Here is a 72,089-nt window from a genome sequence, read left to right as displayed (position 1 = left end):
TATTCAATATTCTTCCTTTCAGAGTCTTTAAATATATTATTTATGTCCATATTTTAACAATTAAAAAAGAAATTAAATGACAAAGATGAGAAGTATATCTTTATTAATTACAGCACAGACTCAAAAATATATAAGTTATACAATCTAAATTAAAAAAAATAATCATCAACAGAAACGTGATATTTGACAAAAAAAAATGTGATATTAGAATGCAATGACAGAAAATAATATTAAAACTCATCATACTTATGTGGATTGGCTCGGCCCAAATGAACCCTTGCTGCACCTTATGCAGTGTTATTTGTTCATTAGATTTTGGGGAGTGCTAGGGAAACAATGAAAATTTTGAATAACATGAACAACCACCAATTAAATAAAAATACACTACACTTTAATTTAATGTTATTAATTAAATTTACTCTTTTAATCTTATTAATTCACATTATTTACACATTGTTCAAAAATCTTGTTGGTTACTTATACTTTTCCATTTGTTATTTGATTTTTCTTCTTTATTATTATGTTTTTAGGGGAGTCAACTTCACAAAGTTTTGCGTTCGGTTTCATAATTTTTTGTGTTTTATATTTTCTACAAAATTCTATAACCTTTTGTTTCATGTTTTTTTCTCTTTTTATATTTTGTTTATATAATTATTTTGTGTTCAACTTTAAAAAATTTTGTGTCTACTTTTATAAATTTTTGTGCTTTTTAATTATTTACAGAATTCTATAACTCTTTGTTTCATAATTTTTTTTATTTCTCTTATTTGATAATAAACAAAAAACCCTTTAAAACAACGCATAACTTTAAAAATAATAACATCATTTTTTTTTATTTCTCTTATTTTCTTTTGTTTCTTCCTCTAAGAAAACGAAAAGTGGAGAAATTAATAAAAATATCAAATAGAGAACAAGTTAAAGAAAAAAGAAGAAGAAGTAGAAAATAAATATAGCAACAGCGGAAGAAGAAGAAATGTGTCATTCACTTATTTTTTGTGTTAATAATTTTTGTTGAGCTAATCAATAACTAAATCAACTTGGTTGAACTTAATTATAAAAAATGTTTGTACGTAAAAGATTTTAATGAAGTCATAGAAAATTTGGATAATTACGTAAAAGTCTTCAACAAGCCTTACCAAAATCAAGCAAAGAATATACTTAAGATGCTTTTTAGAGATTCAAGATGAATCATCAAATGTTGAGAAAAAACTTAAAACACAGCAGGTTGAAATCCAAAATCTTCATGTTTCATGACTGATTATATAGTTTTGCATCCATCCTCGTTATAACTTAGAATACACTGTTTTGGCATTATATTATTTTTGGAATAAGAAAATCTACTATTGAAGTGAATTCATGTTTAAAGTAATAAAATCAGAATATTTTTGTACTAACTACTACTGTTTTATTTTGTTAACTATAATTATGATTCTTTTATTAATTTTAGGTAATAATGTCATGTATTGAACAAAATATTAGATGTACTAAATTTTAAATATATCTTTTTTTATAGTAAAGGGCCAACGGACCAAATTTTAAATATATTATATTATACTATTAAATTATAGGATAAAGTATATTTTTTGTCCTTGAAGTTTGACAAAAATTTTAAAAATACCCCTAAGTTTTATTTTGTTTCAATTTTGTCCCAAAAATTTTCGATTTGCATCAAATATACCCCTACCGGATAAATTTTCAAAAAAATTAAGATCAATTTAACAATAATGTATGAAAATTATGCTTGATTTTCTTGTGTTGATGGTTGTTCTTATGAAATTGTTGTTGAATTGGTCTTAAATTTTTTGAAAAATCAGCCGTTATGGGTATATTTGATGCAAATCGAAAACTTTTAGGACAAAATTGAAACAAAATAAAACTTAAGAATATTTTTAAAATTTTCATCAAACTTCAAAAACAAAAAATATACTTTACCCTAAATTATATCACTTACTCTAATAATTATATCGAATTAGATTACTAAAACACTGACCTCTATCCTGTGCTAGCAATCCTAGTTAATGAAGCGGATTTTATCCTATCACAATTTTTGAGAAAGAAAAAAATATACATCATCATTATCATGACAGCACATTTTATACACTAAAACGATGTTATATAAAATATATCTGCGTGCCATTGTCAATCCTATTCTTAAAAGCAATTTTTTATAACTTCAATAAAAACCACATTCTTTTAATATTGTAAAATTATTATAACTAGATTTAAACTCTCGCGTTGCGCGACAATAATATATATATATATATATATATAAGGTATAAATTAATTTAAAATTTAATAATTATAAAATTAAAAGATGTATTCATAAATTAGATTTTAAATAAAATTATAAAAATACTTAATTCAAATTTATTTATTTAATTTCATATTATTATTTTTATTTTTTTGAGTAGTTATTATAATTTATTTTTTTAAATTATATTTAAATACTATAGTAGAAATATAAAATTATTAAAAAAATACATATTTAAATATCATATTTTAATAATTGAAATTAATATTTAATTTTTTAATATTAATTTTCATGACTCACGATAATATCAAGTATTTTCAACAATATTAAATTAAATGATTTTAAAATATATAAATTATTGAAAGGAAAAAAGAAATAATATATCGATGATATAATTAATGAGCACAATTAAATTAAAAATAAAAAATAAAATAAAATTATGAAAGACATAATATATAGTTGAAATTAACATTTAATTTTTTAATTTATTTTTTACGATTCGCGATAATATCATGTATTTTTAACAATATTACAACTAAATGATATTAAAAAATATAAATTATTAAAAAAAAGAAATAATATATGGATAATATAATTAATAAATACAATTAGACCAAAAATAAAAAAATAAAAAAATTTGTAAAAGTCTAATATTTTAGGAATTTATTACCTAATACATGATTAATAAACTAAAAAGAAGAGCTGTAGTCTTCAACCCAATTCTTCAAATACTTATGTAAAACATTAAAAGAATAGAGGAAAAAGAATAAGAAGTAGGGTAGATCGGAGCTTAGCTCAGCTTCGACAATGTGGGCCATGGTCCCTAAAATTTTTATAAAAGAACTAGTAGTACTATTTAATAAAAAAAAATAAATATAACTCAATTGATTTAAGTCTTAAATTTTTATATTAAACTTGTAGGATCAACTTTCACTTTTTGTATTTATTCAGTTATTTTTAATTTTAAACATTAACATCTTGAACTTGGATTTCAATAAATTTCACAAATTAAAAGTCTTATTAGCTTATTCATACAAATTAAAATCTCATTCTCATCATCATTTATTATTTTTATTATCAATAAGATTTTACAATTTTAATGTTGGAATTAGTTGTGACAAAATTATTTTCTTTTATCTATATAGTTATTTACTTATTTACTTTACAATAATATCTTGGACTTGAGTTTCAATGAATTTTTATAAATTAAAAATTTTATTGGCTTATTTATACAAATTAAAATTAATTATCAACTAAATTTTATAATTTTAATGATTAGTTGTAGTAAAATTAATTTCTTTTATCTATATAGCTATTTATTTTACAATTTTAATTTTAAAATTTTTAAAGTATTTTATAATATCTGTCTATATAATTTTTTATTTATTGTCATATTAGTAATAGACTTAAAAATGATTATATTTATAAATTTTATTTTAATATAAATATTATTATATAATTTTTATGTTAAAAATTTTTGTCCCCAAAAAATCTGATCAAGCTCCATCACGGATAAGAGGCATGAGATTACGTGAAAAGAAGGATAAAGAAGAGCTGTAGAGTGAATGTTGATTTATATAATAAATATAAGAAGAAATGAGTATGAAAAAAGAGGATAAATTATGTTTTATTACTTAATTTATACAATTATATCTATTAAAAATAATTAATATTACCATTGAAACTATATAGTATCCTATATAAAAGTAAAGAATAAGGGAATATGAAAAGTATAGAGTAACAAAAAAAAAATACTATAAAAGTGAGAAGAAAAATAAAAATGAATCCTATTAAATCACAATAATGCGACACATGAGAAATAGAAGCCAAAAATTTACAAAATAATTTAATTAAAAATAAAAAATTTAAAATAATTTCTATTAAGAGACTATTTTAAACTTTCTGTTTTAATATATTATAAAAATTCAATTTTTTTGGAACAGTTATACTATGAATTTAAATGGAAATTTTAGAATTAGAGATTTATATTTAGATATACACATATTTATATTGTTTTTATTATTTATGACCATTAAAGTGACAATTATAGTTATCGTTGTAACATATAAAAGATAATTGTAAAATTTAATTACCTTTATTAATGTCAATAGCACTAATTCATTACATAATAAAAGGATTAAAAGAATTGAAAAATATTTTAATTAGAAATGAGAAGATTAGAAGGTAATTTTGTTACTTAAGCTGATATAGCATCATAATAAAGAAACTTAAGCTGACGTAGCATAAAAACCTAGGAGAATAAGAATGAATCTAAATGTTCTTTAACTCTGTTTTAATATATAGATAATAAATAAATTAACTTTCATATATAAAAATAAGCTAGTGCTCTCAATAACTTAACCAGATACATCTTATATCTTGTACAAAAATACAAGGTATAATTTTATTCATAAAAACATACACTTAGCTTATAGCTATGCTACTTAAAAGACAATCACACACTTCTTCCTACATAATAATACATGAACTTATTCATATCATGCACACCACACCACACTCAGAAATGAATATTTGTTGTCATGATGGGATCCACTTATATCCTCTTAGTGTATTTTAGTCTCCCATAGAACCTTAAAATTAAAATTTCATAAACAATTAATGAAATCTGATTTGATGCCTATCAAGCCACATATGTCACGGCTAAATATTAGGAAACAAATTCTTTTCAGTTTTAGTCGATGAAAAATGCTATGTATCCTTTAAAAGTCATCTCTTATTCGGTCTTTAAATTTAAATAATATTATTTAAATAAATTTTAGTTTAAAGACATTCTTAATTTGTAGCTAAATATGTTGGTAATTAAAATTAATTTAAATTTTAAATACTAGAATTTCTCTAACTTCCTACCTACTTCATAAAATAGTTATTTTATTAGTTTTTTATTTATTTGTACGTCTCCCCTCCCCGCTCATGTACATTCTTTTTATCTTCTCTCTCACAGTTCTTCACAAAAATTTTATAGAAGAGTATTATTTCTCTACAGGTAAATTTATTATTTCATATTTAGCATTTTATTATTATTATTATTAGATGAGTCGTGCTATTTTATTCCTATTTCGAGTGACTTAGATACTAACTCAAAACTCATTTATCATTATTGTCAATTGAAATTTTAATAAGATTATATCAACATTTGAATTAAACAATAATGATCAGTGTATGCATCATTATCAATATTCTTTTCTTCTTCTTTACTTTTTTTTTTCTTTCTTTCTTTCTTTTATTTTTTTAATCTTTATCTCTAGAATAATTAGAAATGACCACCAACATAAAAATTTATAGTTTTCAACAATTTTTTTTATTATTAGTTGAATTTTTCATTGCTTATTTGAATATTAACGCTTTTAAAATTATTAAAATGTATGTTCGTAAAAATTAATTTTTTTCAATTGTAACACATCTAAAATTACTAAATTATACAGAAAATATTTTTGAAACACATCCAAAATTATACATCTAAAATTTAAATTTAAGCATTAAAAATAAAATTAATTTTTTATATCTTATTCGAAAAAAACTCATCTAATATTTCTCTTTTTTTAATAGTTAGATTTTTTCATTACTTATTTTAATATTAATGCTTTTAAAAGTATTAAAATGCTTGTTTGTAAAAATTCGATTTTGTTTTCAATTGTAACACATCTAAAATTATTAAGTGATACAAAAAATATTTCTGAAACACATCCAAAATCATAAATCAGAAATTTAAATTTAAATGTTAAATATAAATATAATTTTTTATATCTTATTCGATAAAATTCATCTAATATTTCTCATTTTTTTATTATTTGTTGAATTTTATCGTTACTTATTTGAACATTAATGCTTTTAAAATGATTAAAATGTATGTTTGTAAATATTGGTTATTTTTCATTTATTACACATCTAAAATTATTGACTTATATACAAAATATGTTTGAAACACATCCAAAATCATAAATTTGAAATTAAAATTTAAACCTTAAAAATAAAACTAATTTTTTTTTATATTTTATTCGATAAAAACACATCTAATATTTCTTATTTTTTATTTAACATTTTCAAAATTATTAAAATGAATAATTAAGCTAATTTTTTTTAGATTTTATTCAATAAAAGTATATCTAACATATTAGTTTAAAATATGATATTTTTTAGGGACTTTAGATGTGTGGGTTAATAATTAAAACCCTTAAATTTTATTTTTTAAATTTTAAAATTAAAATCTTCATTTTTACTTGATTTAATTTTTGAATATATATTTAAATAATAATCAGTTAATAATTAAAAATACTAAAACTGAAATAGAAATTTTAAATTTTGAATTTTGAATTTTAAATTTTAAATTTTAGTTTTATTTAGTTTATATTTTGGATGTATATTTAATTTTAAAAAGACACTAAATCTATTTAGATATATTTATTTTAATTTTTTTTAAATTACTGTAATAAAAAGCTGATTAAAGGACCACTTTTAAAGGATACTTAGTCAAACTATTAGTTGATTTGGTGTATCCTGTTTTATTGGCTGTAAATATCTTGCATTACCACAATTAGGAAATCAGGTAGCTAATTATTAGGTACAGTACTGTATATATAATTGATATGCTATTCAATAAAACACAAGGCAATTTGACATGGTATCAGAGCTAGGTTGGTTCTGATAATCATCAACAAAGAGACCTCCGCCGTTGAAATGGCTGGAGTAGGTGTGAATCCTCCAAAAGAGAGAATTCAAAAAAAGATGAAGATGGATCCAACAAAGGACCATCGCCTTATTATCTGAGCGCTAGCGACAATTCTGGAAACGTAATCACACAAGTGCAATTATGAAGAGAGAACTACAAAGAATGGGCTCGAGCTGTGAAGGTGTCGCTACGTGCTAGGAGAAAGTGGGAGTTTCTAGATGGAACTCACAAAAAGCCACAAGAAGGGGCATCTGAAATGGAGGATTGGTGGACGGTTCAATCCATGCTTGTCTCATGGGTGATGAATACGATTGAGCCACGGTTGCGCTCCACCATCTCATACACTGAAGATGCAAAGGATCTCTGGGAAGAAATCAAGGAGCGATTTTCCATCGTGAATGGTCTTAGAATTCAACAATTGAAAGCTGAACTTGCCGAGTGCAAACAACAAGGACTGGCTATGGTGGAATACTATGGAAAACTGAAGACTCTTTAGGATGAGTTGGCAAATCATGAACCAGTGCTTAAATGCTCTTGCGGAGACTGCAAGTGTGACATTGGGTCACGATTAGATAAGAGAAGGGAAGAAGAAAAGGTGCATCAGTTTCTAATGGGGTTAGAAGACGTAAGCTATGGCACAGTGCGATCCAATATTCTCGCAACGGATCCTCTACCTTCTCTCAACAGAGTGTATGCAACTTTGGTACAGGAAGAGAGAATGAAGACGATCAGCAGAACCAAGGAAGACAAATGAAGCTTAATGGGACTGGCAGTACACACTGGGTACAAGCACAAAAGCCGAAATGAAATAAAGCCACTCGTCTGTTCTCACTGCGGAAGAACAGGACACGAGATCAAGGGGTGCTTTCAACTGATTGGGTATCCAAAATAGTGGGGAGATCGATCTTGAGACGAAAAGGGAAGCAACACCAAGACCTCGCATAAGCAGGGAGGACGCTTGTGAGGGGGGCTATCATACGTGCCAACACAGCAGAAGCCACAACAGAAAAATCAAGTGACCGTGAAGAAGAAATAGGAGGAAGCGCAGTGACTGGACTTATCCAAAAACAATGGCAGACGCTGTTAGAGATGCTAAATGGTAACAACGGAAGTAGAACTGAAAGCATGACTGGTAAGGAAGGATATGTTGTGTGGATTATAGATAGTGGAGCCTCTAACCATATGATAGGGAATTCAAGAGATCTAAGGGGCCTAGAGCGTATTGAAGGATGCACGGTGGGGCTACCAAACGGAAAAGAAGTTCTTATAAATACAAGGGGAATAGTGACTCTTGATGGAGAGCTTAAATTGACCAATGTTTTATATGTGCCAAAACTAAGATGCAATTTGATTTCAGTATCACAATTAACAAAGGATGCAAATTGTACTGTACTATTTACTCATGAGCTTTGTGCTATGTAGGACCTCATTTTGAGGATGCTGATTGGAGCGGGTGAACAAAGAGATGGGCTCTACATGTACCGTGGTGTTCACAAATTCACAGCATGTCACACCCAAGAGAAGAGTAGTATTGATCTTTGGCACAAGCGAATGGGACATCCTTCCTATAAAGTGGTACAAATGTTGCCGAATTTGAATGGTGGTTGTAAATTTGAAGAGAAGAATAAATTATGTGAAGTTTGTGAAAAATCTAAACAAACACGAGATAAATTTCCATCAAGTGATTCTCATGCAACACATCCTTTTGATTTAATACATTGTGATTTATGGGGACCCTATCGTACCCCCTCTTCTTGCGGAGCATCTTATTTTTTAACAATTGTTGATGATTATTCAAGAGTAGTTCGTGCACTGAGATTTCAAAGATCTTTGCCCATTCGATTTTGGGGAGAATGTGTTTTAACTGCGGGACACTTGATCATAACACCATCATCTGTTCTTAACGGGAAAACTCCTTTTGAAATGATACATGGAAAACCACCTGATTATAATCATTTTAGAGTTTCTGGCTCATTGTGTTATACGCACAATCAACAAACCAAAGGTGATAAATTTGCCAGCCGAACTCGTACATGCACATTTGTGGGATATCCATTTGGAAAGAAAGGATGGAAACTTTATGATATGGAAAGAAATATTTTCTTTATATCTCGTGATGTCAAATTTGTAGAAACCGAGTTTTCGTTTACGTGTTTGGCCCAGGAAAATTTGGTTTACACTTCTTTAGTGCATGAGGAGAATTTTTTGGAGCCCATTAATAATAAGCCCACACTTGATGCTCACAAGGAGGTCCTTCCTCAGACTAATTCCAATGACGAGCCCATTGTTGCTGTTGGGGGGGGGGGTGAATCTCCACATACAGACCCAACTAGGACAGCTTCACCCCTCATCGAAACTAGCAGCCCCTCACCAACTGTCTCAGATGATGTGACTCTTTCTACCGACACCACCACGCTCTCTGAACTTCCTCTGGGTCGTGGACACCGCGTAAAGCACCCTTCGATCAAGCTGTGTGATTTTGTCACCAACACCATCATTGTAAACCTGTCCATCTCTTCACCCTCTCCATCACATTCCTCAGGTCCACTCTATCCCTTATCTCAATATATGTTATGCGATAAATTTTCTGTGCAACACTGTACTTTCCTTGCAGCAATAGGGGAAGAACGTGAACCCACAAATTTTCATGAGGCAATACGTGATGCTCGATGGAGAGAAGCTATGAGCGTTGAAATTAAAGCTCTTCAGGACAATGGTACTTGGCACCTTACATATCTACCACCGCAGAAGAAGGCTCTGGGGTACAAATGGATTTATTGCATCAAATATCGTTCGGACGGGCAAGTTGAAAGGTTTAAGGCACGCCTCGTCATCCTTGGTAATCATCAAATTGAAGGGCTGGATTATAATGAAACCTTCGCCCCGGTCGCAAAAATGGTAACTATTCGCACTATTTTAGCTGTGGCCGCTGCTAAGGATTGGGAACTCCATCAAATGGATGTTCACAATGCCTTCCTCCATGGGGATCTTGAGGAGGATGTTTATATGAAATTGCCACCGGGGTTTCACGTCCCTACTCCTGGCATGGTGTGCAAACTTCAAAAATCCCTCTACGGACTCCGCCAAGCTCTGCGCTGCTGGTTCTCTAAACTTTCTGTTGCCCTCCTTCAGTACGGGTTTCAGTAGTGTGCCTTCGATCACTCACTGTTTGTCTCTCATCATCATAATATTCAGGTTGTGGTGCTCGTTTATGTTGATGACCTTATCGTGGTTGGTAATAATTCTCTTGCTATTCGCCAGTTCAAGGACTACTTAAATCAATGCTTCCACATAAAAGACTTGGGGAAATTAAAATACTTTCTAGGGGTGGAAGTGGCTCACTCTTCCACTGGAATTTTTCTTAACCAACGCAAATACGCGTTAGATATTATCATGGAGATTGGCATGCTTGGCTCTCGGCCTGTGTCTACACCTATTGAAGAAAATCATCGTCTTGCATTGGCTGAAGGACCTTTGCTCTCTGAGGCAGCCTTTCTCAGTTCATGCACCAGCCTTGTGAAGAACACTGGCAGGCCGCCTACGAGTTGTTCGCTATCTAAAAGGCCGGCCTGGGCAAGGTGTTTTATTGCGCCGGGAAAACGATTTTACCTTGCATGCTTGGTGTGATTCTGATTGGGCGGGTTGCCCTCTTACTCGTCGGTCTCTCACTGGCTAGGTTATTCTCCTTGGCAACTCACCAATTTCATGGAAAACAAAGAAACAACATACAGTGTCACGGTCCTCTGCAGAAGCCGAGTATCGCTCCATGGCTAATACCACTTGTGAACTCAAATGGTTAAAGGAACTACTCTTGAGTCTCGGAATCTCCCACACGCAACCCATACCTCTCTCATGTGATAGCCAGGCAGCACTTCATATTGCTAAGAACCCTGTTTTTCATGAGCGTACTAAGCATATTGAGGTTGATTGTCAGCATATTGAGGTTGATTGTCATTTTGTTCGTGATGCTGTCATCCAGGGCCTCATCCTTCCCTCCTATGTCCCAACAAAATCTCAGGTTGCAGATATCTTGACTAAAACTCTGAGCTCCCATTCGTTCGCATCAATGTTGGACAAGTTGGGCATTAGTAACTTACATGTCCCAACTTAAGGGGGGTAATGAAATCTGATCTGATGCATATCAAGCCACATATGTCATGGCTAAACATTAGGAAACAAATTCTTTTCAGTTTTAGTTGATTTAGTGTATCTCGTTTTATTGGCTGTAAATATCTTGCATTATCACAATTAAAAAATCAGGTAGCTAATTGTTAGGTACAGTACTGTATATATAATTGATATGCTATTCAATAAAACACAAGGCAATTTGGCAACAATTGTATTAGATATTGGCTAAAGTTAAAAAGGTTTTGAGATTGAAAAATGCAAAACTCTCCATATGATTTGAGTTGAAGGATTGTTAACCAAAAGTAAAACTTTCCCATATCAAATATAAATATATAACTATTAAGTTAACTAGTGTCTCTTTTTAGCTAATTTGTTACATGGCCTAATTTCATAACTCTGGTTGTCATAATTATGAGATTATATCCATACAAAATCACAATGAAACCATAACCGTTTCCAATTTTATTTATTTTTTCAAAAATAAAAAATAAAAAACCTCACCAACAGTCCTTATTTATTTCTCCTTTGCTCCTTGATTAGACTATTCGTTTTGGTGAATTGCAAAACATGAAAGCGAAATTAAAAATGATACCACTTGAGCACAAAGGAACTAACTTACATGTTTAATTATGATTGTGCTAATAACTCATCATCAGTGCTGCTTCATCCGATTATCAACATAATTTAATGCAATTATTATAAAACATTATTTGGTTGTATGTGTTTGCTAAATTGTTTGTTGATTGAACAGAGAATTTACTTGGAGAATATGAGAACTGGTTGCGTACCAAAAATACCCAACAAGGGAGATTATAGAAGGAGTCTTTTGAAAAACGATGGGCATCTTTGAATCTTGAAAATAGTGAGATTGAGAAGAATGAGTCATTAAAGAAAGTGGATCAAGCTGAGAGTGCAGTAGTGCAGCTTCAAAGTCATTTGAGCAACAAGTTGGTGAGATATGATGGTAAGTGGATCAAAGCTGTTTTATGTAATATTATATTGTGGAAGAGAGAAGAATATGCTTGTCTAATAAGTTTGAAGTGTCTGTGGGCTTTGGCCTTGTTAGGGTTAACATTCAAAGTGATATGGTTAACTGTGGTCATAGTATTGTATTCAAGTAAGGTTAAGGCCTCCAAGGTAGATGGATATGACAGTGGGAAGAGGTTACGAACTTACAATAAAAAATACAACAATCCAGCAAGGTATAACTTTTAGTGGGTGAAATATAGCAGCGCATGAAAAATTTAGGAGTCTTGAGCAAGGTACATATATGATTTTTACGGACAACCTAACTTAAAAGGATAAACGTTCAATGGCTGTGGGAGATCCTTCGCAGGGAATGTGATGTAGCAGATGTTTATTTGTCACTAAAACCCCAAAGCAAATACGTATCATAAGTTTGCCTTTATGAGATTTGCATTCAGAAATCATGCAGAAAGACCAATTAGATCTCTTAACGGGTGGAAGATATATATATATGGTACCCCTCTATTCGTTACAGAACAGAGGAGCTGTGTTGTATGAAGAAGGAAGGAATGGAACATCACAACCAAACATAACAGAAAGAACCTTCAAAGAAGTGCTAACTACTGATCAGACTAAAAATGAAGGCCAGAGAAAGATTATAGCAACAGGGAAGCAGTTATGGTAAGAGGGGTCAAAGGAAAAGTTAATCAGAAGATGTTGGAGAAATTAAATAGAAGCATTATTGGAGAATCAGTTAGCCCGTTGAATGCTTATGAGATCATTTCAGTCTATACTCCTTTCAAAGTTAAATGTCTAGGATCATTCAAGATGATCTTTACTTTTGACTCGATAAAGAATATGAATGAAGCTCTGCAATCATCATTTTTACTAAATTATTTTGGAGAGATAAGGAGATGGATTGCAGGATAAACATATAGGATAACAAAAGTTTAGATTGAAATTTTTGGCATGCCTCCATATGAATGGAATGAAGAAAACTTTCTTATCATAGCGGTGGTATGGGGAACCGTTTTAAGAGTGGATAAAAGCTTGATTCAAAGAAGAAATTTCGACTCAGTCAAAATGATGATGGACACTACTTAAGTGCCAATAATCAATGACAGGATTTAGATGGATCTAAATGGAGAAAAGTTTGATATTTATGTGAAGAAAACATGGTTGGATAAAGAGATCATAGCTGATTTGAGAATGGTCAATGAAGAAGTTAGAAATGGTTTTGAAAGATCAAGAAATACAAAAGAACACATACAAAACCACTAGTAGAAGAGTATGACATGGAGGATGAAGAGATGATTCCCAAAGAACCAATGAAATGTGGAGGCAATAAATGATATCTAGCTAGATACTACTCCACATAGAAGTGGAGACTCAGGAGGATGGAGAGAAGTTCTTAGATGTACAATATATGGAGAATTTAAACCTCTCTGAAGATTCAAATTGTCCCATATATATTTTCAAGACAATATAGAAACACTAAAGAAGTGATTCAAGAAACCCAATTGGACTTGCAAGGAGGCACATGTTATGAAACAGATGGTGTGCATGATAGAACAAGAAAATTGGCACATAAAGAGAAGGATAACAAGTTGATCTCAGCCCCTCTATATCCACCTGGCTTCGTAAATACTATTAAAAAGAGATTGGCTCAAATGCGAACGGGCAAAACAAAAGGGAAGAAAGATCCACATAAAAAGAATTAGCAACAAAAGAGAGAGAAAAGGGGACAAATTAGAAAAATATATACAAAATAAAAATAAAATAAGCAAAAGAGCAGGACCAATTTAGCTATGATTTTTGTTGTGAATTTTGTTACTTGCGGAGTTTGCTATAAAGATTAGGTACGAATTTGGTCATAAATTGATTATTTGCGGAATTTTCTGCAAAGGTAAGTGGTGATTTTTGTTGCAAATTTTGTTATCTGCGGAACCGTAAATTTTGCTATGGATGTATTATTTGTGAAAGTTGCTGCCACATGAACTTATGAATTTTGTTGCGAATTTGGTACACCTAAAAGATTTGAAGTTAAATTTAAAACAAAATTCGACAAATTGTCTAATTTATTATGAAATTATTTGCGAATTTTATAAGTTTTTCGCGACAAAATTTGCAGTTAAATTATCTACAAATTTAAAAATTTTATAGGTTTTTGTTGCGGATTGAATTTTGCAGCAAAAATTACAACAAACAAAATTATTTGCTAATTTTAATAAAAATTTGCAGAAAAATTCGTAGCTAATCAACTATTTTTTAGTAGTGATTAAGAATAAGAAAAGATAGTCACAAAAGAAGAAAAAATTAACTAAAAAAGAGTTGGAGAAAATTTAAAAAGTCTGAAGAACAAAGTAGATTATGGACATGAGAAAAAAAATGTCAGCTATATAGAAGACATAGATGGAAAAGCAATCGAGACTTAGAAGATCGGATCGCAACTTATGATGCATTGTAGTGATGAGAATGTAATTTTGGAACAATTTCGGAGGACAATCATAACATAAATGAAAGAAAAGCTCTAGAGAAAGTTAGCACAAAAACAAAGTTCAGAGGAAGGAAAAGAACTAGTTTTAGTTAGGTTGGTGATATTAACTTGGGTTAAGTACGATTTTGGTTCCTAAAGTTGGGGCTGAAAATTTTTTTTATTCCAATTTTTTTTTTGCTTACAAAATCATTCTTAAGATTTAACTTAGTTTTAAAATCATCATTTTTACCAAATTTTTAATTTTTATTCCAAAAATACCCTTAACTGAAAAAAAAGAAAATGGATTAAGGAGAAAAGGGAGAAGGGAATCACGCGCGAGGTGTTGGTTCAGGGAAGAAGAGGGGGAAGGGAAGGGGAAGGGCCACTGCCGCTGCTCCTCGCCACCGCTGCTCCTCTTCCCTTCGGGCTAACCCCAGAGCCACCACGACCTTCTCCCCTCCTTCTCTCCTTCTCTGTCTGAGACCTCCTCGAACCAGAGCTCACCGCCGGTGAGCCTCCTCTGCTTCAACTCCGTAGTTCTTCCTTCTTCTTTATTCACCTCCGCGAACTACCATCGCCACCCAGCACCATTCGCGCCATCTTGCCCCTCCCACCCTTAATCCTTGTCACAGAAGGAACTAGAGCCACCAAAACACCAGAACTGACGACAGCTCTAGCCCTTGCTTCTCTGTCACTGCTGCTGCGACTGATAAACCACTATTTCATGATAAATCTTGTGCTTAAATTGAATGATTTTATCAACTCTTCACCTACTTATTCATATGAATTTGCATGGTTTTACAATTCCTTCCTTAAGATATGACATATGAGAAAACATGTTTCTTATGCTTTAAAATAATCAAATTTAATTATCCTTTATTACCATTCGATGCCGTGATTTGTGTGTTAAGTACTTTCAGGTTTTATAGGGCAGGAATGACTTAAAGGATGGAAATGAAACATACAAAAATGGAAGGAAAGCACAAATTTGAGTCCTTGGAGAAACTGGCAGCGACGCGTTCGCATGGACGACGCGAACGCGTGCTTTGCGCAAATTAGCATCGACGCGAGCGTATGGACGATGCAAACGCGTGATGTGTGAAACACAACTAACGTAGACGCATGACTGATGCGACCGCGTAGAAGAGCAACTCTCCAGATGACGCGATCGCGTGACCCACGCAAACGCGTGACGTGCGCGATCTGCAGAATTTGCAGAAGTCGGCCCCAGCGACTTCTGAGCCCTTTTTGGCCCAAATCCAAGCCCAGAGAACACAGATTAAAGGGTTATAAATGGATGAATCCATCCATTCATGAGGAGATACTGAATAGACTGGATACATCATACAATATACATTCATAATTTTAGGATTAGATGTAGCTTTTAGAGAGAGAGGTTCTCTCCTCTCTCTTAGGATTTAGGATTAGGATTAGGACTCTCTTAGTTTTGAATTATTATATCAGGTTCAATGTTTCTTTACTTTAATTCTTTTTATGCTTTTATTTATTCTGATGCTTTTATTTGTATTTGATTTATGTTGCCAAATTGGCTTATGGACCATTCATGTTATGATTTTCTTGATTAATATAATTTGAGGTATTTCAGGCTCATGATTGCTTTCCTTTATTTATAATTTGGATTTTTCCCTCCTTGGTTTTGGTTGATTAATTGGTGACTCTTGAGTTATCAAACTCATCGTGATTGATAATTGTTATTCTTGCTGATTAATTTAGATTCCTATAATTCTAGCCTTTCCTTAAGGAGTTGACTAGGACTTTAGGTGTTAAATTAATTTGTCCACTTAACTGGCCTTCATAGTTAGAGGTTGACTTAGTGGGAGTAAAAGTACAATTCTCATCACCATTGATAAGGATAACTAGGATAGAACTTCCAATTTTCATACCTTGCTAAGAGTTTTATTAGTTATTAATTTATTTATTCTTGCAATTTGTTTCTCTTGTTCAAAACCTTTTCAAAACCCAAAATACTGTTTTCTATAACCAATAATAAAACACACTTCCCTACAATTCCTTGAGAAGACGACCCGAGGTTTGAATACTTCGGTTATTTATTTTTATTGGGTTTGTTATTTGTGACAACCAAACGTTTGTACGAAAGGATTTTCTGTTGGTTTAGAAGTTATACTTACAACACGATTTTATTTGTGAATTTTTTTACAGACAGGAAATCCGATCGTCAAAATGGCGTCGTTGCCGGGGAATTGCAACTGTGTGCCTTATTATTGGTTATTGTAAATATTTTTCCTTACTTGTTATTTGTTTTTGTTTTCCCCCTTTTTATTTCTATTAACTACTATGAGTTCTCACCCCTCTTGCTTTGAGTTTGGTTCTAATTTTGTTGAAAGGAACGGAAGCTATAACAGGACTATGTATCATGGTCATAGCAATCAAAGATGGATGGAGCCAAGAGGATCTGATAACCCTTTAGGCAACAACACCCTCCTAGATATCATGGACAGGGACCATTCTACAATGCATACCAAGCTGATAGATATAGTGGACCCACTTGTAATTATCAACAAGCCCCACCCTGTGCTTATAGACCATCCTCTCAACATAGCTTCAAACCACCACACTCACAAGCTCTTTTTCACTATTCACCACTGTATGATCCTTATCCACGCCAATTCCAATCCAATTACTCCCAAGAACCACCACTCCCATATGCGCCATGTCCATATCCATCAACCCAAGAATCACAGGCTCGCTTTCAGGAAACAGTAGACCAATTTCATGCAACCCTTCATCAACTGGAGCAAGCAATAAATCAATTACCTTCCAGACGCTCAGACACTCAGGGAACCCCATGGCTTCATGTGGAGAATCTAATGAAGAACGTAGCACGAAGGAGACACTAGAGACTCTAGTGGACAGTAAGGAGCATGACTTTGTACTGGAACAAGTGGAGGAAGCCGGAATTATTGAAAAAGAAGAGTTGGTTGAAGACTTAGGAGATGCGGAACATCCATGAGAAAGCCCAGTCACAGAATCCCCTTCTAAAGAGTTTGAATGTGATGTTGAGGAGGGTGTACAACCTCCAAGACATGTCATGGTTGAAGACATTGAAGGAGATATTCAAGAGATGGATTCAGTCATTAAGGAATTCCTATCTACATTCGAATTCTCTCCCATTGAACTTGACATGGAGATCAAAGAAGAAGATTCATTAAGCCATCCGAATGAAAAGCCTACATCCACAATTAAACCCTTTGAACTCGAAGGCTCTTAATCGAGTGAATATGAAGATGATGTGGAGGTAGATTTTTCTCAACCTCCAACTTATGACTTGAGCGACGACGAGGAAGAAATTAAAAACTCCAATCAAGACATAGTAGAAATTGAAGAAGTTTACAAAGAAGTGGAGGAATTCACAGAAGAACATAAGGGAGTAGAGCTTGCAAGACCACTGGACCAACCTATTCTAAGGCCATTACCAACCAATTCCAACTTCAAGTGGGTAAAATCCTTAACCTTTATCTTTACTTTTCCACTTGAATATGGTTTGCTTGAAACAGATGGCCAGCTTAGAGCTCTCTGCGGTCTTAAGAGTAAGAGGAAAATGGATCGTGCTCAGAGCTGGTATGCAAGATTCAATAAAATTTCACACTTCAATTTGAGGTGCAAGAATTGGTGTCACGCTCAATTGTATGGGTCTCGAAAGCTGTTTGGTTACTGCAGTGAGAATTCAGACTACTCACCACCCGACTGGAAAAATGCAGATCAAGACAAAGATGGGTGTAAAAGTAGAGTTTGGGCTCCTGGAATCTATTCTGATATTCAACACCCCGAGAGCCTGGAAACCTGTTTGAAACTGCTCAAAGGCTTTACGTGGAGATTTCTGGACGAATTTAAGCACAAGCCACCATAACAAGAAGCTCATCCAATATCCAACTTAAGGACTTTAACTAAAAATGCTAGGTGGGAGACAACCCACCATGGTATGATCGTTCCTTCTCCACTTTACTCTGTTTTTGAATTTTGTTTGAACCTGGAATTTTTGCATGACATTTATTGCATTTTGCATTCTGCATACTGCATAAAAAAAAGAGAAGAAGATAGAGAGCACGCGATGTGACAGCATCGTTGATGCGTCCACGTCACAAGTGCATTAGGAAGAAAAGAAAAGTGAACAGAAAGTCGTGCTAAAGCATGGCTGGAGGCGTGCCTTTGGCACAAATTGTTCCACGCGACCGCGTGCCCCACGCGCTCGCGTCAGTTGCGAACAATGCCTCCCATGCGTCCGCGTCACTCATATGAACGTGTGATCTAGATATCGGCGTAAAGATCCAACGCCCAGAAATTTGGGCTGGAATCGTGCGGCTGGTGTGCGTTTAGCACAAAACGACCCACGCGTACGCGTCCCTGACGCGAACGCATCACTTGCACACCACCCATTCCACGCGAAAGCGTGAGCGACGCGATCGCGTTGCGTAGATATTATGGCCCCCTAAATGAAGACAGCGAGTTGCGCTGAAACGACACTGGAAGCGTGCGTCTAGCACAAATTTCAGTGACGCGATCGCGTGCTTCACGTGTCCGCATCACCCATCTTTTACCCAACCTACGCGATTGCATCAACCACGCATCCGCGTCAACCCTATTTCATCCTACTCACGCGATCGCATCCTCTACGCATTCGCGTGGATTTGCGATCACTAACCCCAAATCACACGAACCCTAACCCGTCGCGTCCCCCAAACCCCAATCCCCCTCTCCCTCTCTTCTCTGCAACTCCACACCTCCTACACCACCACACCCAACCACCTAGCTCCAACCACCGTGACCGCCGCCATTCCACCCCCAACCACCCAGACCCCGCCGCGACACCCACCCCTCTCTTCTTTCTCCCCCTCTTCTTTTCTCTCACCTCCGCCACTGCCCCCACCGCAGCCAGCCTCAGACCGCCGCAACTCACCTCCGCCGGCCACCACCCCAATCCTCACCCCCCTCAACCATACCCACCAAACCCTCCACTATTCAACCCCTTCCTGCACCCCAGCCACCGCCCCTGCTCCACCACCATGCCGCCGCTGTTCCCCCAACGCCGATGCATCACCACCACCACCTATCTGCCCTCGTCTTTGTTCCATATCATTGTACTTTACGCACCAGGTTCTGCCATACTGCGATTTCTCCTTGTGATTCTTTAGTTCGTTTTCCAATTTTTGTTCCAAATAGGCCTGATAATTGCGTCGTTCTTGTTACTTGTTTTACCTATTCCGTAATTTTGCCCTGACTGTGATGTTAATACTGTTCATATGCTGTTCTTTAATGTTTCATGTTGCTGTTAGACTGTTCTTTACTACTCCTACTGTTTGTGACTCTTTGCAGCAATTGTTAATCTCATATGAACTGTTTTTTCGTACTGTTTATTTCCCAGGGACATCCACTTTTAGTCGGAATGCTGCCCAATTTTCTGTAACTTGTTTTCATTTATTGAGTTTGACATCTTACTACTTTGCCTTACTTGACTACAACCACACCGATTCTTGAATGCACAGGCCATCATTCTTCTTCCTTTTGATTCCCTAGTTACTACATTCCATTATTGATGATTTCATGTTAGTTTTGCACCTTTTCTATCCATCTGAATTCTCATCAATCTTGCTTGCATATGAGTTGCTTTTTCTTTAAATTTGTGAATATTGTTAACTAGGAAACCGATTATCATGCACTTCCTTTGACTTTCTTTTTACTAACTCACTGCTTTAACCTCCTTTTAACTTATTAACCATTTTCACTTTCTAACTAATGGCATGATTACTGTTTTCCTCATTAACAAGAATTTTATATATCATTTATTCAACTCACTTTATGCTTTTACCCCTTTTTCGTTCATCTTTTGCCTTTATGCTTCTATTGTTATATTCCTATTTGCGTACCTGCCTTCCTGCTTTAGTTCTTAAACTATATCCTGCTACTCCTGCCTTTCAGGATATCTGACTCTCAAAGTAGAGGAAAGGGCAAAGTAACCACTGGCAAAAGAAAAAGAGGCGAATCCTCTGTTTCCTTCCTTGGCATATTACATGATGATTCCTAGTGGGAGAAGAACTTTACCCCGTAGGAAAAAGCTGATCAGTTGGTACCTGCGGCTGACCCAATTAAATTTGCAAACAAATACTGTGAGCTAAAGTACCCAGTTTTTGCCACATCAAAGAACATATACCTGGAAAGGACACTCAAAATTTCAGCAGAACTCACACAGTACACTTCAGACCAAATTAAACAGAGAGGCTGGTTCTTCCTGGAGAGAAACTTGACTGAGATCAACTCATCCTATGTCAGAGAATTCTACTGTAACTACTTTCTATCATCCATGTATGTAGTACAGCTCAGAGGCAAATAAGTTCTGGTTACTAAGGAAGCAATTGAAGACATCCTCCAGCTCCCACCTAAATCAGATCAGCCAGATGGTTACCAAAAAGCTGAGGAGGATATGCGATTCATGAGGTTTGATTGGGATGCAGTAAAACGGGATATCACTCTTGATCCTACTGTTCCATGGGTCATGGGAAAGAGCACAGTGGTACCCAAGGGAATCAGGCTAATATATCTGAATGATGAGGCTCGGCTATGGCAACAGATTCTGAGTAACTACGTGATACCGAGAACTCACGAGACGAAGGTGCCAGCCGCTATGATTACCCTCATCTGGTGTGTGATGACGGGTAAGGACCTGTATCTACCCCGCTTCATCCGGCATTACATGGCCAGGGTCCATGTTAGAGGCACCCTCCCCTTTCCATTCCTGATTACTTAGTTGGGTCACCGAGCTGAGGTACCTTGGGAAGTTGCTGATGAAAAGCCATCCGCCGCAGACTGCAGAAAGATCATTCCCCACAGCAGGAAATTTCAGGCTCTTGGCTACCAACCTCCGTTTCTCACTGACTCTGCAGAGGCTGCTACTTCTACTGCTCCTTCTACTTCCACTGCCCCAACACCACCCACTGCACCCCACCTGCTCCTAAGTCCGTCTATCTTTTGGTACACCGACTCTTTGACCGCTTAGACCAGATGGAGCACTGTCACCAGTATCGCTTTGATAGGTCTGAACGTCGCAACAGGCGACGTTATGAGAGGTCTGAGCATCGCCACAAGCGGCGCTATGAGCACCTCAAGCTGATGATCCGATTTGGTGGCGACATTCCCTCCGAGCTTGACACACTATCAGACACATTTGAGGAGGAGGCAAGCGATCATGAGGAGGAGGCACCTACCCAGGCTGCGCAAGCAGCACCTGAGCACTCTGCACTACACCATGAGAAGCACCACCAGATACAGACCACAGATCCGGAGATTCCTCTGCAGACTGAGCCTCCTCTTCAGCAGGCAGCTCCTCCTACACTCCCAGAGACACCAGCAGTCCACCCTTCCGGAGATGACACTTCTTCACACGCAGTTTGAGTGAGCATCGAGGACGATGCTATTATTTAAGTGTGGGGAGGTCGCCATCTCTGGCATATATTTCTTTTGGTGAACCACTACAAACTCTTATCTTATTTTATCCATTTTCTGTATTCTATTTGCACATTTTTCTCTTTTTCTTTTGTTGTACTTTTGCAATCTACACTTTGGGCTGTATATATCTTAGATATTTTAGCTTAATTTGCACTTTTAGATTACTAATTATAAATTAAAGTGGATTAATTAGTATAGTTTACCTTTTTTAGCATATGATAGTTTGGTTTAATTGAAAATAAAGGAGTAAATTAGAGACTTTAGCATATCAGAATCAACAATCCACACACCTTGTATATATAGCATTACATGTTAGTTAGTTAACAACATTTCTTCAAGGAACAACACTAAGATTTTAAGGGCCACCTTAAGATTCACTTTGAGTTAAATGGAAACTCTTGATCCCTTCTTGCATGACATACATAACTGGTACATGATTTCTGAGCTTGAGAACACACAGCCCGTGAGTTTTGAGCTTAATTGTATGGTTACATCAAACCATAAATTTCATTCCTGTGTGTTTCACACTTCTTTTCTATGCTCGCAATATTTATTTTGTTTTAATCTATATGTCTAATTATAGAATATAGATGCATACCAAGAGATGATTGAGGCCATTATTTGTATTTATACCCACTTGTCCCAAATAAACCTACCTTTTATGCCATCCTTGTTACCCCCCTTGAGCTTTTTAATCCCTCTTCATTTTATAACCACATTACTAGCCTTAAGCAAAAAAAAAAAAAAAAAAAAATCCCAAGTTGAATCCTTGGTCAGTCTAAGACAGATAGTGTATAAAAATTTAAGAATGGGAAATTTTATGGAAACATGAGATGACAGAAACAAAGTAGGAATTTATACTGAATAAGATGTTTCAAAAATTTGGGAAGCATGCTCATGTGAAATCAAAACAATTAAGTTACCATGTGCATTTAAAAAAAATCAATGCACATGGGACAAAAGTCAAAAATAAAATGCATAAGCATGTAACACAAAAGTGGAAAGATTTGGGTAGCTAGGTAAAGAATTATGAAATTATATATGTTTATGTTAGGTGAGATCTTAGACTAGTAAATGATTCACTTTGTTAGCTCACTTAGCCTTATATATATATATATATATATATCCTTACCCTTACCTCAGTCCCATTACAACCTAGGAAAAGACCTCATGATTTTTGTATGTCTATATTCAATAATTGTTGATTGATTAGAAAAGAAACAAAGTTTTAGAAAGCATGACTAGAAAAGAAGAGAGTAATTAACCCCAAACACTGAGTGACTAGAGAGTAAACACAAAATCCAGTGAGGGTTCAATAGCTCATTTTTATATATCCATATTTAATTATTAATTGTCTTGCAAGTTGTGAACTATCTTAACTCAACTCAATTGTGACTGTGCTTTAATATGATTTGGCTCTAGTTGTACATACATGATTCCTTGAAGATATGAATTAATTTGACTACATGTATACTTTATATATAGGTGAATAATAACTAGAATTGCATGACTCATTTAGGTAGTTGCATTTAGAGTAGATTGCATTGCATATGATTCCACCATTTTACCTTTACTCTTTTCTCTTGGATTTAGCATGAGGACATGCTATTGTTTAAGTGTGGGGATGTTGATAAACCACTATTTCATGATAAATCTTGTGCTTAAATTGAAAGATTTTATCAACTCTTCACCTACTTATTCATATGAATTTGCATGGTTTTACAATTCCTTTCTTAGGATATGACATATGAGAAAACATGTTTCTTATGCTTTAAAATAATCAAATTTAATTATCCTTTATTACCATTCGATGCCGTGATTTGTGTGTTAAGTACTTTCAGGTTTTATAGGGCAGGAATGACTTAAAGGATGGAAAGAAAACATACAAAAATGGAAGGAAAGCACAAATTGGAGTCATTGGAGAAACTGGCAGCGACGCGTTCGCATGGACGACGCGAACGCGTGCTTTGCGCAAATTAGCATCGACGCGAGCGTATGGACGACGCAAACGCGTGACGTGTGAAACACAACTAACGCGGATGCATGACTGACGCGACCGCGTAGAAGAGCAACACTCCAGATGATGCGATCGCGTGACCCACGCGGACACGTGACGTGCGCGATCTGCAGAATTTGCAGAAGTCGGCCCCAGCAACTTCTGAGCCCTTTTTGGCCCAGATCCAAGCCCAGAGAATACAGATTAAAGGGTTATAAATAGATGAATCCATCCATTCATGAGGAGATACTGAATAGACTGGATACATCATACAATATATATTCATAATTTTAGGTTTAGATGTAGTTTTTAGAGAGAAAGGTTCTCTCCTCTCTCTTAGGATTTAGGATTAGGATTAGGACTCTCTTAGTTTTGGATTATTATATCAGGTTCAATGTTTCTTTACTTTAATTCCTTTTATGCTTTTATTTATTCTGATGCTTTTATTTGTATTTGATTTATGTTGCCAAATTGGCTTATGGACCATTCATGTTATGATTTTCTTAATTAATATAATTTGAGGTATTTCAGGCTCATGATTGCTTTTTTTTTTTATTTATAATTTGGATTTTTTCCTCCTTGGTTTTGGTTGATTAATTCGTGACTCTTGAGTTATCAAACTCATCGTGATTGATAATTGTTATTCTTGCTAATTAATTTAGATTCCTATAACTCTAGTCTTTCCTTAAGGAGTTGACTAGGACTTTGGGTGTTATATTAATTTGTCTACTTAACTGACCTTCATAGTTAGAGGTTGACTTAGTGGGAGCAAAAGTACAATTCTCATCACCATTGATAAGGATAACTAGAACAGAACTTCCAGTTTTCATACCTTGCCAAGAGTTTTATTAGTTATTAATTTATTTATTCTTGTAATTTGTTTCTCTTGTTCAAAATCTTTTCAAAACCCAAAATACTATTTTCTATAACCAATAATAAAACACACTTCCTTGCAATTCCTTGAGAAGACGACCCGAGGTTTAAATACTTCGGTTATTTATTTTTATTGGGTTTGTTATTTGTGACAACAAAATGTTTGTACGAAAGGATTTTCTGTTGGTTTAGAAGCTATACTTACAACGCAATTGTATTTGTGAATTTCTTTACCGACAGGAAATCCGATCGTCAGCAACACCACTGCCTCCCCTTTCCCCTCTTTTCTGTTTTCTATTTTCATAATCCAAGTTACCATTTTGCTTTCCATTTCTGTTTTTGGTTAGTCTTCGTTCCTTGATTTGATTCTGGATTAGTTTAGCTAGATTTTGATTTTCTGTTAGTAGATTTTATGTGTGTATGATAGAATTAGCTTAGGATATTAGTTTATGAGAATGCTGAAAAGTGTTTGGTTTGAATTGAATTAAAATTGTTGATTTGCTATAACTGCTGCTGGAATTAATTGAAAATGGTTAACTATATACACGATCCATTGTTGTTGTTGTTGTTGTTCATCTGCGTCTGTTTGTTGTTGGTTTGTTGTTGTTGCTTCTGCTTCAGCTTTTGGTTCAGCTTTAACTTCTGGTTCTGCTTCTACTTCTGGTTGATTTTGGGGAAGAAGGGGGAAGGGTATTTTCGTCTGAAGGACGATTTTAAAACTAAGTTAAACCTTAGGAGTGATTTTGTAAGTAAAAAAAGATTTGGAACGAAAAATATTTTTAGCCTCTAACTTACGGACCAAAATCGTACTTAACCCTACTAACTTATTGCAATGATCTAGTTTTTTTTTTTTGTGGTTGAATTTTGGGGAGTGGGTTGTATAATGGTGTGTGTAAAAATTCTTACTCCATAGTAGCAAAGAAAAAGTGTCCAAACTTAAAGTGCAGTGTATTCGAGTGATAGTAATAGAAGGGTATGGTATATTTTTTAGATGTTGTTAATATGGTTTTGAGAGTTGGGTGTTTGATATTTGGTTGTCTTCTTAGCTAAGCCATTTAGACGGTGTTGTTTTGAGAAACTATTATCCAAGTTTTAGCTTTAGTATTGAGAGTTACTATGTTTTGCCTGTGAATCAGGTTGGAAATAGGTTTTTGTGGTATTTTATATTACTTGTTTATTTTTCTCCAAGTAAGATTGAGAGTTTTAAATCAATTATAAAAAAACAAATTAAAATAAAATAAAAATTATTTTTTTAACTAAAAAAAATGTACGCACAAAAAGTATATTTCACATTTTTTTATTAGAGTAATATCCCAAATAAATCTTCAAGAAATTCACGGTCGGACAGGTTTGTCCTCAACAAAATTTAACTAAGATTTTGACTCTAACGTTTGATGCATGAGCATCTTGTCTATTTTTTCCTAGTGAATTTGCATTTAATTTGTTGAGTTTAATTAAGAATTAATTATATTTTAGCCACTATGGATGCTATTTTGAGTTTTGTGCAATTTTATCTATTTTAGGTAGTATTCGAATGGATTTGATGAAGTTTTTGCAGAGAAAGAGAAGAAGCCAAGGAGATGGTAGCGAAGAGCGACGCGCACACGTGCCTGACGCGTGCGCGTGAGCTGGAAGTATCCATGACGACGCGTCCGCGTGACAGACGCGTATGCGTGATTTGAAGATTTGCTCAGCGACGCGTTTGCGTGACCAACGCGTCCGCGTGACTCACAGAAAAGACCATCGACGCGGCTGCGTGACTGACGCATCCGCGTGATATGCGCCACGTGCAAAAAATGCAGAAAAACGCTGGGGACAATTTCTGGGCTCTTTTGACGCAGATTTCAGCCTAGAAAACACAGATTAGAAGCTGCAGAATGGATAAATCATGTGGTCCCCACCTATCAACTGAAGATCTGTTAATTAATTCGAATTTAAATTCAAATCTTATCTTTTAGGAAAAGATATTATCTTAATTTTAGATATTAGATTTTAAATTAATTAGGATTAGTTATAAATAGGGGAGACTTCTCTTCTATTTAACACAACTTCATTAGGGGGATTCCATTAGAGAATTTCAGAGAGGGGAACATAACTGACTATCCTAATTTTCTCTCTCTTCCATGAGCAACTAACCCTCCACTGTTAAGGTTAGGAGCTCTGTCTATTTGTATGGATTGATTTTATTACTTTTTCTATTTTAATTTATGTTTTGGATTTATATTTAAGAATTGTTTTCGCTCTTTATCTTATGAATTTGGGTGGAACGGAAGTATGACCCTCTTTCTATTTGAGTTCTTGTATAACTTGGAAAAGCTCTATACTTGAACAACAGCTTGAAAACATATTCTCCTAAATTTTAATTATCTGGATTTAATGGGATACGTGACATATAATCCTTTTATTCTTTGGGTAATTAGAGTTTTTGTGGCATGTAAACTGGAATTTGATCATGTAACTTCTAATTAGAATTATTTGACCAAGGAATTGGCTGTTGATGAATTTTAGAGGAGACTAGAAAGGTCTAAGGAATTAGGGTCTAGTCACATATAGTTTGCCATAAATTAAATCCTACATAATTAAAATAGTTAGTAAGAAAAGTTAATCCGGAAAAATAGATAACTCTGAAGCCTTAACTATTTTCTCAATATTTTCTTCCCAATTTAGTTGCTTACCTTCCTTCAATATTCTTTATATTCTTTGATGTTTTTTTATATTGCATCCAAACGCTCTTTTCTATTTGCCTAACTAAGCCTATCAAATATTATTGTTGCTTAATCTATCAATCATCGTGGGATCGACCCTTACTCACGTAAGGTATTACTTGGTACGACCCGGTGCACTTGCCGGTTAGTAAGTGTGGGTTGTAAAATCCGCATCAAATTTTTGGCGCCGTTGTCGGGGATTGACAGTGATTAACAACTATTAGTTGTTTGATTGCTTAGATTATACGTTTTAGTTTTAATTTTATTTAAAATTTTTGCTTTGAATTTTCGAAAAAAAAAATTTACAGTATTTTTCTTTTTTTTCCCCCTTTATGTTAAGTTTTTTTTTCTATCCTTTACGTTATGTTTTTTTTTCTTTTCCTTTTCGTTTACCCCCTCCCCTGTTTCGTTTTAGTTTTTTTTCTTTTATTACTTATTTTCAAAAAAAATATATTTTAATTAAATTTTAAATTTTTGAAAATTTTTTTTATTTATTTAAAAAAATTTAAATAAATAGCACCAATATTTTTCTTAATTTCTGAAATTAAGTTTGGTGTCTCCCAGTTAGTTTTATTTTAATTCTTAGAATTCTATTCTTTCTTCTTTGCTTTCCTATTTACCACATGGTGCGTTTAATCCTTTTTGGTATTTTGTGCTGAGAAAAAATAATGGAGAGAGATCACGTGGGTTACTACTCACACCCAAGTAGTGATTCATATTATGGTGGATGGAGGAACTATCCAAATTTTGGTTGGCAAAGTCAAAACCAAAGAAACTTCAATGCTCCATGTTCCAACTATCAAGAGTCACCACCTCCATATTTATACCACGAACCACCATCTCCATATTCGTACCAAGAACCACCACCTTTCTATCCATATCAAGAACCATCATTCTTCTACTCATATCAAGAGCCACCATCTTCTTATTCATCTCAAATACCATCAGATCTTGAGCTCCTCATGAAAGAATGCCTACATGATATAAAGACAAGTGTTAAAAATGTAGAGAAATATGTGCAGACAATAATCAAGAACCAAGAAGAGAAGCAAGAAAATTCCTTCCCAAGAGATATAATATAAGATCCTATAGAAGAAAGTGAGAAAATCAATCAAAGGAGTTCATACTCCAGTGAACTAGAGAACTTTCCATCCTCACACATGAAAGAAAAGGAAGATGCAAAAACAAAGAAGGAAGAAGCACTCACAAAGGAGGAAGATGCACAACCTCCCATGCCCTTGGTAAGCAATGAAAAAGAGATTGAATTAGAAAACAGCTACCAAGAGGAAGAGGTTGAAATTGAGGAAGCTTGCAAAAGGTGGAAGAATTCAAAGAAGAACACAAGGGAATGGAGCTTGCAAGACCTCTCCCAAAGCCATCACCATCCAATACAACATTCAAGTGGATAAAATTCCTACCCTTAACCTTTACTTTTCCACTTGAATATGAGCTACTAGAGACGGATGGTCAACTTAAAGCTCTTTGTGACATTAAGAGTAAGAGGAAGATGGTTAGTGGCAAGAGTTGTCAAGCAATGATCAATATGGTTGCATGCTCCAAATTGAAGTGCAATGATTGGTGTAGAGCTAACTTGAATGGGTCTAGAAGGTTGTTTGGATGTCTCTGTGAGAATTCAGATTGCTTGCCACCCGGTGGAAACAACGGTGATACACAAGAAGACGGGTGTAAAAGTAAGGTTTGGGACCCTAGAATTCATTCCCACAATCAACAGCCATTGAGCCTTGTCACTTGCTTCAACTTGCTCAAAGGCGTTATGCACCTAGTTTGGGATCCCGGTAGCCATTGGAATTACAAACATTGGTGGGGATTCCTAGATCAGTACAAGTAAAAGCCACCAAGACAAGGAGATCACCACATGTCCAACTTAAGGACTTTAAATAAAAGTGCTTGGTGGGAGACAACCCACCGTGGTATGATCGTTCTTTTTCGTATCCTTAGTTATTTTCTCATTTATTTTATTTTTATTGAGTTCTTACTAATTTTCTGATCCTGCAGCTATTTTTATCACAGGAACCGAACACCTTAAGCTAAAAAAAAAAAAAGTGCACACGACGCGCAAGCGTCGCTGATGCGTACGCGTCAGAGGGGTGTGCGTGAAAAATAAAATTTGACAGAGAGTAGCGCAGGAGTGGCGCCAGAATAGAGCCTTTCGCACAAACAAACCCACGCGAACGCGTACCCCACGCGTTCGCGTCGTTTGTGATTTTCGCCATTAACGCGGACGCGTCACTGACGCAAATGCGTGACCTGCAAAATCGACGTAAAAGAGTGTTTGGGCAGAGAGTTGTGCTGGCTTGGGGCAAGAAGTGCGCTAAAAGCACAAATTTGGTCACGCGGACGCGAGACTGACGCGTCCGCGTCAGTTGCACATTTGGCCATCCACGCGTTCGCATGCATGACTCGAACGCATCGTATGAAAATTTGGCTCCCAAGCCATGCAAACAGAAAGTCACGCGGGCGCGCGGCTGGCTTCGTGCGGGAAATTTCGCGACCCACGCGAACGCGTGCTACACGCGTTCGCGTCGCTTGCGCCACACTAGTTCGCCGCCCAGTTTTCTTTCTCTCTCTCTCCCAATCCTAATCCTCTCTTGTTCTTTTATCCTTTTATTTTTCTTTTTCTTTCCTCATAATATTTATCTCTTTCTATTTTCAGTACTTGTTTGCTTGAGAACAAGCAAACCTTTAAGTTTGGTGTTGACGCTTCGCTTAAAAGTTTTATGTTTCTTCCTATGGCACCAAAAGGGAGGCAAATCTTCTTCATTGAAGAATAAAGCAACCGCTAGGATAACTAAGGTGGTTGAGTTCCTTTCATTTTTTCCCCTCTCTTTCTATATTATGTTCCAGATTTCTGTAATTTTTGCTCTGTTTGTTGCATGATCTTTTATTAGTTAGAATCCTAGGACTAGTTTAGTTTTCTTTTAATTTCTTTAATTCTGAAAAGATATTTCATGTACCACTCACTGAACTTGAATCTAAAAAGAAAAGAAAAGAAGTGATGTATTGCATGAGAAATTGAGTTAATTTTAAAAAGTCGTCTTATTTACTTAAATGTGGTGGTATTTTCTGTAATTCTGAATGCATGACATGAACAGTGCATATTTTTTATAGTGAAGTTTATGAATATTAAAATTGTTGGCTCTTGAAAGAATGATGAAAAAAGAGAAATGTTATTGATAATCTGAAAAATCATAAAATTGATTCTTGAAGTAAGAAAAAACAGTGAAAAACACAAAGCTTGCAAAAAAAAAAAACAACAAAGAAAAAAAAGAAAAAAAAAAGAAAAAAGCAAGCAAAAAAAGCCAATAACCCTTTAAACTAAAAGGCAAAGGGTAAAAAGGATCCAAGGCTTTGAGCATTAATGGATAAGAGGGCCCAAAGGAATAAAACCCTGGCCTAAGCGGCTAAATTAAGCTGTCCTTAACCATGTGCTTGTGGCGTGAAGGTGTCAAGTGAAAAGCTTGAGACTGAGCGGTTAAAGTCGTGATCCAAAGCGAAAAGAGTGTGCGTAAGAACTCTGGGCACCTCTAACTGGAAACTCTAGCAAAGCTGAGTCATAATCTGAAAAGGTTCACCCAGTTATGTGTCTGTGGAATTTATGTATCCGGTGGTAATATTGGAAAATAAAATGCTTAGGGTCACGGCCAAGACTCATAAAGTAGCTGTGTTCAAGAATCAACATACTGAACTAGGAGAATCAATAACACTATCTGAATTCTGAGTTCCTATGGATTCCAATCATTCTGAACTTCAAAGGATAAAGTGAAAATGCCAAAACTATTCAGGATTGCAGTTATAAACCCCACTATAAGAAGAGACATGAGCTTAATCGAACACTCATTCTCATGCAAATTCACATCCTAAGCCTATATTAGTTTTGGTTGCTTGAGGACAAGCAACAGTTTAAGTTTGGTGTTGTGATGCGTGAGCATCTTGTCTATCTTTTCCTAGTGAATTTGCATCTAATTTGTTGAGTTTAATTAAGAATTAATTATATTTTAGCCACTATGGATGCTATTTTGAGTTTTGTGCAATTTTATCTATTTTACGTAGCATTCGGATGGATTTGATGAAGTTTCTGTAGAGAAAGAGAAGAAGCCAAGGAGATAGCAGCAAGGAGTGACGCGCACGCGTGCCTGACGCGTGCGCATGAGCTGGAAGTATCCATGACGACGCGTCCGCGTGACTTACGCATATGCATGATTTGAAGATTTGCTCAGCGACGCGTTTGCGTGACCAACGCGTCCGTGTGACTCACAGAAAAGACCATCGACGCGGCTGCGTGACTAACGCGTCCGCGTGATATGCGCCACGTGCAGAAAATGCAGAAAAATGCTGGGGACAATTTCTGGGCTATTTTGACGCAGATTTCAGCCCAGAAAACACAGATTAGAAGCTGTATAATGGATAAATCATGTGGTCCCCACCCATCAACTAAAGATCTGTTAATTAATTCGAATTTAAATTCAAATCTTATCTTTTAAGAAAAGATATTATCTTAATTTTAGATATTAGATTTTAAATTAATTAGGATTAGTTATAAATAGGGGAGACTTCTCTTCTATTGAACACAACTCCATTAGGGGGATTCCATTAAAGAATTCCAGAGAGGGGAACATAACTGACTATCCTAATTTTCTCTCTCTTCCATGAGCAACTAATCCTCCACTGTTAAGGTTAGGAACTCTGTCTATTTGTATGGATTGATTTTATTACTTTTTCTATTTTAATTTATGTTTTGGATTTATATTTAAGAATTGTTTTCGTTCTTTATCTTATGAATTTGGGTGGAACGGAAGTATGACCCTCTTTCTATTTGAGTTCTTGTATAACTTGGAAAAGCTCTATACTTGAACAATAGCTTGAAAACATATTCTCCTAAATTTTAATTATCTGGATTTAATGGGATACGTGATATATAATCCTTTTATTCTTTGGGTAATTAGAGTTTTTGTGACATGTAAACTGGAATTTGATCATGTAACTTCTAATTGGAATTAATTGACCAAGGAATTGGCTGTTGATGAATTTTAGAGGAGACTAGAAAGGTCTAAGGAATTAGGTCTAGTCACATATAGTTTGCCATAAATTAAATCCTACATAATTAAAATAGTTAGTAAGAAAAGTTAATCCGGAAAAATAGATAACTCTGAAACCTTAACTATTTTCTCCATATTTTCTTCCCAATTTAGTTGCTTGCCTTCCTTCAATATTCTTTATATTGTTTAATGTTTTTTTATATTGTATCCAAACACTCTTTTCTGTTTGCCTAACTAAGCCTATCAAACACTATTGTTGCTTAATCCATCAATCCTCGTGGGATCGATCCTTACTCACGTAAGGTATTACTTGGTACGACCCAGTGCACTTGCCGGTTAGTAAGTGTGGGTTGTAAAATTCGCATCAACGTTTTTAGTTATATACCAGATACGTTCCCATGACAGTTTGACCCGGTCAGGACTAACAGTGACGTCCTACGTAGAGGTTAACGGGCTGACATGTCAAGTTAACTACGACGTGTCACCTCCATCAGGACAATTTGGTCCCTATCCATGTTGGACAAAACGACGTCGTATTGGATCATGAGGCAAACGACGTCGTTTCGTGGAGGACAAATTCATCCCCACCATGGAAGGCAGAGTTGTGAAATGGCGACATTTTAAATGGGGGACCTATCTGCCTGTTTTTTGGGGACTTATCTGACCTATAATTGGTAACATTACCCTCAAATATATTCATTGCTCTTTTTTGGTTTCATTAAAAACAGAGGGTGATGTATCTGGACCTGGTAGCTTGTAAAATTCTAATCCTCCCTCTCATGACACTCAAATTGAAGATTCTCCTTCACATGCCACAAAAAATGTCTCAGACAATCCCAAAATATGCTAATTTTGAATGACTGAATGTGTATGTTGAACGATGGCTTGGAGTAGAGAGTGAAGCAGTTGAAGGATCTGTTGTTGAAGAAGAATGATGATAGCCAAGTTGTGAAGAAGCATATTGTTTTTGCTTTGTTTAGGGATATAATAATTGGGTGCATTGGTAGTTGCAGTTGTGTTTTGTATGTATGTGGTGGCTGTTTAGGCAAGTTTTAATCTGTGTTGATTGTCAAATTGCTAGATTAAAATGCCTCATTATATTTAGAGGGATATGCATGAAATCAATTGTAGTGAAATAGTATAAAAGAAACACATTACTTTTGGTTTGTTTTATCTATTTATCAAAATGATTACATAACTGATAATCAAAATATTATAACCATACAAGTAGAAGTAGCTAAGTTTAGTAGCAACATAAACCAAATCACACAAAAGAAGGTTTATTTCCTTTAATATAGACTAAACCAAACCAACCCAAATAACAAAAGGTCTATTTCCTCCAATATAACAAAATATGGTGTTGAACTATTTAAAAGCATCATTTCTTTGTAGACTACTTTTCAGTGTTGGAATAAATTTGAACAATCTAGATGCTGTGTCACTGATTATAGCTGCCATGGTCTCAGCACTAACACTCTCTTGAGCTTTGGGCCTAATTACTGTTTACTTTGGACGTCTAAAATGTTGCTGAGACTGGAATTAACAAAATTATTATGAGGATGTTTCATACAGATTTTAACATACGTATTAAGTTGTTCAAAATTAGCATACATTGGGATTGCCTGAGACATTTTTTGTGACATGTAAAGGAAAATTTTCAATTTGAGTGTCATGAGAGGGAGGATTAGACTTTTGCAAGCTACCAGGTCCAGATACATCAGTCTGTATTTTCAATGAAACCAAAAAATGCAATGAATATATTTGAGGGTAATGTCACCAATTATAGGTTAGATAGGTCTCCAAACATTAGGTTATTAGACAAATAGGTCCTTATAGAAACATAATCATCAGGCAGATAGATCCCCATTTAAAACGGCGCCGTTTTGCAACTCTGCCTTTTATGGTGGGGACAAATTTGTCCTCCACGAAATGATGTCGTTCGTCTCATGATTCAATTCGACGTTTTGTCCAATTTGAATGGGGACCAAATTATTCTGGAGGTGGCACATCGCAGTTAACCTGACACGTCAATCTGTTAACCTCCACGTAAGACGTCATCGTTAGTTCTCACCGAGTCAAACTGCCATGGAGACTTATCTAATGTATAACTAAAAACGTTAAAGTCAAAATCTTAGTTAAATTTTGTTAGGGACAAATCTGTCTGACCGTAAATTTTTTGGAGACCTATTTAGGTATTACTTTTTTTATTAATTTAAAATCATGATATCATGCATGCTCTAATAATTATATCGAAATAGATTACCAAGATATTTATCATCTGTATACTTATAACTAATACATCAGATCTTATCTAACAATGACATTTTTTTAAAATGAAAAATATACATCGTTATTATAGAAGCACATTTTATGCAAGAAAGGATACACATGATGAATTTTTATTGAAATATAGGGTCAACTTTATGCATGAAAACGAACTTACGTAGAAATATATCTACATACCATTCTCAACTTTATTTTCAGAGCATTGTCTTCTTACGACTTCAACACTAACCACAATCCTTCAATCGTCTAAAATTATTCCAATTCACTATCATACATAAAAATACACTAGTGTTCTCAATAAATTACAAAGCACACACACCTTACATCTTGTATAAAATACAAGATATAATTTTATTGATAAAACACACTTAGTTTATAGCTATGCCACTTAAAAGGCAATCACACTTCTTCCTGCATAGTGATACAGGGAACTTATGCATATCATGCACACCACACTACACTACTCAAACAGAAATGAATATTTGTTGCCATGATGGGATCCACTTATATCCTCTTAATTGCTGCATTTGGTGTCCCATAGAACCTTAAAAATAAAAGTTCATAAACAATTGTGTTAGATATTGGTTGAGATTAAAAAAATTATAGGCTATAAAAAACAAACTCTTCATGATTTGAGTTGAATGATTGTTACAGTGTTACCCAAACTTATTAGAGTAAAATTTTTCTGTAGCAAAAACAAATATGTAACTGCATCATTTTATTTATTTTCTCAGAATTAATTAAAGAAAAAAAACAACTTACCAACCATCCTTATTTATTTGTCCGTTGCTCCTTAATTGGACTACTAGTTTTGCTGGTAACAAATGCATTGAAAATAAGCTTCTCTTAGCAAGCAACAAATTTCATGCAAGAATTTATATACAAGAGCTAGTTAACTCAAGATACATTAACTATACCATTCTTTAATTTATTAAATTCTCACAAAAGACAAACATTGGATAATAAAATGAGCAATGTCAAAAATTTATATAACCGAATATGGAGGAAGCAAATTAAATGAAACTCCAAAACAGAAATGTGCTCCATTGTTTTGGTGCACTGTATCACACCAAAAGTAAAAGAAGATGTAAATTCAGTAAATAGAAAATAACTTACATATTAACTCATCAATGCTGCTTCGTTCATTTCTCAAATTCTTGATTGACTGCAACATTTAGATTATTTGTCGAGCAACTCGCTCCGTCTATCTCCACCTTTCGTAATTCAGGTGCTTCCACGTCACCGTGTGAGAAAGTTTTCATGCTCTTGCATTGACTGATGCAAACTTCAAAGAAATGACGTGGGAACATCAAAGTTGACTTTCCCGGGAAAAAGCTTCCAAGTTTTGGCAATTCGCTCAAAGACAGATTCCAGAGGTATGAAAATGTGAGCACATGTGGCTCGTCTGCCTCTTGTGTAGCTAATACTACTGTTTTCAATGACTCACATTTGGAAATTTTCAAATTCCTCAATTTATGCAAGCTTTTGGCAGTTGAGAATGTGAACATGTACTCCAGTCTGTTGCATTCAGTAACCTCGACTTCCTTCAGAGATGGAAAATTCAAAGTTGACTTTTCGAATATGATGACATCATGATCACCATCATGTAGTTGATAATCCAGCATTAAACTTTCGAGTGCTTCACAGTTGGATATGTGCAAGTGTTCAAGTTGAACAAGACATTTGGCGGCTGAAGAAGTGAACAAATACTTCAAAGATGCACAACCCTCAACTTTTAGCGATGTGAGATTAGAGAAGGTTACCCAGGTGTGGTCTAACCCAATAGATTCAAGCTTGTGCAGATTCCTCAGTTCCAATTTGCTAATAAGCAGTTGTGACTGTGAATGAATAATCTCAGGCTTTTGTGAGGGGAATATCTCTTTGAAAGCACTGTCAGCCACTCCAAGCATCTGAATATTGGGAAGTGGAACCTTTGGAAAGAAATCAAAGACAGATGCGGCATCTGATTCATGAATATCATTAAAGCCCTGCAATCTCAGATATTTTATGTTTTCGGGGTCCAAATGAAGCACTCCTTTGTCAAGCATCATCACACCTTCCATGTCTATTGACACTCTCTCTAACTGACGGGTAGCAACCTGCTCCATCGGATTCAAAGTTAATAAGAAGGACAACACATGGCCATCATGACATGTGAACATAATTTACCTCCTCCATTTTTTAATTGCTACAAAATGTGTACAGTATTCCAAATAAAATGAAATAAATGAAGCATGCAGAAGCTTATAAGTTAAACACTTAAACGTGTTCAAAATCTACTTTTCTTGATGATGAAGAAAACATCAATTGTTTGGGAAAAAAATGTGATTTTACTCTATCAATATAGCTTTCGTTATAAATAAAAAAAAAATTCACATGACAATTGAATTTAAAAATATTTTAAATAAAAAAGATCAATTTGTTCAACAGTAAATAACAAATTTAATAAAGAATTTGATACTTTTTTTTTTAGTTATGAAAAGGTATTATGGTGACAAAATCTATTACAAAATAGTTGAATATTTTTTTTTAAATAAAATATTAACTCACTATTTTCAGTTTCTTTGTTTAAAATTTATAGATACTCTTAATTCAATCCTAAACTCAAAATAAGAATCATTTTTTTTAGTTCAGTGCCAAACTAGAATTTATTGTAGATAATTTCAAAAATATTATTTTCAAATTAATGGAGTTAACTTTTCTCAATTCTCAGTAAATTTATTTTCAAAAGAAAAGTAGAAGTATTAATTTTTTTTACATAATATCATGAAAGAATTAAAATCAGTTTAATATTGTATATTTTTTCTTTTAAGACTGAGAATACTTTTTTGACAAAAAAATAAACTATCTTAACGAATTTTTTGAAACGAATATCTAACATTATTATGTATAACATGTTATTAATATAAATCGATATATGCATATGCAATGTTTTATATGTTCAGCATCCAATTTTAATTTTAAATTGAATAACAACGCATATCTTAGATGTGCATATAAGCTATTACCACATATATACAAGAATGGCAAAAGCTGCTCGTATTTTCTAATGGTGGGTAGCTTCTCATATTAGATACATGCATTTGGCTCATTATGAATGATTTAAATGACTTGGATTGGTGCGCGAGAGATATATTAAGTTATTAACAAACAAAATAAGAATGAGCTGCTTATTGTGATAAATAAAATGCACTTTTCTCAAAACTACATATTCTACGGAGAAATAAGCATATTCAACTCTCTTAACTCGGGCAAGATTAGAAAGTTACAAATATTTTTAAGGTAGGAGCTTTCGTACCTTTGCAGTGGAATCTGTTGCAAATTTACAATGAGAAATATCCAACTCTCTTAACTCGGGCAAATTTAGAATTTCCATTCCAGCATAAATGTATGTAAGATTTGGTAAATTGTGCAGAGTCAATGAAGTTAGCTTAGGAAACATAGTAAGCTCCTTATTTATTTCTTTATTGTCTGCTTCATCTTTTGTAACAATTTCAACCAATTCCTCACAGTTTTTTACATTTATCTTTTTCATGTTAGACATGGGCAATGATGCTGGCAACAAGCTTGTGAGGCTTTTACATCCATTCACAACCACTTCCTCCAGACATAGAAAGCCAAGACTACTTCCTTTAGGATCCTTGTTCCAAATATGGCTTAGTGTTGGCAGATGCTCCAAAGTCAATTTCTTCAAAGAAATATCTATTAGTGTATCTTTGACTTCAAATATGGTCTTCACAGGAATTATGTCTGTATCTTTCACATCAAATATTGTCTCAAAGGAACCACAATTCCCAACCACCAACTCTTCCAATTTATGAAGAGAAGGTATTATATGCCAAGGTAGTAATGCATTTGATAATGAAAATTCAGAGTCTTCCATTCCATGATAAATGTAGCTCAGATTTGGCAAATTCCACAGCTTCAGACAAGATAGCTCGGAAAAGATATTAACCTGTTTATCTGCATCTTCTTTGGCTAGTTCATTTCTTGTGACAATTTCAACTAACTTCTCACAATTCTTCACTTCTAACCTCTGTATGTTAACTGATTCTGGGAATAACGATTTTAAGCTTGCACATTCATCAACAATAACCTCCTCTAATTTTGGAAGACTGAGCTTTCCTTTCCAAACATGGCTCAAAGTTGGAAGTTTCTCCAAAGTCAATTTCTTCAAAGGAATAACAATATTTGCTGGTGTATCTTTGACTTCAAATATGGCCTCAACAGAATTGCATTCCCGCACCTCCAATTCTTGTAATGTACTGAGGAAGGGAAGTAAATGAGAAGGTAGTATTGCGGTTGTAAAGAATTCATCACACCCTTTCACCACCAGAATTGCTAAATTAAAACCAGAGAAGAAGGCCTCATCTGGGATATGTACTTTATCAAGCCATAAATCTTTCAGCTCCGAGTGATTGCCAAGATCAAGACGTATCTGAGTTTTTTTATGTCAAGAAAATAAATATAATAAAAAAGATTAATTAGAACTTTAAACATTTCAAATTTCTTATCAGTTACAATAATGGTGAATATAATTAATTACAAAAAAAATAATAAATAAATTCTGAGTTTTTTATTGAAAAGACGACTAAACATCTTATCAAATTTAATAGACAACATATAAATTTCTTTACCAATAGTTTGAAATTGATATAAAAATCTATGTATCACTTGTCTATAAAGATTTAGATATGGTTATTAGCATAATGTATTTTCTAATTATTTGTTTGTCACTTACCACTATATTATTCAAATTAAACATTTTATAAATAGATATTTGGAATTTTATATTTATCCACATTGATCATTTTGTCAAAATTATTTTAATTAATATCTCTTTTGGCGTGACCATAAAACAATGCTAACAAAAAAAATATATATTGCCAATTTTCAGTATTTCATTTCTAAAATTTATATCAATATATAATAAAAGGATATATGATCAATTTCTTAACTGGTGAATTTTGTACCACTCTTAGCATATTTAACTTAATTTTAGAGATTTTATACCCACTTATGTTAATTTATATTATAAAAAAGCAGTACAATATATATATATATATATATATATATATATATATAATAGATGTAATAGCATAAATTAAATGCAATGTTAAAAACATATAGAAATTTATCTTCGTCAATTTTAAAAAATTATACTCGATGCATCCTTTTTTATATATTACTCTAAATAAATGCATTTATTGATTAATAAAAAAAAATCAAAGTGGTGAAGAAAAAGAAATAATTAGATTATAAGAAAATATGTCATATATTTATTTTAAAATATTTGTCCAAAAAATAAAATAAAAACGTATATTAGCCTAGCTAGAATGTTAAAAGTGAGATATTATGGAACAAAAAGTTTAATAAAAAATAATTATCTAAATAAAAAAAGGAACACATATTAACACAAAAATGAATATATATAATCTTAATAATGCTTAAAATAATAGATAAATAAAAATACTTTTAAATAAATGAACATACATAAAATAATTATTTGATTATCTCAAATAAATTTTTATGATATATCTTTCTATTTATAGTTATTTCTTATTTTCATTTTCATCTCATTTTTTAACTAAATTTTATTAAATTAAAATATTTTTCTATTAATATAAATCCAAATTGAAAATTTGTTAAAGGTATTTTCATTATACATCACAGTTGCACTTCTTTATGTTTAGCTTTTCATATTTTATTATTGTCTAAATGATTATAATGTTCTTACATTTTAGTCGTATTATTCTATTTCTTTATTCTGGTATTCAAAACCTCGAGTTAAAAGTATTTATGTATTTCTTTTGTATTAAAAGAAAATAATAGTTTAACTATTTTTTAATTGAATATCTGAGATATGCTAAGTATCAAAATATATCGTAGAGTAACATAATATAGAAGAGTGATGTTAGCCTTGTTTTGTTAAAATTTTTAAAGAGACACCAATACTTTATTTTGTATTTAGTAAATCAAAATAATTATATATTTATGTTTGTGGAGAAGTGTTAGGGGCCAGCAGAAATAGTGATATATAGCCATCAATTAGCCATCATAAATGTGTTTAATGGTGGAAGATTACATTCAATAGTGTAGAATTACTCATTTTATTTTTTATGGTTAAGTGTTGGCCAAATTTTAACAAAATTGCTGGCCTTCTAGACTTTTTCATTTTAAAATATTAGAGATATTTTTAAAAATATTTAAGAAAATATTTTTTAAGTTAGTTTATATTTATCAAAATTAAAAAATCTCTAATATAATTTTATATATTAATAAATATTTATATTTATTCTTGATTAAATTATTGATGTCAAATTTCATTTACAATCAAAATTCTCTCTATTTTTATGTTTATTATTATCATTTTAAATTTTAAAAATTATTTTACTAAATACAGTTGTTGTTATTATTTGTATTTATTAAAAGTTATTTTTAATTTAATTTATCAAATATAAAATGTTATAACATTTATGAATATATCTTTCAAAAGTCAATTTGATAAAGTTATTTGTTTAAAATAAAAGATTTCTCAAACTAAGTTTTTGTCATTTTCAAGAATAATGATAATATCACTCTTCTTTTGTGTTATTTTTTAAAATATTCTTTATTTTATTATTTTATTTTTATAAATTTTGTTAGAACACCACTTATATAAAATGTCAAAAATAACTTTTTCTAAAGTTTTTATTTAGCCACAATTAAAAAACTTATTCTAAAAAAACATAGATTAATAATAAAAGTATAAATTATGAATGAAATTAAAGATCTGATAGAAGAAATAATTATACTAATAATTCTAAGTAATATTAATTCAAATGACACTGAATATTTTTTAAATTAATACAAAATATTTTTTTCCAAAATCTCAATTTTACAATAAGTTTTATTCAAAGAATTAAAAAATAAATAAGAATTACTAGACTAAAAATGGAATAATTAAGAATTGGTAGATCCAAATATAGATTTTCAAAAGTAAGAGAAAAGAAAAAATAATTAAAAAGTTATAAAAATTGTAAATAAAAAATCAACTCATAAAAAATTATTAAATTCGTAAAATAAAAAAATATATCAAGATGATAATAAAATAAAAGTAGAAAAATAATATTACAAAGATTTACAAAAAATAATAAAAATAAAACAATCCTCTAATAAAATTTTGTTAAGAAATTAAATTTTAAACAAATGAAATAATTATTATCAGAATCAAATTAACGATTTCAAGAATATATCAATACTTTTTAATAAAGATAATACTTTTAATCTATAATACATGTCAAAAATTAATATATAATAATCTAATCAATGAATGAAATCAAATGTCTTTATTTAAAGATATTTTAAATGTCTTTGTCTAAGTCTCTGTTATTTTTTTCATTAAAAATTATTTAAAAATATAATATAATAAAAGAGTAACATTATCAATTAGATATAAGACTTTATCAATATTGTTATTATCAATTAGAGAACAGCAATTAACAAGTGATTATTAACAATGAACAATACATGAGTTTTTTTTAAATGCAATACACAAACTTAAACTAAATTATTATTGGTGAATTTTAATGCATTCCAAAAAAATAAAATAAAAAGTGCAATATTCTTTAAAGTGTGAATTTTGAATCTTAAATTTTAAACTCAAAATCTTAAATTTAAACTATTGATATAAATAATAATAAATAAAAAAATTAAAATTTATTTAATTAAAAAAGAGTACAATGCTATTACTTTTACTTGAGTGTTTAAAAATAAGCCTTATTATTTATTTTATTGTGACCAAATATCTTATTACTGAAAATCTATCTGATTAATCTATTTTATGGTTTCTCTTATCTAATTTTTTTTGTTTTTTTCATATTATTCCTCTGAGTTGAAATCGCCACAAAATAATTATTTATCAATTAGTTAATGGTATTTGTTATGGTATCTAAACATTATTATCTAATTACTAAAAAATTAAATAATTAATTTTAAATTTTAAAATATAAAAATAAAAAATTTAAAATATTTAAAAATTATTATAAAAAATAAATTAGATAAAAATTAAATACCAAAGAAAAAGATCTATAGAATTGGCCTTAATTAAATATAACCAAGTGTTTAACTTTCTACGCTAAATATTTGAAAGTGGCACATAGTAAAATTTTATTTGAAGAAGGGTCTTTATTTATTACCTTACTTAGAGACTGCAATACAGCGGCATTATTAAGATCACGGTGGAAGACCAAATCATCACTTGAGTCGTTGTAAGAAACTTGAATCCTTCTAGAAATGTGGGGGACATTTCCATGAGAGAAAACTTTCATCTTTGAGCAATACACTATGTCCAGTTGAATGAGAGAGGGGAACTTCAAAGTGGCATTCCCTGAATAAAAGCATTCCAGGCTTTCCAAATATCTAAGGGTTATCCTCTGTAGCTGCTTAAATTCAATAACTTCGTCCTGTTCTTCCCCCACGATTTCTTTCAATGATTCACAATTCTCAACTTGCAACTCCTCAAGGTGTATTAGCATTTTCGCTGTTGAAGATGTGAATAGACGCAGCATTGCATCACATGATTCTATGTGCAGTTCTTTCAGATTGGAGGAAGATTGTAGCACTATTGTTGTCATCAATTTTGGACATCTATAAACATGTAATACACGCAGCTGCTTTGACAAGTATTCTACCCCACTCATGGATTTCAACTCATCTAACTTGTATAGCTTCAATTCTTTTAAGTTTCCAAGAATCTCCTTATTAGTAGCTTCATCATCGGAGGGAAATATATTTTTGAGGATTTCATCACAGTAAAGGCCTATTACTTTCAGTGTTTCCAACTTGGGTGTCTTCTTAAATAATTTAACCGGCACATTACAGTTACTCTTCCCATCATCATCAACAAGGACAAGTTCATTCAAACTCTCAAGATTTTCGTTATTCAACCATGAACTTAAATCTTCAGTGTGTCTCCAATTCAGAATCAAATTTTCCATCTTGGAAATATCCTATGACAGAAACGGTTGATAAGTATAACATTTTGAAACTTAGGATTATAAAAGGTAACAATTAATTATTTCAAAATTGTAAAATTGCTAGCAAATTGACTCTAATAAGTAAGTATCAATTATTTTAGATATAGACAATTATTATATAGCTTTTACAAAATAACTATCATATAAGGTTTAGGTTTACTAAAACTAACTTTTTGTGTATTACTCAAATAAATATTAATATCTTTTTAATCAAATAATCTAAACACGCATGAATTATTTTTATATGATTAATTATATAAATAAACAATCATTTAAAACAAATTTAACTGCAGACTTCTCATTAAAAAACAGAGAAGAAAAAAAAGAAAGTGAAAAACATACAATAATATTTTTTTTGACATCAGAAAATATTAAAGAAAAAGAGTATTTATCCAATACTCTTTACAAATTGGAAAGTGTGTATCTCATTTAACATGACTGATAAAATGAGTTTTAAGTTGCTATTTATTCTTGAAAGTGCAAGTAACATTAAGAATATAAATATGAGATTTAAATCGGATTTGGATCCTCTAAAGTTTGATTTTATAGGTGGGACCAAGAATAAATATGAAAGAGAAACTATTTAAGGGTAGAAGATCATACTTTATTCTCTAAAGTGAAATTCAAACTTTAGAGGATCCAAATCCATCTAAATCCTATAAAATAAAATGAATTATAAATATAAAATGAAAAGATAAAGCCAATCATTATTAGAATAGAATAATGAAACTCAAAAGTTGTTATAATAAATTACCTTTACCTTAGAAGATATTATAACAAATAACAATATAAATTATTTACCTTTATATTCATGAAAAGTGGTTGCTTAGCAGTTGAGGTGCTGTTTTGGTTTTCCTCTCCTTGACTCTGAAATAGCTCCGGTTGATCGTTGCAATTATATACGCCCAACCAATTTAACTTAGGGCATTCCAGAGTGAACTTCTGAGAGCAAAAGCCAGTAAGATTTGGCAAATAGGACAATGCCAATGTGGTTAAACAAGGAAACACAAGATGTTCATCAACAGTTCCACCTTCTATAATATTGGATAACTCATCACATACGCTAACATCAAGTTTCTCAAGCTTCTTAAGATCTCTGGCCAAGGCTATAGGAAATATAGTTCTCAAATCCTTACACGTATTGACAGTCACTATTTGTAGACTTTTGAAGCTGAGAATTCCTTGTTTTTCCGGGTTCCACACATGTGTCACATTTGGAAGCCATTCCAAAGTTAGCTTCTTCAGTTGGAATTCCTTAATCTCAGTATCATTCATTTCAAAAATTCCTGTTATTTTTTCGCAGCTATCCACTTCCAATTCTTTTAAGTTCTTGAAACTGAAAAGAACATTTGATGGAATTGCGTATGGTTCAAACTCACAACCACTCAGCTTCAAAGTTTTCAAATTGTTAAACAATTCTCCTTGTGGTGGGCGTTCTTCTTTGCATTGCCATAGTTGTTGTAGATGAGCAAGATGATGAGAAACACTTAATTCCTCCATGCCTTTGAAAAATATCTGTCATTATATTAAATTTACAATTATATTTCTTATATTATTCTTTACCTCTAATTCAAACACAATCTTATTCGAGTCAAATAATTTATTTAGACAATACCTTTTTGTTGAATATATCTCGTATTGTTTCTTGTAAATTGTTTGTCCAGTACGCTTCCACCTTGTCTTTTTCATGGACAACATATACTTTTCCCAACTTGGGCAGTGGTTTCATGTGTTCTTGTTGGGAGAAACTTTTCAATTCGGGACAAGCACTCACCACAAATTTCTCTAATGATGGAAACTGAAACGCACAACTCTTGGACCTGCAAAAGCTTTCGAGGCACTCGAGAGACACAAGTTCAATTGTCGTCAATTGTTTGAAAATGATGTCATCTTTCTCTTTATTATCTTCTTGTCCTTCCTCTGATACAATTTCCTCAAGAGATTCACAATTAATTACCTTCATGCTGTTGAGTTGACCCAAGCTTCTTGCAGTTGATGGTGACATTAAATATTCTAATCTTTCACAGTCAACCACTTCAAGCTTTGTCAAGTGAGAGAAAAATACATTAGAAGGTGCTATGGTATTCAACCATGGGCAATTTTGAAAAACCAATGTCTCTATCCTTTGAAGAATTGGGTCTCTTTCGAAGCCAATGTTCTCAAGATTTGGTAGATCTGTTAACTTCAAGCTTTTCAGCTGTGGGACAACTCCTAAGCTTTCAATCTTAGCAAGCCTTTCAAGAGGCACCAATTCTTCAAAAGAAGCATCTTTCAAGCATAGATTCTTCATATTAGGATTGCTATAAAGGAAAGAATACAGAATTTTAGTATCCTTCAGTCCAGATAAGTGAAGCTCTTCTAGATTATCCCTTCGATAATCATAGTTAGTCGATGACATTGCATGTCTCGACTCAATTTGAATTGACTTCAAATTGTTCATTACCTACATGGAATAAATCATTACAGAAAAAATTAATTTAGCATGCATAAAGTTAAATATATCAAAATGCAAATTCATGCACGTATTCTACGCCATTTTAATTGGGGTTTAGTTGTGACGATATCTTGATTTTGTAAAATTTCATCCGATCATGAAAAATATTTGATTTGATTTTTTTTTCAATAGTTAAAGGTTAAATCCAAAAAGGAATAAACAAAGCATGTACCTAGTAATTAATAATAGAGCATAAGATAAAAAAAAATATACACTCATCTTAGACCCATAATCTTCTATCAAACCTCTCAGATATTTTTATTTGATGATAATGTAAAAGAGTTTAATTTTCAACCACGCCCATTAAATCTAATTAATTTTTCATCTGCTATTACGAAATAACAATAGAAATAAGAGTTTGAAGGTATTGTTATTACCGTTTCAGGAAAGAGGGCAAGCTTTGTTTGTTCATCTATGATTTCTTCTTCTCTGAATGGTTCCAACTTGTCACATTGTTGAATAGACAAGTTGTTGAGTGCTGAAAATTCTATTCCATAAGCTCCTGGATAGAAACTCGTGAATTTTGGTAGTCTCAAAAATTTGATGGTTGCCAGTTTCAAAAAGTTAAGTTTAGTAAGACTGCTGGCATCTTCTTCTTCTTTCTTGGCAACAATTTCCCTCAATTGAGAGCAATCCGAGACCACAAGCTCTTCAAGATTATTTTCAAGTGTTTTAGCGACAGGAGCAGAAAATATGTTTTCCAACCTTTTACAATCTTGAACCCATATCTTATGCAAATTGTTTAACTTAAGAATCCCTTCAAGCTGTTTTTTCTTCATGTTGAACATGTGCTCTAATTTTGGAAGTGATTCAAAATGAACATCTTGCAACTTGGGTGTTGCATCCTTAGAAGTTCGCTTATTTTCCCAACCTTCTGGCTGAAATATAGCTTTCATTGACTTACAATTAGTAACGCTTAAGTTGCTTACATGCTGAAATATTCCCACCACATTAGAAGTGAAAACATGGACCAGTTTATGACACTCATCAATGGCTAGGCTCTCCAACTTTTCGAAAGAGGCTTTTGGGAGTTCAAATTCTTTATCACATATCCCACTCAAACTCTTCATGCTTCTCACTTTAATACTCTTCAAATTTGGAAAGATGGTAACCTGTTGTGTGGTTCACAATGCAATAGCAAAAAACTCAAATTAAGTCAAATGTCACAAAATCAAACCAACAAAGAGAGATCGCCAAAGAAATGCTTGCATTGCTATTTGCAAGTTGGCATCACGAACAAAACTAGTAACAGTAACTCCTCAAAATCATAATATTGCAATGTTGGGCTTTAATTTAATTTAGCTTTTGTTATAAAGTTTTTTGAAAAAGTGCTTCTACTCTTTAAAAGTATAAATTTTTTATTTTATGTTTAGTAAATAAAAAAAGATTACGTGTTTGTGTTTGTAATTTTTAAAAGATCGAAGTATCTTTTAAAATATTTATAAGGGTAATTTTTTAAAGTTAGCTTATACTTTTTAAAATTTAAAAGTCTAATATAAATTTATATATTAACTAATTTTTTATTTTAACGCTTAAAAATATGTCTTTTATAGTATTTTTAAATTTTAAAAAGGAAAAGTATAAGGAACCAAAAGTTTATCAGCCAAAAGCTAAACAAAACTACATTAATTCATATTAATAATTAATTAATTTTAAACTTTTTAAATTTAAAATTTAAAAAATTTTAAATTAATTAACTAAACCTAATTAAAACCTATAAAAACCTTCCTCTTTTCTCTCACATTAACTTATCCACCTCCAACAATCACAAATTCGAAAAATATATAAAAGAACATCCATTTAATATGAAAAAGAAACATTCTGATACTTAGTAGAAGAAACATCCATATATATTAATTCGTAGAGATTTTGAATTCATCCAAAGGTATTTGGCTGGGTTTTGGCTGATATGCTTTTGGTTCCCTAGCTTTACTCTTTTAAAAATTATTTTATCAATAATTGTTGTTTGTGTTTATTAAAAGTTATTTTTAATTTGATTTACCAAACATATAAATACTACACTTTTTAAAAAGTAAAAACTTTATCAAACTAAGCCTTAGGATGCTTTTTTGGTGACAAAATTTAAGATGAATATATATATATATATATATTAAAACAAAAAAATTATATATAAACTTATAAAGTGGACTATAAATAAAATTATGCAAATATTGAATTGAAGTTTATTTATTTAACTTCATATAATTATATTTATGTTTATTCATTTTAAGTACGTAGTAACTTCTATTGTTACTTTTATAGTATTTTTTAGTTATATTTAAATATTATATTACAAGGATAAAACTATTAGATAATATACAAAGTATGAATATAATATTTCAATAGTTAAAATTTAAATAATATTTAATTTTTTAATTTTATTTTTTATAAATCAAAATAAAATCTATTTTCAATAATATTATTACAACTACTATATAAATAGTTAAAAGGTAAATAAAAGTAATATATAACTAATGAATACAATCGGACTTAGAAAAGGAAAGAATAAAATAATGTAAAAGAACATTATACATTCTAGTGTTTTAGGGAGTTTATCATCTAATACATATAATTAGAAAACTTAAAGAAAAATTATGGTTAAAAATAGAAGAGAAACAATAAGAGGCATGATATTAGTAAAAAATTTTATAATGAGTAAAAAATCTTTAAAAGTAAAATTATAAAAAAATAAATTTATTTAGAATGAAAGTAATGTGATTAAGTGTAATTTACTTAGATGTGATTAAAAATAATTAAATAACTATGTACCGTAAAAAATTGATATTATTGAAGGATAAAATTAAAATTTATTTTTTTATTGTTTTTATCTCCAACGTTTTTATCCTATTTAAGTCTTTAACGTTTTAAAATTGTCTCAATTCTGTCCGGCAGTCAACTCTGTTAACAGAAATGGCAGAACAACATTGAGCCAATTTTAAAACGTTAGAGACTTGAATAGGACGATTTAAACGTTAGGGACAACTTTGGCACTTACCCCAAACATTGCGGATAAAAACCATACTTTACTTTACTTTTAAATATATACATATACAATTATTGAACATTAAGAATACCAAACGCCTTTTTAAAATAATTATTAGTAGTCCAAAATATGTTTAAATACTTTCTTATACAATTATTATTTGTCAAAAAATAAATACTACTACTCTAAAATAATTGTTTCTTCTACGCTAACAACAGTCAAGAATGCAAATTTTTGTTGTAATGATATATGAATCTTATTCAGTCGTTGTTATGAAATAAAAATATATGGAATCAATGGCCAAATTACGTACATACCTTCTTTTCACTTTGAGTATCATTGCTGTTCTCGTTGAGAAGAATATGCATCATGTTGTCACACTCGCTGACAGATAGACTTTGGAGAGTCTTCATATTTATAGCCATAGACAATGTTAACAAACTTTTTAAATTATCACAACCATTCACTTCCAAGTGTACCAATTTTTCAAAAGGAGGATTTTTGCCATTCCATATTCGGTGGATTTGGATAGAGCACAACTCTAATCTCTCTAATTTTGAGAATTCAACCTATGAAGAAACACAAATAATAACTATTAATTTATGTCAAATGAGAAAAAAAAAAAAAAAAAACCATCATATGTAAATGTTGACTAACTAAAATTTAAAATGTAAAAGAAAAATAAATTTGTTCTATAGTTCTGAACTTACCTGTTCATCCAACAATACTTTTTGTTGCGCTGTAGATGAAATGGAACAGAATCCATGAAACTCAGGTAATGATTTTAATGTCAAAGTGCGTAATTCTTGAAACTTAAGAGACTTCGACGCATTAGCATCTTGTGGATCTTCCGCAAACACAATCTCCTTTAGAGAGTTACATTCTGAAACTTCAATTGTTTGAAGAGCAACCAAATGCTTGACCGTAGACATTAAAAAGACATTCTTTAATAAACCACAAAGCTTAATCTTGACAACTTTCAGTTTACAAAATGAGGATGATGAAAGTGAGACACGAGAGCATAGTTGCTCCATGTTATCGAGCTTGTAGAGGTGCAATGTCTCCAGTTTCGGAAAAGCATTCTCAGGATGCTTCCTCTCCTGTGGGTTGATCAAATATCGAATGCTACAAGTACTCACAATGGATAAAGTCTTAAGACATGGAAACCCTTTCAAATTCAGTGCATAAAAGATGTCTTGGACACCGTTGAGTTCTTCCAGCAACAAATTCTCAACTCTTTCAAACAACATTTTGATCCCTTTCTGAGAATGAATGCCAACATCTTTCTCCAGTATTGCCAAATACCTCAACAGTTGATATTTCTCCGGAATCTTGAAATCTGGCTCCAAATGTGTACTTGACGAGCCAATTACAATTTTATAGCTATGCAGCTTATCAAAGAATAAGTTTTCTGGCAAATGGGCAACACTTGGGATTTGTAAGTCAACATTTGTTATTTGATTTAGATGTCCCAACTCTGAAAGACTAGCATTTTTGTTTTCACTTTCCTCTCTGTTATCCACCCTCCATTCAACCAAAGTGTTTCTCATGTACAACTCCTCCAAATTAGTCAAGCTAGATATTACACCAGCTTGAATTGATTTTAGTTGGGAGCAATTACTTAAGTCAAGAATTTGCAGCTTTGACAACCCTTTCAATTTAGTAGGCAAGCTTTTAATATCAGATCCAGAAAAGCTTAGAATTCTTAGATTCTTCATGAACGTGCCAATACTGTTGCATAATTCCTCATCTAGATTAATGCATTGCTCCAAACAAAGCTTTCGGAGTTTTGTTAGGCATTGCATCGATGAAGACATTTTGGATAGATCAATGCCAAGCAGAACCAACACTCTAAGTTCTTTCATTTTTCGGAAAAAGTCTTTTGGTATTTTGAAATGTTGATGATTGTTGTGAAAATGAAAGACTTTCAGTTTCGGACATTTTAAACTTTTAGGAAACTCCTCAGTGTTGACATCACAATGATGTAAGAAAACAGAAGTGTACCTTTCAAGTTTATCATCATCAGGCCATTCATCTATCTTTCTTTTTGCCAGCACGAACACATTATTCTCTGATGCTATCAACAAAGCTGCATTGCGAACAAGGTTTTGCATCGTGAAACGATCATTCGAGTAACTGTCAGACAACAAACCCGAGTCTTTTAAATGAATAAGCAACATTTGCACTTGATCTCTGGCTTCCTTTGCTGTGTAGACGCCTTCAAGAAAACCCAAACCAATGCATAGTCTCACTAAGTCTGAGACCAATGCATCTTGACCCATGCAAGCACAAAGCAAGAAGATAAGCTTGAGCTCCTCATTTGCTAAAAGCTCATAACTCAACTTTGTAGAATACTCAGGTGTTCCTGCAAGCTTTTGTCTTTCAAGTGTTTTAAGGGTCTCCTCCCAAACTGAGCCGTTTTGATTTTTCAATGCCTTTGCAGTTGTAACTATTGATATGGGCAACCCGTGACACTTCTTGGCAATGTCAATGGCTAGCCGTTCAAGATCAGAATTTTTCTCCTCTGTTATTCCTACCTATTTTGCGCAAAAAGAATATAAGTATTGAATACAATATGATACGATATATAATCACAACAATTTTATGAAAAAAAGAAATTTGTCATGGTACTTTAACAAGTTTAAAGTAACGATATATTGGATTTTGATGTATACTATAATCTGTTAATACATATACTACAAATAAAATATGGGATGGGGTCTAGGGGTGGCAAAGCGGGCCGGCCCCCAACCCACCCCGCCTAGGTCTGCCCCATAAACAGGGCGGATCGGCCTGCCCCGCCAACTAAAATGGGTTCAAAATGTTAGTCCGTTCCGCTTTATGGTGGATTGGCGGGTCGACGAGCTAGCCCGCTTGACACTTTTTTTTTTTTGAAAAAAAAAATCCAATAAAATTAACAAAAAATAATAATTAAAAAACAAATACAAATAAAAAATAGTCAAATTATAATATAATTTTTTCACTATTTTTTTATTTTTAACTTCAATAAAATTGTTCAAAATAATATTTGTCAATAGAATCATCTTTATTTTAAAAAATAAGTCGCATAATTTGAGCATATATACGAAATTATAAAGTGAAATAAATAAAGTTAATAACTAAAAGAAGAATAAAAATAAAAAATGAAAAAAAAGTATTTAAAAATTCTATAATTATTAATTTTATAATAATAATCACTCTTTTATTTAATAAAAAAATGAAAAATAAAAATCTTCGATCCGGCAGACTGGCCTACCCTGCCCCACCAAAATCCGCCAATTCAGCGATGCGGCTTTGGTGGATTTTTTTAATTTGACGGGCTCCAAATCCTAGTCCGACCCGCCTTTTTTAGCGGATTTAGCGGATCGGCCCGACGGACTCGATTCGTTTTGCCACCCCTAATGGGGTCTAATTACCTTGCAAATAGTGGCCGAAAATATTTGAAATCAAAGGAGCAAACAAAATGTATATGCGTAGGCTAGTATGCAACAACAAAATGCAATTTAAATTCGGTGATTACTATGATATCTAAAAAGTAGTATCTAACTTGTTAAAAAAAATAGGGAGAAATAATAATTTTTAGCCAACAAAATAGCCAACAATTCACAATAAATAGAAGGCAAAACATCTAAAACTAGAAATAATAAAAAATCCAAAATTCAAACAAAAAAATTTAAGATTTACTATTCAAAATTTATGTTTAGAATTTAGTGTTTAAAATTAGAATTTAGAATTTGGAGTTTAGAATTTAGGTTTTAATATTTAAATTTAGAGAGGATTTAGAATTTAGGGTTTAAGATTTTAATTTTAGGATTTAAGATTTAAAATTTAGGATGACCGATAGTGGGTGGATGAAGGAGGTACAGTAGCGGTGGTCTGTGGTGGTCCTCGGCCAGAGGTGATCGGCAGTGGCAGTTGTGGAGAAATTAGTAGAGGAATTACTCTAGATGCGTTACTAACTATTAACCTGGTTTTTCCTTCCTTTCTTTCAAAGCCACGATTTTTTTCTTTTTCGGGTTCAACCGAACCAAGCTTCTTTTAATTAAACTAAAACCTAAGGAAAACTTCGATTAAGTTCATTCCTTCTTCCTCTCTCACCACCGAACGCTACTCCAAGAGGAACCATGGTCACCACTTCATACAATGAGTGCTCTGAAGTGGTGTTGCAAGGGGAGGAAGCCACGAAGTCTTGTTGCACCAGCTCATCCTTCTCCATCTTCTATAGATATATATAGCAGAGTCAAGCCTTTCAATTTCTCTGGAAACCACATGAAGAAAAGAAAAGAAGCAAAAGTGGCGATTGATCAAGGAAGGAAAGGAGGAAAACGTCAATAGCGTACATCACCATCAAGAAGGAAGAAGAAGATCATCAAAGGAGCTACAATCTAGAGCCAAAGAAGAAATCCTGTCCTTTTTTCTTTCTGATTCCCTTGGTATTTTTCTCATTAGGTAAGAATCAATAACTTTGTGCTCTGTTGTTCTTTCTAAGTCAAAGGTTTTACCCTTGCTAAGCTTCAATTTCTGTAAATGAAGACCAACCCAATCAAATTCATCCCATCACAAGAATGAGACTCCTTCTTTTTCTCCATGTGCAACTCGGTTATTTTGCCTTGTGAACTAACAAAATTTCTTAATTATGTTTGTTAGGATTTTCTGGGTTAAAGTAGCAAAGAACAAACTTTGGTTTGTGAATCCTCAAAAAGAGGTAAGGGTTAGGATTATAAATTAGATATGGGTGATTGTTATATATAATCTTGATTGATAATGATGAGCTAACATGATTGATGTTGCTGAAAATTCTGTTAATTGGTTGAATTATTGTTGTTAGATGTAGTGCAGATTTTTAATGTTGTGAAAGTATGATCAAGTTATGTTTATTGTGTAAATTCTTGATGTATATGAATCTGAAGCTCTTGGGTGAAATTATGGCATAATTCACATAGATATAGTAATGAGTAATGAGAATTATTGATTGGTATGAGTTAGAAACTTAGAGGATCAAATTTGGTTATGGAAAATTAGGGAGCCTTGCTGCAAAAATTCTGAAACAGTTTGAGTGGCAAATTAAAAGAAATTCTGGGAGCAATCTGGCCAGTTTTTACAAGCAAAATTGTTTTTCTGATAAACTTCATTAAGTCTAGATTTTTCCATAAAAGTTGTAAGGAATTTGGCCAAATGGTTTGGAAGATATGAATTTTTGAAATTTAGTGGTTGTCGCAAAATTTTTTGATTTTCTGGTTCTGTAGTATTAATTTCCAGCCACTATAACTTCTGACATATTTGCCATTTTGAGTTGCTTTTAAAAGAATTTTGAAGATATGTGAGTCTACTTTAATTGGATATAAGTTTCATGTCTATAGCTATTTTGTAGAGTTAATTATGTCTCTTGAAAGTTGGGCTATCCGCAGGAAATTCAGAACCAATCACTTGAAACAGGACAACACTTCCAATTAATATTTAATTTAATCAAACAAAGTACTATGAATCTAAAACTTATTTGTCCTAAAACTTAAGGGAGTTAGGTGTATCCTCACCAAATTTTGGAAGTATAGAATTAGAATTGAATTTATCATAGATTTTTCAGAAACAGAGCTATCTATTGTATTTCTCTGAATTTTCGTAGGATAGCAGCAGATTTTTACTAAATTTGTCATCAAATCCAATTGTAATCCAAACACGACAAAACTTTAATTTTAATCCAAAGGGTATGTCCAAATTTGGCGCATACATGACTTTAGTTAAATGAAAAAGAAAAGATAAATTTTCCCAAAAAGTTGATGTTAAATGGTGATGCGGAGGGTTGTGTAATTAAATGGTGATGCGGAGGTAGGTTTAAAACGATGATGCGGAGGTGCGTGTATGTAATTGGTGATGTGGAGGTATAATGAAAAGAAAAGAAATGAGAAACAATAAATGAAACAAAAGTTGAGAATTGTATATTGAATGGGCCTTATGCCAAATTGCTAATACGAAAGTGTCCGCCTAACTGATAGCTTGAGATTGCTAATGCGAAAATGTTCACCTAACTGATAACCTGTCTCTTATCGTAATGTCAAGATATCCTAACTAACATAGATTCGCCCATGATGAGAATTGTGCCTAACTGACACGATAAAGAGACCATATTTGGAGTTCGGCCCGAATAACATCGGGTTGCGGGTAGACAACCGACACATGAGCTCATGGCCTACGCTAGGAACATGCATGCATCATCTTGTTTGTGCATATGAATTTCTTGTGAATTATTTATTGCCATTTTTTTATTGTTTCTTCTATTTACTTGTTGTATATATTTTGTGCCTTGTGTTTCTGTGTTTGTTCTATTTTCTTTTACACGACGACTTAGAGACAAAGACCTTAGACCACCTTTTTACCTTAATAAGAACTCTAGGTTCTCACCCTTCTTCTCTTTCTTGTTCTACCTCCTCAGATGGGATCGGTAGAGGAGTACGTTGAGTTTCGGGTTTCGGTACATCGCCTGCGTTTTTATCTCGGCATGTCGTACGTGTTCACTCTAACTGAAGGTCATTCCGTTGATTGACCTAGTTGACTTTTACTCCTTTTGGTGATCTTAGTACTATTTTTCCCTCACTTTTGTAGTGTTTTTTTTAGAGGGGTAGCGCTTCGTAGTAGTTCGGTTCTAGTTTAGGAAACCCGTATGAGGGTTGGGACTGACTTCCTCTTTTGTATATGTATATATAACTTGGTGTATTTCTCAGTTTATGAAAGATGACATGTATTCCCAAACTTAACTCCTGTATATATTTGTATATATGTATGTACGACATTCTCTGCTACCACGTATTTATCTGTGACATAACTTTAAGAACTAACCTTGCGAGCAACTAAATGATATTTCACGATTAATAATTTAGTCATGCTAAATCGATAAAAACTTTTATTAATATTTGTTTACAAAATCTGAGTCTAGAACTAAGTAAGCCCTTACGACGAGTAACACCTGAACGCTTGGCATTGGTCATGATGTGTCAAAAGTTGGGGTGTTACACTTACTGCCCCAGCTTGCTGCGTGGTTAGTTGTAGTTGATTTTCTTTAGGTATTTTCATGTTGCATTTTGCACACTGAATTCTGTTCCTCTCTCGCCTTATATTTTTCATTCTCCTGCATTGATAATTTTTCCAAACTCCTTAACAAGATAACTGGAATTGGCTTTTGAGAACCCTCCTTTAGAGACTCCTTTATTTTGGGCTTGATAGGATTGGTATTCTCTTTATCTGATACATACCGTCTCCCAAATTGCTCAGCCTTCAACTACGTCCCCCATCCCTTCTCCAAACATTCATTCTTATCCTCATCTTCCACAAAGGAGCTGCATGTTCTTTTTTCATGTTCAAGGTGTCCGCAGTAATGACAAAAATTATTGAGTTTTTCATACTTGACCGATAATTTAATCACTTTTCTGTTCGGTCCTACAATTTTCAGCGATCTTCTCAATGATTTTGTTGCATATAAGAGAATCTTCACCTTTATCACCTTTACTTCTCTATCTTTCATCTCAAAGAAATCTACATCTTGCACAACCCCCAAATTCTCTCTAATCTTCCTCCATAACTATTATAATCAACGTTCTAAAAATCGGACCGAACCAAATACTCAAATCAGACCGGACGGTCAGATTGTCCAACTCAGAACTACTAACTTATACGGTTCGATTTACAGTTTAAAACTGCCTGAACAGAAACTGCTCTTGAACCATTGAACTGGCCAAAAATCCACCAGTCAGATCGAACAAAAAACCAATCGGTTTTCAAAATAAAAAAACTCCCCCTACAAAAGAAAAAGAACTCAACCCTCTCACCTCCAAAATACACAGAGCCAAATTCAACTACCTAACACTGCTCATTGATATATTCTTTTCTGCTGACAACACTTGGGACCTCCTCCAGAGAATAAAAGAACGTAGAGAGATGTAGAATATCATAAACACAACTGATATGGCTATTACAAATCCGACGTCATAACTCGGATTTATGCACCATAACTCGGTACTTTATGCCATAACTCGGCGTTATACGTTACATCCTGGAATAAAAAGTCCCACCAAACATTATCACCTAATAACTGCTCTTCAATTTAGAGGATCAACGATAATGTAACCAACCTTTTATACTCAATCTATAAAGGTATGATATCTTATACTTAACAGACACATTGAATTCATAGTACTAACTTAAGCATCCGAGTGCCTTTTACAGGTACACTCCCCCTTTGTTCATACTCTCCGTGACGTGATATCTCTCTGGACGAAGAGCTCGGATCATCCAAGCTTACAACTCGGCTCTGAAGGATAAAGCTCGGTGTTAAAGTCTAAAGCTTGGCATCGACTTCTGTAGCCGAGGTTACTTTCAGATTATTCACACAAGAAAATTGGCGCCCACCGTGGAGCCGAAAATATAGTTCCTCTCTTTTTCATCGGCCTCAACATTTTCACCTCCAATCATGGCTGAGCAACCTCCACGTATGCCATCCAAGCTCTTCCGGATGGTGGCTGAGTTGCAACAAGCCAACCAGCGCATGGCGGAGGAAAATCAAATAATAGCTAACCAAATTGCTGAGCTAGCTAATGCTCAGATTGAAAATAATGACGGACGTCAGGAGAGTACAGAAGAAGTCGAGCATCAATCTGGACCTACACATGTCTTCAAAACTGCTCGGCATGAAGAAGCCCAACCTAAGCACAATGAAGAAGCTCGGCCAGAAAACGAGGATAGCGAGCCAGATAACTCACCTAGACCATTCACGGCTGAGGTGATGAACTTTGTGCTGCTCAGAAGGTTCACCCTACCAACTACCTTAACCTCATACGACAGGTTAGGCGATGCGAAGAAATATATCAAAAAGTTCACCTCCAAAATGATAGTCAACAGTGCATCTGATAAAGTTTTATGTGTTTGTTTTTCATCTTATTTAGACGGTCCTGCACTTGACTGGTTTTGTTTTTTGCCTGTAGATTCTATTTCTCATTTTTGAGATCTATCAAAGTTGTTCGAAGAGCATTTTGCTGAATCAGCCATCTACTTGCACGATTCCGACTACCTGAATACCATCAAACAAGGTTAGAACGAAAGCCTCAAAGACTACATGACTCTTTTAACAAAGGTGGCCACGAGCATACTCGACCTCCATCCCGAGGTGCATCTACATGCCATTAAAAGCGGACTCCGACTAGAAAAATTCCAGGAGATTATTGCTGCTGCCAAACCAAAAACTTTTACTGAATTCCGAGAAAAAGCGAAAGGCTAGATTAACATCGAAGAACTTTGACAAGCTCGAAAAGTGGACAAACCACAATACAAGGGAGACGAAAAAATACGGGACAATAAGAGGACTTTCAAACCCACCCCCGTTACGAATCTTATACCCAGTTCAACACCAAGCATGATGACATCATCAAGGAGATCTTAAACTCCAAATTGATCAAGCCACCTCGAAAGGCCGACAACTATCCAGAACCAAAGGGTATGGACAAATCAAAGTATTGCACATTCCACTAGAAACATGGACACACCACTGATGAGTGTGTCATCGCTAAAGATCTGTGGAGCGACTAGCTCGACAAGGCCACCTCAATAAATACATCAGAGGCCATATGCAACGACGTGTCCTTCCCACTGGTGACCACAACTCGGCAGGACAACATAGCCGAGAAAGAGAAAAGGCGAGCACAAGTCATCCTGAACAACCAAGAGGAGTTATTAACTGTATTTCTGGAGATTTTGCAGGTGGAGGCAGCATAAACTCGTCAAGAAAACGATCTTATCAAGCTATGCTTTCAATCGAAGGCAATCCGAACAATCCTCAAACCCCTACACACTTCCCTCAGATGACATTTCAAACCTCCGACTTCAATAAAGCTATAACAAATCTGGATGACCCTGTGGTAATCTCCATCCAACTCGGAGATCTCTTGGTAAAAAAGGTACTACTGGATCTGGGGAGCAGCACCGATGTTCTTTTCTATTCTACTTTCCAGAAGATGAAATTAAGCAACAACATACTACAACCTTCCACTGGAGACCTGGTCGGTTTTTCAGGTGAAAGAGTCTCAGTATTGGGATCTATGTGGTTACAAACCACATTCGGTGAGGCTCCTTTATCCAAAACATTAGATGTTCAATATTTAGTTGTTGATTGTTTTAGCTCTTACAATCTGATACTTGGCCGACCTTTCTTGAATAAGTTCGGCGCTATTTTTTCTACAGTTTATCTTTGTGTTAAGTTCCCTTTGCAGGACAATACTATTGCAACAATTCATAGTGACATCTGTGACGCCCGACAATATTACAACAATAGTCTAAAAAGACCAACCCGGAGTATACATACACTTGTACACAACATCGGCAGTCAGGACGAACTCCCAGCTTGGCCGACCTTGATCCCAGGCAGAAGCTCTTGAATGACCAACCCCAACCGAGGACTTACAAAAAATCTATTTTTCAAATAATTCAGAGAAATTCACTTATGTGGGAACTACATTAAGCCCGGACGAAAAAGCCTCACTTCAGACATTCCTACAACAGAATGCCGACTTATTTGCCTGGACACCCGTAGACATGCCTGCATTGACCCATCAGTCATTTCTCATAAGCTGGCATTGGACCCCTCTATCCGACCTATAGCACAGAAGAAGAGGAACCTAGGCATTGAAAGAAAGTAAGCCTCTCTGGAGGAGACTAAGAAGCTAATCAGTGCTGGCTTTATACAAGAGATCAGATTCACGACTTGGCTGGCAAATGTTGTCATGGTAAAGAAACATAATAGTAAATGGTGCACGTGTGTTGATTTTACCAATCTCAACAAAGCATGCCCAAAAGATTTCTATCCCTTACCTTCTATTGATTGTTTAGTAGACAATGCTTCAGGTTATAAAACATTGAGTTTTATGGATGCATATTCTGGTTATAACCAGTTTCTAATGCATCCATCCAATCAAAGTAAGACTGCATTTATCACTGACTATGAAAATTACTGCTATAAAGTTATGTCATTTGGACTTAAGAATGCAGGAGCAACATATCAACGCCTTATGGATAAAATATTTGCCGAACAGATTGGCAGAAACATCGAAGTGTATGTCGATGACATGGTCACCAAAACAAAGCTTGGCGGTAGTTATCTTGACGACCTTACAGAAATATTCAAGCAAATCCGAAAATATAATATGCGGCTTAACCCCAAGAAATGTGTCTTTGGTGTATAAGGAGGCAAATTCCTCTGCTTCATGCGCACCAACCAAGGAATCGAGGCCAACCCAGAAAAATGCTGAGCAATGTTGGATATGACAAGCCCACAAATTATCAAAGAAGTCCAATAATTAACAGGGAGACTTGCTGCATTTTCTAGATTCCTACCTTGCCTAGCTTCAAAATCTTTCTGTTTTTTCCAAACGTTAAAAAAGAAAAAAAACTTTTCATTGGATTGATGAATGTGAACAGGTTTTCACGATCGTAAAAGAGACTCTTTCAAAATCACCTATTTTACAAACGCCCCTTCAAAGGAAACCACTTTATTTATATTTATCTGTTACTGATGGGCCATAAGCTATGTTCTTATTGCAAAGAGACAAAAGCAACAACTACCGATCTATTTTACCAGCAAGACGCTGCAACATGCCGAACTTCGATATCCGAAGATCGAGAAGCTTGCCTTAGCTTTGGTGTTCTCGGCCCGAAGACTTCAGCCATATTTCCAGAGCCATGTCATCCATGTTCACACAGTTCAACCCTTACGACAAGTTTTTCAAAAACCAGAATTAGCTAGCCGACTAGTCAAATGGTCGATTGAACTCTCCGAGTTCGACATCAGATATCAGGGACGAGGTCCCATAAAATCTCACTATTTGGCCAATTTCATCGCCGAATTCATAGTCCCAGTCTCCACCGAAGACTTAACCGAATGGTCTTTATACGTCGATGGTTCCTCTAATCACTAATCACAAGGGTATGGGGCCAGAGTTTTACTTGAAGATAAAAATGGTAACGTCATAGAGCAATCTCTACACCTCTCCTTCAAAGCAAGTAACAATCAAACTGAGTACGAAGCCCTCATCGCCGGCCTCAAACTCGCCGCCGATCTAAATATTACCAAACTCAAGGTATACTGCAATTCCTTGCTCGTTGTACAACAAGTAAACGACTTGCACCAGGTAAAAGATCCTTTATTATCCAAATACCTTGCTATTGTTCAAAACTTAATTTCAAAATTCTCTAAATGTGAAATTCAACATATACTTCGGGAGAACAACAGTCGAGCTGATATCCTATCTAAGCTCTCCTATACTCAAACTACCACATCATCTATTCACCAATCCACACTACTTAACCCAAGCATAGATCTAACAGAAATTTTAAGTGTGAAACAGGATACAGATTGGAGAACACCATATATAAACTATCTCAAGACAGGGATATTATATCGAAAATGCTCGGCATTTTCGTAGACAACCTTTATTTTTTACAATATATAACAACTGCCTTTATAGACGAAGATTCTCTCATCCTTTGCTTAGATGCCTTTCCAGATCGGAGGCCGAGCTTGTGCTTGCAGAAGCACACGAAGGTATTTGTGGCACACACCTCGGATCCCGCAGTTTATCCTCAAAAGATACTTTGAGCTGGTTTCTATTGGCCGGCATTACAACAAGACTGTAAAACAAAGGTAAAAAGCTATGAGAACTGCCAAAAGGCACTCCGATGCTTAAGTTAGTACTGTAAATTCAGTGTGTCTATTAAGGACAAGATATCATGCATTTATAGGTTGAGTATAAAAGGTCGATTATATTATCGTTGATCCTCTGAATTGAAGAGCAGTTATTAGGTGATAATGTCTGGTCGGACGCTTTTATTCTAGGATGTAACGTATAACGCCGAGTTATGGCATAAAGTGCCGAGTTATGGTGCATAAATCCGAGTTATTACAAATCCGACATCATAACTCGGATTTATGCACCATAACTTGGCACTTTATGCCATAATTCGGCATTATACGTTACATCCTAGAATAAAAACGTCCGACCAGACATTATCACCTAATAACTGCTCTTCAATTCAGAGGATCAACGATAATGTACCCAACCTTTTATACTCCACTTATAAAGGTATGATATCTTGTCCTTAACAGAAATCCTGAATTCACAGTACTAACTTAAGTATCAGAGTGCCTTTTGCAGGTACACTCTCCCTTTGTTCATACTCTTTGTGACGTGATATCTCTCTGGACGAAGAGCTCGGATCATCCAGGCTTACAACTCGGCTCTGAAGGATAAAACTCGGTGTTAAAGGCTAAAGCTCGACGTTGACTTTTGTAGTCGAGATTACATTCAGATTATTTGCACAAGAACAACAATAATGCATTAAAAGAGGAGAAAAGTAAAAAAAAAAAAAAAAACTTAGCAGAACGATAGAGAAAGAGATAAATCGGAACGACACGGGGATGTGCGGTGGATCCAGAATAGCCTAGCGTAACGACGCTTTTGATTTTTTGTATGGGAGAGAGAAACGTGTATGACAATATGGTGTGAGGAGAGATGTGTTTTATTTGGCTATGGGATGACACAAATCGGAGGCACCGATTTGTTTGCATTGTTTTGTTTTTTAAACAAACAATCACAAATCGGACGGTCCGATTTGTGATTTCGAAAATAAAAAAATTTTAATGTTAAAATCGGACCGTCCGATTTTTATTTTAACAAATAAAAAAAATAAAAAATGCAAATCGAGCCCTCTGATTTGGAGTTTAATTTTTATTTTAAGTAAATTGGACCCTCCGATTTGTAATTTATTTTTTTTATCAAACAAATCGGACCATCCAATTTGAATAAAACACCATATAAAAAAAATACCTAATTTTTCAATAACAATGTATTACACATATATTTAATCAATATAAAAAAAATTAGCCGCGTAACGACAATGATTTTGGGACAGAGGGGCAATGGATGTGCAAAAAGGAGCACTGGAACTTATTACTTTGTTTTATCACTTTATGGCTTAGGATATGAATATCCGTACCTACCGATTGGAATAGGGATTCATGGGAAGTTATTTTGTTTTGGTCAAGTTATAAGAGATAATTAGAGTTATATTAGAAGATATGGGCTACTCTCTATATTTGGGCTCAAACCCAACAATTTTTTTGCCTTTCTTATGAAGACTAGCTAGGATTACTCAAAAATTTTAGTCAAATATTTATAATATAACACTAATATAAAAATTTTATTCTAAAGATTATAATATAAAATATTAATTAATATAATAAAAATATAATTTTAATTATTTGTATTTATATTTTTTATGTTTAATTATTATTTTATTATAATTTAATTATTTTATATTATAATTTTGTATACAAAAATTAACCACTATATATTTATATACAAATGTATGTATATTTTAATTCATTTTTAATATATATTTTATTTTTGTGATAGATTTTAGTATGCACTTAGTATAATTATTTATATTGTATTTATTTATTATTTTATTATAAAATAGTTATTTCGATTGAATCATAATTAAACTGAATGAATCAATAAACTAATAAATCAATAACTAGAATGGTTCGATAATCAGTTCAATTTTTAAAACCTTAGTTAGTATATATGGTATGTGATATATATATTCACTGTAAAATTTTCAATAAATTTGTTCCATTAAAATTGATTCTCAAAGTAATTTTTATGTGACTCAAACTTCCGTCCAAAAATTTTTTAATTGATCAAATTAGACCCATCAATTTTTATTTTCAAAAAATTAAAATATTTTAAAAATTTATAATACTAAAATCGAACCCAATAAATCTCTTTTCTAAGAGTAGAAATTTTAAAAACATAAAATTATACTTAACATTTTTTTTAAAATAAAAAGATCTCGTAAATAGATATCAAACCCAGAAATTTCTTGTTTTTTTAAATGATCTCCATATCTTGAGAAAAACACAAAAATACCAATATCCATGAAAACATATATTAGCGTGATATTAAACTTTTTAGCCCAATATTTAATGTAGATATACATAAGCAATGGATAGTTGGCTAACAATAATGTATTTATAAATAATAGATAATAGATTCTAACCTTTTTTTTGAACAATGTTTTGGCGTCGTCAGAATTTATGATATCCAAAGAGATAATTGAATTTGTATTCACATCCATCTGGTTCAATACTCGTTTTGCCTCAGAAATTAGCAAAACTTTGCATCCTTTTTTATTCTCTTGTGATACTTTTTCTACTTTATTAGAACCACTAGAGGTGTCTTCGATTTTTTTCTCTGTTATCGTCCTGTTAGCTATACAAAAATATGGATATCAGTATTAATTATTAAATACAAATAATATATAAATACGATAATAAAAAGTTACTTACAAATTTAAGAAATTTAAGATATATATATATATATATATATATATATATATATATATATATATATATATATATATATATATATATATATATATATATATATGATATGCCGCCTTTGCAAATAAAAATTAAAATATTTGTGTATTATAATTTGTTACCAATTCCTGATTTTAGTCCTGGCAAATTTTGTCCACCGCCAACAAAATTCTTTGTTTCTGCCTTAGTTATTCCTTGTTTGAGAATGAGATTCTTCTTGTCATCTTTACTCTGTGATAGAATTCCCAACGCATCCAAGTCCACTTTTGCATACATATCATCAAGGATTATAAGGATGTTTTTTCCTTTTTTTAATTTCTCTCTTATACGAATAGCTCTCGCATACTCACCTATGTTATAAAAGTACCATATATATAGAACAGAAATACAACAGAAAATTAATGGAAGTAGAGGCCAGGTATCATAGATAACTTAATCGGTACAATAATATTTTAAATCGTATATTATTTAAGTAAACTAGAAAAAAATAAAAAAAAAGTCTAAAAAACGTTTATTAATTAATGGAAGTAGAGGTAAACGTGCCTTTTAGAGGGGGTTGAAGTGGATACATGTTTATTTGAAAATAAGTTTTAAATAGATTAAAAAAATTAATTGAGGGAAAAAACACCAAAGAGCAAAGAACATTACAAAATGCTATTTACACAACGGAGCGATAAAGACACTAAAAATAATTTTTTTTAGAAGATGTTTATATGTGTCGTGATATTATTGGATATCTTTATTAAATCGGTTAATAATTTATTTTTTAATAAACCAGAACAAAATCGATTTACTATAATAACAATAATAAATTCAATTGTCCGCACTATCAGGGGCGGAGCTAGATGAAAGATTAGAAGGAGCCAAAAATATTTATATAATGAAATAAAACTAAAATAAAATTTTAAGGGGGGGCTAAACTGAAATTTACATATAATTTATATGTAAAAAATTAAAATTAGGGGGGCCATTGCCCCCCTTTGCTACAATGTAGCTCCGCCCCTGCGCACTATAATTATTAGACCCGATTTGATCCGATCAATTTACACAATCTAAATTGAATCATGTTTAAATTTTTTTATAAAAAGACAGATATATCCCTGATTTTTAAAAAAAAAAATCCATAATCTAATTTGATAACAATTGAATTTATTGGTCGGTTCGACCGAATTTGATAACAATTGAATTTATTGTTAAATTTATAAAAAATCGATTTTATTCTAATTTATTAAAAAATTCAAAAATAATCAACTAATTAATACCTATAATGATAATATGACACATAAGTGTTTTTACTTTATAGAAGCATCCTCTTTGAACGACTATTATATTCTCAAAAAAGCTACTCAAACAACAACCGAAAATTTACCGTCTCTTTTTTTGTTTGAGCAGTTATTTGAAAATAATCAAATGTAGTTGTTTGCATTTATTATAGGTATAGAATATAGATAGATAGATATACTCACTCTCCTCTTGCAATGTTATTCCGAGCATGTCAGCAATCTGCCCTTGAATTTTTCTGATGTCTGGATTTTTGCCCACATTTGCCATAATCACCATATCAAATAACTTTGGTTCTCCACTTTGAAGTGTGTTAATAGCTTTTATGACCAAAGTAGTCTTTCCCGTACCAGCTAGGCCGTGAACACCAACCATTGTAGCACTCGAATCTTCCAAGGCTTTTTTAACATCTTCCATATTTTGTTTTCTTGAATCAAGGTCTTCATATTCAACAGAAGGAAGCGCATAACCCATTGAAGAAGGTGGGCCCTGCCACCGAGATATACTATCATGCTTCTCATTTTGCAATCCTTCAACCCTTTCTTTGATATCTTCTGCTTTTTTGCTGCGATGATATCTTGTGTCTAGATTTTGAAATGGAAAAGCAAGTGCATACTCTCCATTATCATCATGTTCTTGTTTGAATATTTCATATTCAGCGACAATTGCATCCACACGACCCAACCATTCTTCAACATTATCATATATTGCTCTTCCATATCGTCCTTCATCTTCTTCGGCTTTATCACGCACCCCATCTCTGTCATTCTTGAGAGCCTCGACTTCTTTGCTTACATCGACGAATCTTTTCTCGTAATCCCACACGTAGCCTAATTGCCTTGTTAAGAAAGTAGATACTGCATCGAATGCACGTTCTTGCAAAAAGTCAGGTACAAAGGGGATCGACATGCTTTTATTGTTTCATCCAAGGTCTCCTTTTGCTACATCTTCATGCTACACATGATGTAGAACTCAATGAGAAATTGAAAATGTATAAATGATGAAATGTAAACATACTCCCCTGATTTATAATATCCGTTTTATTTCTATTCTTTAAAGTTTTAACATATTTATTTCTAATCATAGTTCTTTTATTTATTTATTTATTTATTTTTTGTAAATTTATCCATAATGATGATAGAATTTTGAGAAAGAGATCGAATAAGTGCCCTATTAATTGTATTAAAACATTTTAATTTTTCTCTTATTACATTAAAAGAAGAGTGAAAAAATACTAAGTTAATTAATGTTTGTGGCTTTTCTTTTATTGGTTAAATGCATATAATATATATATATATATATATAAGTTATGTGTCATTATTATATTATTCATTAGTCAACTTTTTAATTTTATTTACGATTGAAACTATTCTTCTAACAACTTTACTTATTTTTTAATAAAAATTCTTAAAACATAATAAAAAATTATTCTAAAATTATTTTATTTTGTATTTATTAATTATTGTTAAAATAATTAAATAATATTAAATGTAATAATTGTATAATTATGTATACATATTATATATATATATATATATATATTAAATTAAATAAAATTATTTGAAATTATTATTTTCTTAACATTATTGATTTTAATTGGATTTTCTATAGTTTAAACTTTTATAAACTCCATCTAATGTGTTCAAACAAAACTCAATCAACTATAATCCCTTGTTCTATCCACTGTTACAAAAACATCACAATAGCTTCAATATTCTATAAAATTCGTTTTCCTAACTATTTAATATACACTAGAAAAAGTTTAATTTGATATTTAATATATTTAAAATAATATATTTTGTTATATTTACAATTATATATTTTGAATTAATTTAAAAAACTTAATTAAAAATTATAATTAACCATAGTAATGAGACACATTAATTTAAATGTATTTGTGCTATAAAGTAGAAGCGTTACTAGCCTAATGAATAGGCCACACACTAAATCTATAATTTCATACGGGCATATAGGAAAAGGAATATCCTTACTAGAAATGAAGTTATTCGAATGTATACTATTCGATTTGATTCCAATAAATATATTGGGTATTTCCGTATTGATTCACTTATTTAAATAAATTATTTTTTAATAAAAAATATATTTTAAATAATATTATTTATATGAGCTCATCTAAATTATAAGTATACTACCTATTCATTAAATTATAAACTCACTCTGTTGTTTTTCTAAAAAAAAAATTTTAAATACAGATACCCAATATGCAAGTCTTTATTAGTCAAAAGAAATGGTCTACAATAAATACCTAATCTTTGTTAAAATTTTTCGAGGTTTAATAATACTCCATATATTATAGACAAAATCTAATCATAATAATATTTTATATCTTTTGAAAATATATAACTTATTCATCTTAGAGTATACCAATTATACACATGTATATTTATATAATTTATTTATAACTTTATTATTTAATTTAAATTTAAATTTATTAGACTTGTTAAGAAATTATTTTATGAACATCAATTATGACTCATTTTCGGCCATGATATAATAAAAAATAGAGATATTTACGAGTTAGGTTGGTTAGAGTTTGAGAATAAAAGAGAACTAAACTGATTAAATTTTAATTGATTTAGATTGGTTTGAATTTAAACTTTTTTGTAAATGGATCTGCCAAACTGATTAAATTCGGATTGGATTGATTTGGTTAATTAGGTATTTAATAATTAAAAATAAAATTTCAACAAATAAAAAAAAATAAAATAAATCCTCTACGTGCTGTAAATAATAATAATAATAATAATAATAATAATAATAATAATAATAAATACATCATCAATTCAAACTTAAATAACTCTCATTATTTTGAATACCTTTGGATTAGGACATAAAGTTATATATATATATATATATATATATATATATATATATATATATATTACTAGATTTTATTTATTTATTTTAAATAATATTAAATTAATTGAACAATCAAATTAGTTCGAATTTTATGATCTTAAAACTGATATTCGAACCAATTAAGATCGGATTTAATCGGATCTGAAAACAATACATCATCATCAATTTAAATTTAAATAACTCTCATTATTTCGAATATTTTTGGATTAGGAGATAAAACTCTATATATATTACTAGATTTTATTTACTTATTTTAAACAATATTAATTAATTGGACAATCGGATTAGTTCGAGTTTTACAACCTTAGAACCAATATCCGAACCAATTAAAATCGGGTTTAATCAGGTCTGACACCGTTTATAACCAATTATCCATCGGGTCCAAAATCAATATAATTGAATTGGATTGGTTTTAGATAGATAATCAGATTACCTATATTTTTGACCGTACTTAATAAAAAAAAGGTTTAATTATTTTTTTTGTTCTATAATTTTATCAAATTTTTAGTTAGGTTTTTATAATTTAAAAATTTATAATTAAATCTTTATATTAGACAAAAATTTTCAATTGAACACCCTCAAATTATTTTTTGTTAAAAGATACAAAATATTTTTAGCATCTTTATTTTTGTGTTTGATGTTGAATAAATTTTGAAATATTATGAAAACAAATATTATAAAATTATTGTGTTTTTTACTTAAAAAATAGTAAATAGTGAGGATTTAATTATAAATTTTATCTAATATAAAAATTTAATTATAATTATAATTATTAACATATATAAATTTAATTGAAAATTTGATAAACTATAAAGACTAATAAAATAATTAAACTTAAAAAAATGCTCTTACTTAACCCTCATTTTTCTCGATACCCCCATCTGAGTCTTCTCCCTGGCCTCTTGTTTTCTTTTATTTGTTTGTTTCCAATTAATTTTACCCAAAATTAAGTTCCCCTCCTTAGTTTATTTTCTTTTTTTTTTCTCATTTCCTTATTGCTCCACAAAATAAAATAAAAGGTGGTTTATGAATAAAGGATTCATGAGAGAAAAATGTGTCCCCTCCTCCCAAGAACTTCTAATAAGAGAACATTTTAAATTTGAGTTCACGTACTCTTGACAAAATAAAATAAATAAAAGTTAGTTCTCTCCGTGCATCACACTTTATCAGGCAGACAGGCACAATATTTGTATTTTTTTAAGTAGGTTAGTGCATTTTATAATTTATATCTATTAATTAATTATTATTAATGTTTTTAATAATACAAAATTATATCTTTTTTTAGTTTTTAAGTATTTTTTTTGGTTTTTATATGAGATTATATCTAATAATATAAAATTATATATTTTTTTAATAATTAAATATTGACTAAATTTTAACAAAAATGCTGATTTTTAATACTTTCTCTCGTTCTTTTTTTACTTTTGTATATATTGATAGAGTTACCATTTTAATTTTTTTACTGTATGTCTCACATATTTAATCAATTTAACCGAATAAGTAACAAAATAAAATTATGTCATACTTTTTATTAGGATGCCTACATAATAATAACATTAATTTAAAATGGGGAATATGATATTAATTTTCATATCTTACAATGAAATAGAAATAAGAAAAAAATAATTATGATAAATATTTACCGCATTTTTTGTGGGGCTATCTCTAAAATTGGGATACTATATCAATCTTCAAGTCTATCACTCTCCCTTTAATAGGGCATCCTCTTCCAATCTTCTGCATTGGGTAAAAATACGGGTCAATGGATCTTTTAGTTTTAAAAAGTTGGTAGAAAGTTATATCAAAATAATAATATTTTATAAACTTAATTTTAAAAAATCCAACACATTATTATTTTTACTTTTTTCAAATGTCAAAAAATTATAATTTTAACTAATTTCATACTTATTATTATAATACATATTTAGTATGTAATAAAATGGTATTTAATAAGTCTTGAATCCAAAACTTTTTCGTTAAAATATAATATACTTACTATTTTGATTAAGTTTACATAAAATAAAATAATTAAAAAATAGATTGTTAATAATAATAATAATAATAATAATAATAATAATAATAATAATAATAATAATAATAATAATAATTTACATTGAACTTAAAGCTTTCAATTAAAATTTTCTAGTAATTAATATCCTTGCTCAATAAATTAATAGTTCTCTTCTTTTTCGGGGAGTGATTGGTAACACATGTAAAAAAAAGAAAAATTTAGTTAACTTGTGTTCTAAAAATACATAATAAACTTATTATTAGTAGAAAATTTTAAATATTTTTATTTAACAAATATAAAATAAATATATTAAAAATTTAAATTTTTTATATTTTTAATTAATTTTTTTTATTTTGTAATCTTAATATATGTTCTAACATAATAGATAAACCTAAAAAAATACAAGAATATGAAAAAGAAAAAAGTAGATAATGAAATGAGAGACAAACCTCCATATCAAACAGGAAAGAAGCAGCAAACAACCATAATAGAAATTAGAAGCTCTCATGATTGTCTGGTCAATTCAAAAGAAACTTTTTTTTGTGTTTTGTTTTGGTTTTTTTTTTTTTCAGTGAGAATTGGGTTGATTAAAAAGACGTGAAAATAGTAATGTGTTGCATGCAAGACCAGGAAAAAAAAAAAGAAAAGAAAAAAAGAGAAAGAAAGAGAAGTGAAAAGACAAAGGCAAAGGCAATCAAAGAATTAAGATCGATATGAAAACAAAGTTGTGGAAAAGAGGGAATCAAATAGCCTAGATTGGTGGAATCATCTTTCAAACAGCAATTCGCTACGAAAGTGGATATTTAAAAGTGTTGTGGAAAAAGACAGAAGAGTATTATTTGACTTTTTTTTTAAGAAGTAAAAACACAAGCAGTAGCTGGTAAGGATTATTACATAAACACAAGCAGTAGTTAGCCTTTCTGCTCCGTTTTTATTTCGTTTGCTAAACTTATATATATATATATATATATATATATATATATATATATATATATATATATATATATACATGCCTTAGTTTTCATAAAAAGTTTCACAGGTCATTTAAATTATGTAGCATTATTTTTTTTAGTTTGTTCACATGACAAAAAACAGGGTCTT

General features: G+C 32.3%; 1 protein-coding gene across 3 annotated transcripts; it reads right to left on the bottom strand.

The window, feature by feature from the left end:
* Positions 1 to 35,057: 35,057 nt before the first annotated feature.
* LOC130960738 (uncharacterized) lies at positions 35,058 to 71,547 on the bottom strand. Of its 3 annotated transcripts, none has more exons than XR_009079230.1 (15): positions 71,438 to 71,547; positions 70,621 to 70,714; positions 66,283 to 67,051; positions 64,939 to 65,166; positions 64,495 to 64,706; positions 50,109 to 51,935; positions 49,716 to 49,967; positions 46,793 to 47,527; positions 45,537 to 46,364; positions 44,723 to 45,436; positions 43,082 to 43,894; positions 38,203 to 39,342; positions 36,021 to 37,003; positions 35,667 to 35,718; positions 35,058 to 35,448 (listed from the first exon to the last, which is right to left on the bottom strand). XR_009079230.1 is itself a non-coding variant. In XM_057886192.1 (14 exons), the coding sequence occupies exons 3-13, from the start codon at positions 67,004 to 67,006 to the stop codon at positions 36,047 to 36,049; spliced, it is 8,430 nt and encodes a 2,809-aa protein (XP_057742175.1). In that variant the 5' UTR covers positions 67,007 to 67,051; positions 70,621 to 70,714; positions 71,438 to 71,547; the 3' UTR covers positions 35,058 to 35,448; positions 36,021 to 36,046. The 3 variants fall into 3 exon arrangements, 1 of the variants encoding a protein (XP_057742175.1); XR_009079231.1 differs by having other exon boundaries at positions 64,939 to 65,079; XM_057886192.1 differs by lacking the exon at positions 35,667 to 35,718.
* Between the last annotated feature and the right edge of the window lie 542 nt (positions 71,548 to 72,089).

The sequence above is a fragment of the Arachis stenosperma genome, chromosome 2 (assembly GCF_014773155.1).
Source record: "Arachis stenosperma cultivar V10309 chromosome 2, arast.V10309.gnm1.PFL2, whole genome shotgun sequence".
Classification (NCBI taxonomy): Eukaryota; Viridiplantae; Streptophyta; class Magnoliopsida; order Fabales; family Fabaceae; genus Arachis; species Arachis stenosperma.
The sequence above is the reverse complement of the archived record's forward strand: the minus strand, read 5'-3'. Positions and strand labels throughout refer to the sequence as shown.

Excerpts from the sequence above, each read along its gene's own strand:
- LOC130960738 (XM_057886192.1), bottom strand. The coding sequence starts at position 67,006 with ATGTCGATCCCCTTTGTACCTGACTTTTTGCAAGAACGTGCATTCGAT. Across the intron at positions 65,167-66,282 it reads AATAACATTGCAAGAGGAGA|GTGAGTATGCGAGAGCTATT; the intron begins GTGAGTATATCT and ends TTTATAACATAG. Across the intron at positions 43,895-44,722 it reads CACTTTTCATGAATATAAAG|GATATTTCCAAGATGGAAAA; the intron begins GTAAATAATTTA and ends TTTCTGTCATAG.